This window comes from Fistularia commersonii, chromosome 32 (genome assembly GCF_037954325.1).
Source record: "Fistularia commersonii isolate RoL2024-O1a breed Wild chromosome 32, RoL_Fcom_v1.0, whole genome shotgun sequence".
Lineage (NCBI taxonomy): Eukaryota > Metazoa > Chordata > Actinopteri > Syngnathiformes > Fistulariidae > Fistularia > Fistularia commersonii.
In genome coordinates, this window is record NC_141315.1 from 9018232 (window position 1) to 9071419 (window position 53188).

General features: G+C 44.4%; 4 protein-coding genes and 1 non-coding gene across 7 annotated transcripts; 3 read left to right on the forward strand and 2 right to left on the reverse strand.

Moving 5' to 3' along the window:
• The first annotated feature begins 807 nt into the window (after positions 1-807).
• Positions 808-13856, forward strand: plekhm1 (pleckstrin homology and RUN domain containing M1). The gene is made up of 12 exons (XM_086139826.1): positions 808-1015; positions 1744-1833; positions 3318-3559; positions 4460-5122; positions 5673-6093; positions 7914-8061; positions 9119-10078; positions 10446-10591; positions 10709-10902; positions 10988-11051; positions 11145-11302; positions 11930-13856. The coding sequence occupies exons 2-12, from the start codon at positions 1780-1782 to the stop codon at positions 12036-12038; spliced, it is 3159 nt and encodes a 1052-aa protein (XP_085995952.1). The 5' UTR covers positions 808-1015; positions 1744-1779; the 3' UTR covers positions 12039-13856.
• Positions 13857-14983: 1127 nt separating this feature from the next.
• LOC147215396 (kelch domain-containing protein 1-like) lies at positions 14984-24437 on the forward strand. Of its 2 annotated transcripts, none has more exons than XM_086139743.1 (13): positions 14984-15319; positions 17279-17349; positions 17590-17707; positions 18381-18493; positions 18772-18862; positions 19970-20068; positions 20614-20688; positions 21070-21128; positions 21375-21490; positions 21808-21880; positions 22007-22091; positions 22956-23035; positions 24073-24437. In XM_086139743.1, exons 1-13 carry the CDS (start codon positions 15224-15226, stop codon positions 24203-24205), a joined length of 1209 nt encoding a protein of 402 aa, XP_085995869.1. In that variant the 5' UTR covers positions 14984-15223; the 3' UTR covers positions 24206-24437. The 2 variants fall into 2 exon arrangements, with proteins under 2 accessions (XP_085995869.1, XP_085995870.1); XM_086139744.1 differs by having other exon boundaries at positions 21378-21490.
• A 496-nt stretch (positions 24438-24933) lies between these two features.
• LOC147215397 (LIM and SH3 domain protein 1-like) lies at positions 24934-32631 on the reverse strand. Its single transcript, XM_086139745.1, has 7 exons — positions 32432-32631; positions 30535-30629; positions 28927-29011; positions 27076-27183; positions 25747-25816; positions 25581-25660; positions 24934-25210 (listed from the first exon to the last, which is right to left on the reverse strand). Exons 1-7 carry the CDS (start codon positions 32498-32500, stop codon positions 25037-25039), a joined length of 681 nt encoding a protein of 226 aa, XP_085995871.1. The 5' UTR covers positions 32501-32631; the 3' UTR covers positions 24934-25036.
• A 959-nt stretch (positions 32632-33590) lies between these two features.
• Positions 33591-33662, forward strand: trnac-gca (transfer RNA cysteine (anticodon GCA)). Its single transcript has one exon. It is a non-coding gene; the product is annotated as a tRNA-Cys (tRNA).
• A 461-nt stretch (positions 33663-34123) lies between these two features.
• LOC147215399 (plexin domain-containing protein 1-like) lies at positions 34124-49419 on the reverse strand. 2 transcript variants are annotated; one of them, XM_086140127.1, is made up of 13 exons: positions 48983-49415; positions 41872-42041; positions 39127-39261; positions 38975-39044; positions 38435-38557; positions 38244-38362; positions 38053-38152; positions 37415-37510; positions 37252-37333; positions 36865-36925; positions 36660-36774; positions 35517-35677; positions 34124-34666 (listed from the first exon to the last, which is right to left on the reverse strand). In XM_086140127.1, exons 1-13 carry the CDS (start codon positions 49047-49049, stop codon positions 34541-34543), a joined length of 1425 nt encoding a protein of 474 aa, XP_085996253.1. In that variant the 5' UTR covers positions 49050-49415; the 3' UTR covers positions 34124-34540. The 2 variants fall into 2 exon arrangements, with proteins under 2 accessions (XP_085996253.1, XP_085996252.1); XM_086140126.1 differs by having other exon boundaries at positions 38244-38557; positions 48983-49419.
• Between the last annotated feature and the right edge of the window lie 3769 nt (positions 49420-53188).

Sequence of the window (53188 nt, forward strand, 5' to 3'; positions counted from 1 at the left end):
TTGAGAAGTGATTTTGGAGCTCCTCAGTCAGGAAGGCTGACTGAGAACATTGAGTTCCCACATGTTTGAAACCAAATCAACAACCAAACATCCCACTGTTCTTGAACGCACCTCAGAAGCCGTGCTGCGTTTAAGTTCCCCGTAAATTCCCATTCTTCCAACAACCGTATCCCCTTGAAGTCCTTTGATTTTCATTAACGTAACAGGTTTTTTTTTTAAAATGCCCTTCTCACTCATTTCTGTTCAGTAAAAATAAAAAACAACAGATCTGATGAAATAATAATTTGTTGCTTTGTTACTCTTATGAAACGTCCTACGGTCCCTGAACGCACCTTAGAAGCCGCGCTTTGTTTACGTTCCCCGTAAACTTCCGTTATTGCAACAACTGTTCCCTTTTTCACTTATTTACCTAAAAAAAATTCCACACGCCCTTTAACTCATATCTTTTTAATAAAAACACAAAAATACAACGGATCTGATGAAATAATCATTTATTGCTTTGCCAAGTTAATGAAACGTCCCACTGTCCCTGAACGCATCTGAAAGCCGTGCTGCGTTTATGTTCCCCGTAAATTTTCTTCATACCAACAACCGTACCCCCTTGAAACCCTTTGTTTTTTATTCATGGATAAATTATTTTTTCAAATATTATTTCAACTCGTATTTTTTCATTAAAAACACAAAAAACAACGGATCCGATGAAGTAATCGTTTATTGTTTGTTAATTTTATACAACGTCCCGACTGTTCCTGAAGGGGTCTCTGGTGTTTGCCGCTCCCATGATGCACCTCACCCCGCTGGGTGGTAGTGAGCGTCTGCTCGTCACTCTCGGAGTAAACAAATCCTTGCCTAAATCATTTATTTTTTACTTTTAGACGGCGTGACACATGAGACGGGAGGCGAAATTATGGACTACTTTGTCCGAAACACACATTTGTAAAGTTCGCGGAAGTTAACAGCGGAACCGTGACTGCCTTTTTTTTTTGGACCTTTAATGGCAAGATAACAAGCTCTGGTAAGGAAGCTAACTAGCTAGGTTTGTCACTGTCACTGTTAACTATCCAGTTAACTAATGTCAACCACGCCCGGACGCTATACTCTTATGTTTAAGTCGTTTTAAACGTAAATATGCAGGGTTTTTGTTCCCCGTTTTCCTTATTTTTTGAAATAGCGAACATCGCGATCCCGTCGAGCTAATGTTACCAGTACAGCTACCGTCGCGCCGAATCCTAAAGTATGATTTATTTTACCACAATCCAATAAAAATCATCGTGATCTTGAATCAACAAACAAACCGATATTTGTTTAGTTGATAGTTGTTAAAAAATGTTTCAACTGTATTATCTTATCATGTCATCGACGCGGACGGAGTTTATTCGAGTCCCGATTTGTTCCGAGCGAAGAGATACACTCTTTTTGTGTGTGTGTGTGTGTGTTTTTTTTTTAAAATAAAATTATAATCGAGTCAACTTCCTTTCAGACACTGCAGGAATTCATCGCCTCACATGACTCTGTACAAAGTGTCTACTCACTGGAAAAAAAAAGAAGCCACAAACCGGTTCATTCCCCTGCTTTGGTGCACAAAGTTCCTGATTGGGAAAACTGTCATAGATCTGTAGCAAGAATGGAGAACACACCAGTAGTTTCCATGTCACATGTGTTTTTTTTGCTTGCACACAAATGTGTGTGTGCAAGTGTGTGTGTGCCAGCGATCACACACTAATGTGTGTTTTTCCCTTGCAGTGTGCCTTGCGGGAGTAGCCCTTCTCTGGAGGTGCCATGCTTGCCACACAAATACCAGACACCCCACAGGAGGCCAAAGATGTCCAACAGGTAAACCCACCCGATGTTGACATTTTGCATTTATTCTTTTAATTGCAAATTGAATTGTCAGCTTTTTACTGCGGTTGTTCAAGTCGCGGTTTGCCAGCATCGCGTGCCTTTATTTTTAGTGCCGCTGTGACAAGCTTAACAGATTATCTTATTCTTTGTTGAGGACTGACACGGAAATGAAAGCAAATCAATCGGAGTCATCACGCCGTTGATAAGTGAGGACAGAGCATGTTTGCTGGTTGTTTTTGCTTAACACTTTAGCTTTACATTTCCGTGTGTTGGCCAGGGGTTTATTGTTTTGATTGACTCAGAGGCCTTTCAGAAAAGGTGTTTTGCTTGTCATCTTGAGTGCAGATATGGCAAATCCGAAAGTCACTGTTTGCGATGTTGTAACTTAGGAGCCATTTATTTCATTGAAATAACCCGATGAGCCGACGGCTTTCACTTTGATACGTTTTTCACTGTTAAGTATTTGTTTGGGCGATTGCAATCCCTTGTAACTTCAACATGTTCGACTATACGGGTCACAACAAGATTGTTTTGGAGTCGTTGGAAGTGGTTTTTGATGCCAAAAATAAATATATTTTTTTGATGACCACATCATGGTTTTGAATCCGTAGACCAAGGTTGTCAAACCCAAGGCCCGTGGGCCGAATCAGGCCTGTGAATGGGTTTAATCCGGCCCGCAAAGCTAAAAGATGCTAGGTTTCAGGAGTGAAATAAACAATAGGTACATTAACAATAGTTAAAATGCCATGATTTTACCCAACTGGACCACTTGAGAATAGATTATCCTCCATGTAGGTCCTGAGCTAAAATAAATTTGAAACCCCCGCCGTAGACTATTTCTGACCATGCTCAGCTAACTAGCAAGTGTTCAGCTTCATGCTGCGTGTAGAGAGATGGTTGGTTATCCTGCAGTCATTGGGGATTATTGAAGACAGGTGATTCGCAAGGAGAAAACATGCTTACTTAAAGCGGTATGGGTGTGGGTCTATTATTCCTGCAACTGGCTGAACTGCCATTCTTTGTTGATGCTGGAAAAACAAATTTGTTCTGAAATATGTCACGGCATTTCAGGCACTGTGGCGAGGGAACTACTGCGGTCTGTATACAGAATCCAGATTTTATTTTATTCTGCATACTTCTGCAAAGTTCAGGCCTTTGCTTGTGAGCTTTCCTTCCATGTCAGACGACACTAGGGGTCATGTGACAATCGTAGCAGCGGTGTTTTGTAACAGCACAGGCAACGACCACAGCCTTATCTATTGGTCATTGCACAGTGACTTGGAATGTAAGAAAATGTGATTTTGTATTGAATTTTTTTCTTTTTTTTGCGCATGAAAGTGTCTCTTATTTGCAAAAGCACAAAAAGGTTTTGAGGTGTTTTACAAAGGTGGCACACTTTAGCTGACGCTTCTTTCAACAATGACGAAAGAACAAGGATGTTGTTAAAGTTGTAACGTTCTCCCGCTGTCTTGCAGATCAAGGAGAAGTTAGCGCAGTCTCTCAAAGCCCTCCAGAAACGTTACGTAACATCAGATGCGGTAGTGACCAGCGAGGACAGCGATGCTAACCTCCTCTGCTGCGCTCTGGAGGCCATCTTCATCCATGGTATCAAGAGCAAGTACATCCGGGCCGAGGCGGGGGGCCGGGGGAGGAAAGGAGACAGGGGACCTCTTCCTCAGCCCTTCTTCTGGAGCCTCCTGAAGACCGTCACCCACCGGTACGTCAAGTCCAGGCAGCGTTCGGGATGAAGCAGTCCAGAAGGGCTGAAAGAGGATCTTGATTTTTAGCCATGAGTGTAAGAATATCTAGATTATACCGTGGACCGCCTTTTTTTTTATTAGGTTTGCGCGATTTATTGTTTTTTAGTGGTTTTTTTTTGCAATATTTGCGCATATTTTCATGATGATATAGCTTTATTCCAGCCGAAGAAGAGAAAAACATTAAACAATAATAGTAACATTTTCTAAAATACAAGATCTCCTTTGCTAAACAAAGATTGCCAACGTCGCTCCTACCATTGTACCCACGCGAGATCTCATACAGAAGCGACAAGAAGAGGAAGAAGTCGAAGAGACTGGTCTCAGGAATGCCTTGCAGCTATGACAAACGCCACAAAAGCCCTGCAAAATATGTCGCAAGATTGGGATGACGATATAGTTCAGTCGGTCCGCTTTTGTAACTTGATGGACGGGATGTGGCAGTTTTTAAAACCATTTTCAATCAGGAAAAAAAAGCAGTGGCAGCAACTGCCTAAAACGATGTTTCTGAAGAAAAAAGCGCCAGTAAAGCATACGCCTGTGCCTTCAGCAGAAGACACTGTACTGTACTCTAATTCATCATCATTCAAGTTTTTTTTTTTTTATTTACTCATATACAGTCCATTTTGCACTGTATTTCAATGTTTATTGTACGTTACAATTATTCAAAAGTGTTTCGTGTACTGTGTGGGAAGCGTAATATGGTCCAGGTTGGTTGAGAGTTAATATATTTGTAAATACCATCAAAATGATCACGTCTACACTTTGCGGAAATTCCCTTTTCGCGAGGGGTCTAGGAACGAAACTGCATCAAGAGTTGTAAGACATGATCGTTCTTCCTTTCAATGGTGTTTCCCCAGGGATGTGATCACAGAGCTGGAGAAGATCAGCTTCGTGTGCACGGACGTGGGCCGCTGCCGAGCGTGGCTGCGGCTCGCCCTCAACCACGGCCTCCTGGAGTGCTACCTGGTGTCGCTCTTCCGCGAGAGCTCCAAGCTGCGGGCCCACTACCAGCCAAGTGCCTTGCTGCTCAACGCGGAGGAGCGGGACGTCCTGCTCAGCTACCTGCAGGGCCTGGCCTCGCTCACGTTCAGTCTGTCCTACAAGTCGGCCGTCCTCAACCAGTGGACCACCACGCCCCTGGCTCTGGCCGGACTCTGCCCCCTGGCCCAACTGGACACCTTTGACCTGTCGGTCAACGGCGCGGACCCCCCCGCCTCCAAGACTCTGGATAAGGACCCCTGGGACAGCGTATCTCAGTCGTCCGGCTCATCGGATGCCCTGGATTTGCAGACGGGATGCCCGGCGACGCTGTCGGGGAGGGGGTCAGAGGGTCTGCACGGTGGCAGGACCGCACTCAACTCGTCCAACTTAAGCCTCGACACCACGGGATCCTCCCAGCTCTCGTCCAGCTTGAGCTCCGACAGCCTCCTGCAAGGGCAGGACCCCCGCAGCCCCGCGGGGGAGCAGTGGTCTTCCTGCGACCTGGAGGTGAACGTCAGCGCCAGGGCGCCGCGGAAACAGTGAGTCTCGGCGGTTTTCGCATTTCACGCATCTGTTATTTCTGACGCTGATTCAAATCTGAAAAATGTACAAGACGGCAATAATGAATCAGTCCTGCTAACCAATTAGGGCGGTGCTTTCTCTCTCCTGGGTCATATTGTTCCAAATCATAAATGATAAGAACGCACTTTACTCATATTTCACGCCGCATATTTTTACTGGGTCACATGGGACTTGTTTTCCTCAGAAGGAGCCTCTTTAGTTTATTTCCAAGTAAACACTGCCCTTCTGCTTTAAATTCCAATAACATGCAATAACTGGCAGTGACTGCAGCTAACGCTGGGCAATATATTGCACTTCATTTGCACTTTTTTTTTTTTTTACACGCAGCTTTTTTCTGTGCAAGGATTCTGAGCCTGGAATCAACTTGATATCTTGTCTTATGTAGTGGTATTTCCAACAGAAATATCAATATAATAATACAGAGAGCTTCTATATTATTTTGGACGGTTGTTCAAGGAATCATAGTTTTAATATCCGGCGTGTCCCGGCTGGTCTTCATCCCTGCAGTTCACCCACTGAGTTCCGGGAGAGCGGCCACTGCAGCCAGGACTCCATGCGTGAAGACTCCTTCGTCTCCAGCTCGGTTCCGGATCAGTTGTCAGAGGCGGCCATTTCCAGCGGCTCCGACGGCGAGGCCCCCGGCGCCGCCACCCCTTCCCTGGAGCCGCCGGAGCAGGCCTCGGACTCGGACGCCGAGCCCCGGCCCGGTAGTGCCTCCCCCGTGTCAAACGTGGACTCGGACACACGCTCGGCGCCCGGTGACCCCGCCGAGGGCGCGCAGGTCGGAGGGGAAGTAAAGACAGACGGCGCCCGGGACGAGGAGACGGCGGAGCGCTCGGACAAAAACGTCTCCGAGGCGTCGGCCCACCACGGCTGTCCTCGCTCCAACAGCATCCTGAGCAGGAAATTGTCCTCGGAGTCCCTCACAGTAAGTGCTCTTACAGGGAAAGTAGCTTTTGGCGAAAATTGCTTTTATGCGGAAAACCAAAGGCATTCGCATGCCTGCGGTGGTCAAATCATATCACGGGATTGAATCTAGGTCCTCGTCCGGCACGGAGGAACACGCTTTGATACGATCTGCAGAATGGATTCCTTAGAAAATCATTTTTTGGGATGAGTTTTTCTCCTTTAGTTACACTGGAGTCAGCCAGGTTTGAGTCAGGACTATATTTGTGAATGAGCTTCCATTTGTACATAAATGGAGCGCACAGTCAGTTGCACGAGAGGAAATAACACGACTCAGAGTCGGCCGTTTTAGCAAAGAGCGCTTCTTGGCTGCTCGTCATGAAAGAGTCATGGATAATTCACATTGATGGATGTTCCTTCTAGCTGGGCTTTTCATTTTACTGGGAACCGGTGTCAGCCGCGGGACTTTGGGTTCATGTTTTGAATTGGATTAGATTATTAAATCTACATAATGAGGAGAGCGAGGAAGTTGCAATGTCACAAACGAGGGAGAGCAATGTGGACATGGCCAAAGAACACGACAGTAAAAGGTTTATGTGTTGAAAGATGCAGTCATGGGTTAGAAAACCTGGTAGACCACACAGATAAGCCATGCAACACAATATCGCCAGGTTTAAATGGTTATAAAAAGAATAATGATTATACATAACGATGAAAACACAGAAACCGTGCAACAGTCAGGAGCCTTGTTGCGTCTCCTCCAGCATGGAATGGCGTTAGTTACGATTCTTTGTGAAAAAATAACAAAGTGAGAGGTTTGAAAAATTAGAAATGCCACAGATTCTGACGTCACGCAGCTTTGTGATAATGCAACATTTATTACCGTCATGTTTCAGCACGTTATCTCGTACTAACGTCACATGGGGGAAAGCTCAGGTGCAGTGGAAATTCTGTGACACATTCGCTTTCCATGTACTGTTCACAAACGTCGCAAATACCACCCGTCACATCCATGTGGGGATTATTCTCTACAGGTCAGAGTTTTTTTTTTTTAATTTTATTTCTTTATTATTATCCATTTAGATGCAGACAAAGTTTCACTTTATACTAATTATTGATTTCCTGCTCTGTCCTATTACTATTGTTAGGATACATAACAGATATTGGCTATTGATGGTCAGTATCTGCTGTAAGCCAGGTCCAGAAATTAAAATGGGCTAAATTAAATGAAGAAAGAATAAATATAGTTAAATAGGGCGACTCCCTGAAAATCATTCAAATAATAATTTTAATTGTAAAAAAAATTTGAACAAATAGCTCACAACTCCTTATGACTTCCCCCTTTCAAATAATAATGATAATAATAATAATATTGATTTTTTTTTTTTCAAACCGCCTTACGCTCAAGGAAACCATACAGAAATATACATATACACGAAATACAGGTTTAAAAGAAACAAGTTAAAAGAACAATAGAAACAATAAATATAAAACAGTAAAAGTTACAAACTGGTTGGAAAAAAAAAAAAAAAAAAAAGAATAAAATTGACGGCGTTTTCTCTTAACATTTTTTTCCAGTTTTATCCCCTAAAATAGTGTTTGAGTTGTGTAATTGAGTTGTGTTATTGTGTAATTATTACTTCTTATTTATTTGTGAGTAGCTCTTGGCAGTGTGTGGTCAGTGGTATCCACACACAAGGTAAACAGATGGGATTATTTGCGTAATCTCACAAAGGGAGTAAAAACACAGCGTCTGTCCTCATCCTTCATCCCGCTATGAAGTCACGCCGCCATGGAATGTCGGGACGAGCACTAAAACTGTTCCGCCGCTTCACGTTGCAGCACTCCCGCTCGTGGATCTCCGAGGACGACATCTACAAGCCCCACCTGGAGGAGGTGCAGGACCGCGATGAGACGCCTCCTCCCGCCCCGCCGGCCGAGCCCATGGTCTCCCAGTCGCCTCCCAGCGTCGTGCATCGCAGACAAATAGGTATTTTCTCTCTCGTGACCATCAAACCGTCACAGCCTTTCTTATGTTTATTTATTTTAAAGGTGCCCCGGTTTTGACTTTGAGCAGTATTTTGGTTTATCTGTATGCATGCATGTAGTTTTTATATGTAACTGTAGCAATAATAATAGTGCTAATCCGTCTTGTGTGAGGAGGTGATGTCACCTCGGGGTTTTCCCGCCTCCTTGCCATCTGGAAAACGCATTTTCCCTCCTGAAGGCGTGTAGTAAGTCACGCTTTCGAGATGTCACATGACCGTGTCTGACGGCCTTATCGAGATTTGGTAATGGAATGTGACCCAATGAACGCAGGAGATACCGGAGGTGCCGTTATTACAAAGTCACCCTTGGATGAGGGGACGCCGTTTGCAAAGAGCAGAAGCGAGCGGCGTGAAATCCACCATTGTGAGATCTGAGGATTTTGAAATTTCCCAGTTCAACTGGCCGCAGTTAGAGTCGGTCGGATGCTTTCTGTCACGCTGTTTATTGTTATTATTTAGGATTGTTGAGCGTCAGTCATAAAGCGGCTAAATGATTAACATCACACGCCAGCGGTCGCCACAACGTCAAATTGCTGTCAAATGAATATCTTAATTCAAAGTGAAAAAAAAAGAATCTGTCATTCTTATAAGCCCCAAGATAAAAAGCAACTGCTGCATAATTCACACTTAATAAAGAAGCAGTGTGTTACACAATGTGTTCAAAGAATCCCATGACGTGGGGAAGTTTATTGTTTCACAGCGGCTGAACTAGAAAATGCATCAGTTTGAAAATAGGGAAAAATCAACATGTTTGATTGAAAAGAAGTTAGTTTACTGTTATATTTTAAAGCCGCCTTGTCAAATGAGAATATTTTTCCATTTCCTGGTCGATCCATTAAGATCCATTTAGATACCGGTTGGTTAAGAACACAACCACAAGTCGGCTTATCTTGTGCTGGTATGAACGCAATCTGATCCAAACACATAAAAATGATAAAACCAAACAGACAGGAGGGACAATCTATTCTGTCACTGAGTGTGAGTTTTGTTTTGGGTCAGGGCTGTCCAACCCGTTCCGCGGCCTGCTGAAGCTCGGCCACCTGGAGCGCCGAGGCGCCATGGGAATGTGGCGCGACAACTACTGCGAGCTTTCTCCCTTCGAGTTCCGCCTTTACCTGGACGCCGAGGAGCGGACGTGCTGCGACAACTGCTACCTGGTGCGATGCGAGGGGGCCCGCATCACCTCGGCGGACGGCCGCTTCGAGCTGCTCTTCCCCGGGAAGCGGCTGCATCTCCGGGCGGCCAACCGGGACGAGGCGGAGGACTGGGTGGACCGGATCGTGGAGGCCGTCAACAAATGCCGACCGATGTCCGGCGGCGACGAGCAGTGGGAGGTGCTGCAGCCGGCGGGCGAGAACGGCGTGGACGAGAGCGCGCGCCCCTCCTCGGACCCCGTCAGCCCCGAACGCGTTTCCTCCGACGGCAAGGAAGCGACTCCGCCCCCGCAGGAGTTCTGCTGGACTCGGACCGCAGATCTGGAAACGGACGCCATCAAGGAAGCGGTTCTGTATTCCGCCACGGAGCCCGACGGCCGGACGTGGGTCCCCCTGGTCTTCTCCCTCTCGCTGGAGGCCTTGAAAGGCTTCCGCGTCCAGGAGGGGCGGAAGGCGCTGCGGGTCACGCACCCCATCGTGGAGGTCCGAGACGTGGTCCCCGACGTTTCCCTCGGAGGGCCGGCCTTTTTTAAACTCCTGACCGTCAGGGAGACGCTGAGACTCCGCGCAGAGACCCCGGAGGAGGCCCGCTCCTGGAGGGATCTGATCCGAGGGGCTCTGGACTCCTACCTGGACAGCGGGGACGAGACGGGCCCCGAGGGGCCGTCGGCCGGAGGCGCGGGAGTGACGGGCAACCTGTACAGGCTGGTTCAGCACAGGCTGCGAGAGGACGGAGCGCTACTAGCCCATCTGTGCACCGTGCCCTCGGAGAAGGGGCTGGACGCGCAGAACTTCAAGTGTGCAGGTAATTGCATGAAACACTGTCAGGCTTGGCGAGAGAAAAGAAAGCGTTTGGTTGTTCATTTCCAGCAGATAATAGACGGGCACTAATTTAATCTTCTTGTTTGTCCTTCCCGTTGTCCCGCCGAGCCGTTTGTTTCCTTTTTTTTCCTGTGTTGTCATGACAGTAGACGACATAGGAGTGAAGCGCGAATGAGACCGTTGGCTGCCGCTGTGACCTTGCTGCGTTTATCGCCGTTTATCTGAGAGTGCCGTTTATGTGTCCACGTCTTAATCCCAGTGTGGTCTTAACCGGGTTAAGATTGGATTATCACCGTCCGCGTAAACATGTTTGAATCACAGGCTGAGACTCGTCTGTCCCCCCCGTGCAGGGTGTCCTCAGCAGATCGGCCCGTCCCGGGGCAGAGCCAGGCTGTGCGGGTTCTCGGGCCAGTACTACTGCGACTCCTGTCACCATGGCGACACGTCCATCATCCCCTCGCGCATGGTGCACAACTGGGACGTCAGACAGAGAGAGGTGGGACCTTTTGTCCGTCCGACCTTCAGCGGAGGCTTCATTCAAAATAATCCAAAGTCTGAGTATGCACAGAGTCAAAAGACACGTGCAGTGACGGAGGCGTATGTGTGTGTCCAGGTGTCCAAGAAGTCCCTGTGGCTGCTGGCGCAGGTGCAGCATGAGCCGCTGATCAATGTGGAGCTTCTGAACCCCGACCTGGTGAAACACGACGACCTCATGGCTCAAACCCACAGCCTGCGGCAGAGGCTCCGCCTTCTGGGCGACTACCTGCTCACCTGCCGCAGCGGCGCCGGCAAGAAGCTGCAATCCAGGTGCGTCGCTCGTCTCCGCCGCGACTCCGGACTCCGGCACGGCCTTAACGTTTTTAACCGAGTATCTCTACGCCTTCTCTGGCAGAATGGAGCCGAGAGCTTACCTTTTGGAGTCGGGTCAGCTGTACAGTGTCATGGATCTCCGACAGGTACGTCTGGAGTCCCAAAACAGCGGGATCGGTTATTATTAGACACAAGTGTGATGGCTGGAGATGAACTTGTTTTTTTTTTTTCTTCCCCAGATCGCCGAGGAGCAGTACGCCGGCTACCTGCTGGTGCTGCTCCAGCGCGCTTCTCAGCACGTGTTCAACTGCGACCTCTGCACCCAGCGCGGCTTCATCTGCCAGATCTGTCACGCCAGCGACATCATCTTCCCTTTCCAGTTCGACAGCACCACCCGGTGAGGCGCCGCTTTGGGTTTCCGTCCGGTCTGCAGAAGGACGTAACCGTTTAGCCTCTGACTCCAGCTCAAACACAGGAAACAACCTTTTTTTTACTTATAACTTCCTCTTACCTATTTATTGTCATTTCCCTTAAAGACGAGCAGTTGCAGTACAGAAATAACTCGGTTTTCGAGTTAAATTCGTTCCGTGACCGAAGTCAGTTTGCTCGTATATCAAATTAAATTTCCCCACTGAAATTAATCGAAATTTATAGTTTATAAACAACAAATCATGTATTAAAAACGTAATAGAAGAGATAAACTGGTTTTATTAAGTGTATTTATAATATAAATTATAATTTATTCTTGATTAATCCCACGTGGGGAAATTCATTCTCCGCAGTTTGCCGTGAAGATCGGATGAAGATGCCGGCGGCGAGATCTCGGAGATTTAATTCGCTCCTCTCTCACTTATCTTAACTTACTGGCTGTACTTAATACTTAATGCTCCAATGTGTTGCTAAATGTAGCTTGTGCACTTTGCTACACTTTATGTCTGAACTGCATTTAGCGACAAATTGCATGCCGCTCCAGCTGGCTTTGCACAACTCTTGTGACCTGGAACTTGATCCTCTGCTCCTGCAGGTGTAAAGACTGCAAATCTGTGTTCCACCTGCGCTGCAAGGCCCCCTCACGCTCCTGTCCGCGCTGCCTGCGCATGAAGAAATACCTGGAGCGGGACCAGCAGGACTGAGCCCGTCCGCCAGGGCGGAAACCGACGTTCTTATATAAAGTAGCCTCAAGTGCAATTACGAGTGCAGTGCTCCTGCAGACCGAAGAGGGCGTGAGAGGGACAAAAAGACAAATCAAACCCCCTTATTTATTGACGCTATGTTCTTCAACTGTTACTGGTTAAAACCTCTCTCAGACGGACCGGCCCACCGCGAAGGTCGCCGCCAGCGATGAGGATCCTTGTCTGATCATGTTTCACCTTTTTTCTTTTTTTTTTTTGTGTGTGCATGAGTTGTTAAATCGCCGGATGTTTTCGGTCGTCACGCTTAGCAGAAGGAAATGTTGAATAAAATAATAAGCAACACAGGGGTGAGAGATTCGTATCTGCAGAAAAATGGACATGAATAGCACTTGGAATGTGGACAGATTTTCATTTGTGCCTTACTCTAGTTTCCTCGGTGTGTCCTCAGGTGAGGACCAGACAGCATTATATGTCAAGGGCTGGGTGATTTATGTAATTGAAATAATAAAATAATAATAATAATAATAATAATAATAAACCTTAGAATCTTGGTTTTCAGTCAGTAAATATCTGGATGTCTGCTTCCTCGGATCCCTGTATAAAGAGGATTATTTTTAAATCCAGGATTAGTGATGCTGCATTAGATTTCTAATTTTAAGGTCATTTTCTTATGAATGTTTTTTTTTTTTTTTTAAGAATTTCATACTTTCACAGAAGTCTCTTCTCTTGTATTTCATTAGCTGGATTTTTTTATTTTATTTTCCACTTATTTGTGGGTGACTTTTTTTTGTTTTGTTTTTTCGAATTTCTTTGCATCTATGGTTGATGGTTTGCTCACTGTGAAACTAATCCACTTAAATAATTGAGGGGGGGAAGGAAGTGATGCTAAATGAAGGGGGAAGTTACTCAAGTAGCAAATTATGGTTGCAAAACAAGATGGTTTTTTTTCGGTCATTTTATGTTTTTGCAAGAAAATGTCAATTAATGAATTTTTGCAATTATAAAGAAAACAACTTATGTTAGAAGATATGGATGTATCGCCCAGCCCTAGCGTGGAATTGCTGTTTAGCCGAGATGAAAAGTTGCTGCATTAACTACATTATATTTAAAGAAACAAACCTACATATATATCCTGGGAGACCTGGTGGAATGTTTTCTTGAAGTAATGATTTCATTTTTTTAAAGCGTCTGCGTTTTTGCAGGGGCCCCAAGAGGAGTTTACGTTTTTCGTTGTGATGCTGCATCTGATTCATTCAGGCTCCGAAGTCAACACAAACAGAAACACTTCTTTTTCTCAAGATTTAGAGGATTGTTTTGTTGCCTCTGAGGGAAATGTGGAATTAAATTGTTTTCCATTTCTGCTTTAATTATCCGACCTCGAATGACATTAGCAGAAGGATCTCAGACGTTTGAAAGGTCTGCATATTAATCCCATTGACGGAAGAATGGGTTGAATTTTAAGCCAAAACAGGTCGTTGACCTTTTCTTTAAGTTGCATTGGTTTCGTCACAATGAACCAGCTTGCGCTCACAAATCTCTCCTGCGTGATTCATTTTCAGGCACGTTCGCACCAGTACCATAGGTCGTTCCCTTTCTCATCTGCTCGACTCTGTGACGCTCAGTTTTTTTTTTTACCAGAATGATCTCATAAGTTACGGAATCTGCAAAAACAAGAGTAGCAAGATTTTTTTTTGTATACATTGATGTCTGTCTGATATAAGGAACATATCACAGGCTGCCTGGTTTGTATTTTTTTTTTATTCTCATCTTGTGAATTCAGTCAGATGTAAAAGAGGAAATATAAGGAATAAAAGGTCATTGTGTTGTCGTTTGTTCTTTTTAAAAGAGAATAAATTCCTATTTGTTCATTAAAAAGGTTTCTGTTTGGACCTTTTATATACTTTTGTGTGATGGTCAGAGCTCCTAGCAGATTTGGTGTGTCTCCTCAGCTTCCTGTTCTTGGGTGTTCTGTCACCGTGGCTCATCAGCGTCTACTGGAAACCTGGGTTGTAAATAGCAGCAGTTGGAGTTCCTGTTGCATTTCTGTCACTAATCTGGCCTTTTCCTGACAACATCAACGAGGCTTTTCAGCCCAGAGAACTGACGTTCACTGGAGAGTCCCCTCTTTTTAGTTACTTTAATCATGAAGTTTTCACCATGTGATTGGCTGATTAATTATTTACATTAATGACCTGTTGAACAGGTGTATCTAACCAAATGGCCGATGACTGTGTATATCTGCAAATCTGATTGTATATTTTTGTAAAATATTGAACTGTCATTGTTTCATCCTGCACTGTTTTAGTGACGGTTGAGCAGCTTTGAGAGTCACCACAAATTGCATGATTTATATCTTAATATATTACTTGCCAGTTTGAACAAGAACTCTAACATAGACAAATAAGCAGGAAGTGATGCAATGCCTTGTTCTTCCAACGCCTTTGTGATGTCATACCTCTACATTCTCAACAAATCTTATGAATTTGGATAATATTATCCTAACCTTTTAACTCTCCTCTTGTTACCCAAGCTCCATGCTGAATTCTGTCGGAGCTCATAGAAATTTCATAAAATAATAACTCCTGTAATTCACAATAACTACCTCACGGCAATTTGCACACTACAAACATCGCAAATTACTTTGCAACACTTTTATTTTTGACATTACAACTGTTACGCCGCTATGACAAAATTATTTCTCCTATGGGAATCAATAAAGTTTATCTTATCTTATATTAATTGAACTGGGCATTTAGGGGTTAACTTTGAGTAAAAACAAAATAAATAAAAATAAACAACACCGAAAGCAGCTGCACGTGCAACTCATCAGCCAATCAGCTGACCCGTTACTAATTAAGCAGGCGGCCACCTGCGCTGCACTTCCGGGTTTCTTCCTCTTGTTTTGGTGGGCGGGGGACACTCACACCTGGGGAAGCGGAGGAGAGGACTAGAGGACTAGGAGGAGTTGCGTAACCAACAGGATCAGAATGATGGGAGGAGACAAGGGAGGCTAAAACCGCCGCGGCTCCGCCAGTCGGCTCCTCTCCGTCCCGGCAGGAGAGGAAGGAGCTTCGGGTGCCGCCAGCTGTCATCTCTCTCTCCCCCCCCGCCTTCTTCTTCCTCCTCGTCGTCACCGTTCATTTTTGAGTGTTAGCCGTTAGCTTGTTTTGGGTGCGGGTCGGGAGATGGAGGGGTACGAGCACAAGAAGAGCCGACTGGAAAGGAGCGGACACACGGCGTTCGTCGACGGAAACGCGCTGTATGTTTGGGGAGGATACCAGGTGAGAAGGAGGAGAAATGAGGAAGCGCGGTTTACCTGCCCAGGTGTACCCGCTGAGGAAGAGGGGGTCCGGGGGGTGATGGGGAAAGTCCGAACAGAAGCTAATACTTATTAGCATTTCTGCTATTCTGTTTGCATTTTTATTTGTAAACTTAGAGTGGTAGCTTAAATCGGACCAGAATAGGTGAGGGGTTGAGACACCTGCGGCAGTTCGATTTTACATCCGTGATCTGAGGTCTTGTGATTTATAGTGAGAGCAGGGAGCTCTAGAGAGGTGGAAGTATGCTCTGGAAAAAAGGAAAAAGAAGGTAAGTTGCAGCAAGATCGAGTATATGTGTGTGTGAAGGAGAGGAACCAGGTTGGAATGGTGAGGCTAAAGGGAGTGGAGATCAAGAAGTTCTAGGATTTCAAATACTTAGTACATCGGAGAGTGTGGAAAAGAGGTAAAGAAACCGGTCCAAGCAGGTTGGAATGGATGGAGAAAAGTGTCAGGGGAACTGTGAGATAGAAGACTATCAGTCAGAATATATAAGAAAGTGATGAGACCAGTGATGCTGCATGGCCTAGAAACAGTGACAAGGACAAAAAGACAGGATACAGAAGTGGGGTCCTCAGATGAAGATGCTGAGGTTCTCTTTAGGAGAGACCAGGATGGATAGGATCAGGAATGTGACCATCAGAGGGGGAGCATATGTTTTGAAGGAAGGTCAGAGAAGCCAAACTGAGATGGTTGGGTCATGTACAGAAGGATAGTGAATATGTTGGTAAATGGATGCAGGAACTGGAGCTGCCGGCCAGGAGGTCTGGAGGAAGACCAAAGAGAAGATCATGAATGTAGTGAGAGGATATGTAGGTAGTTTGTGTGAGAGAGGAGGATGCATAGACTAGGGTTGGATGGAGAACATAGATTTGCTGTAGTGACTTCTGAAGGGAAAAGCCCGAAGGAGAAGAAGATGATCTGAGGTCTTTGTTTGCCTTGGGAATACTAGTGGATAAAATTGTGAATCTTGACCCCACAATTGTTTTATGTTTTGGTTCAAATTTGTGTTTTGAGGGATTTGAGATGTATGATAGTCTTAGCCTAGCATTCCATTGCTGGAACTTGGATGCATGGAATGTTGCTTATTAAAGCAGATGCCTGAATCCTGCAAACTGACAGCAACACAGTGACTTGAGGCATTGATGGGTATTTGAAATACTTTGAATTCAGGTAGTTTTAGAAGTAAGTCCAGGCTGCAGAGGCTTGGAAAACGGTGATTATGCTGCCAAATCAAGCTATCAGAAAATTGGGGGGGGGACTCATGGGCTCAAATATTTACATTAATGCAGATCGTACAGTCTCTGCCTGCAATAGTCAAAGCCAGGGGTTTGTCAGTGGCATTAAAACAAACATTCCTCCTTAAAAAAATGAATAATCCACAAGTTATGCATAGGCAAGTATTTTCTATGTTGTGTTGATCTGTGACGCTCCCTGTGTGAGGACATCACCTGAAACCTACATGTAAAGATCTGATAGTGGCACAGCTCCTAAAAAAGGATGGCTTTGTTTACACTTTTGCCAGCATCGCACCTGTCCAGACGCTGTGACACCCTCAATCTGGAGGGGTTAAATTACTATAAACAAGCTGAATTGGGGTAACACAGGGAATTCTTAATCTGTGAGATGGGTTGTAACCTCTCAAAAACCATGATCCTCTTAAGTTTCTGTGATGTCAAATTGAAAATTGGTTCCTAGGCGGTCAGGTGGACAGGTTATCCCACCTCAGACATCCAACCTTGAAGAGAAACATTTTTTAACACGCCTGAGGATCTGCTTTGAGTGAACCAGTACCAGTTTCTTCATGTCTGACTGCAGACGCTGCTACAAGTAGGATTGTCTGCCGAAGCAGGACACCTGGAACCCTCTACATCTCATGAGTTCCTCACATAACTTCATGTCTTTCTGTTTGACCCCCGACAGGTGGTTGCTGACGATGACGTCCTCTTGCCCAGCGACGAGATGTGGCTCTGTGATTTAGACAGCGGGAGGTGGTGGGTGTTTTCTAACCACACTCAAGCACAAAATAAAGTCACTTTTTTTTTTTTATGGTCTGAGACGAACTGTGTCACCCTGACATGTTCGTCTGTAAACGCAAGCCCGATTAAAGTTACTTAATCGTGTTACAAACAAGATAAAACTGCTGCCAGAACTTGATAAAGACTGATATTAAATAGAGAATTCAAGTGTTGGTCAAAGGGAGCTTTTTTTTCCCCCTCTTCTCTATGCAATAGGGAGCGGAGGGAGATCGGCGGGGAGATCCCCCCAGACTTATCCAGCACCTGCGGCTCGTACGTGAACGGCACTTTCTACGTCTTCGCAGGATGTGACCTCCATGGTTACACCAACCAGGTGAGTTGCTGTGGAAATGCCAGTTCGAGCTCTGTTATAGAATCGGCTCACTAGGACAGAGCAAAGCGACTTCTGGTTCTTTCTTCCGGTTCTGGAAGCGCACCTCCTCCTTCGTTCTCCCCAAAGACTGAGAAAATCAATTCCCACCTTTCTTTTTTTCTTGCCGGGAACTAAGACGAAAAGTTTGCAAGTAGAGAGTTATTATGCAAGCTTCAGTTTCAAGTCTGGGAAAAAAAAAAAAATGGAAATGGGGAAGACCCACATGATTGAAGTACATCAGAGGATATGGTAAAAACTGAACTTACATAGTGCTGAATTGCAGAATTAATCCGAGTATACATTTGTGCTTGTTTTTCAGTTAAACACTGTTAAATGTTAAACAACTGATTTATTGTAAACTGTTTTATTCTTTTGAGTGGTGTCAATTCTTAGCTAGCAGCGCCAGTGTAACTTCATGGTGCAACAAAGCTTCTGACCTTCAATGTCACTGGTGCTTTCTGGAACTGTTGGAAGTTTTGATCAAACATTTTGAAAGCCCGCCTCTATAGAATCTAGTTCAAACTGAAATGACACTCCGCACCTTTTTAATACAACGCTGAGTTCTTTCAGCGTTTAAGATAGGCACAAGCAGTGCTAGCAGTTAGCTCACTCGTTCCCTTCGATCCCTGTCTAGATGTTCAGCCTGGACCTCACAGAGCACCAATGCTCGTGGAGGAAGGTGGTCGACGCCGGGGGCAAAACTCCGTCGCCGAGATGCAAACACTCCAGCTGGGTACACAGAAACAGGTCGGTCCCCGGGGAACGGCTGAGAGGTCGGATCTCTCGCTGCCTGGGAGGAAACGGTGGATCAGGGCATGCAAATGACTTAGAAAACAAACGGTCACGCTTATCTTCCTCTCATACATGTACAACAACACCCTGATTGTTTAACACCTCGCACTGTTTGGCGCCTTGTGTGTATCTCCCCCTCCATTATCTCTACATCGAGGTTTTCTGACCGTTCGGTTACAAACAAAATTTTGCAATTTATTTTGCATCGCTTCAGTTTTTTCTCCTTTTTGCAGTATAATCTACTTTGGTGGTTATGGGTGTAAAACCATCGAGGAGGTACGGAACACCTCGTCGTCGAGCTTCGTCGTGGAGGAGATGTCCTGGGTAAATTACTTCAATAATGCATGGCTTTTTTTTTTTTAAACATTTTTGTTGCATTTATACTTAATTCAAAACAGGACATGATTTTTTTTTTTTTTTTTTTTTTGCTATCAGCAATGTGAGTGTTCTGCAGCACACTTGCAAGAAGGAAAAGTGTAATTTGCCGTTTGTTTGTTTTCTTTTTTTTTTCCCTCCACTTGACAAGCAACTTGTCTTTTTTTTAGAGGTATTAAACCGAAGTGACTCGTGTCAGACATTTTTACATTGACCTTCTTTAACTGAGCCTTAAAGTCCTGGCAGATGTGCTCGAGTCAGGTGCTTCGTTTCTGATGTCCGGAGTCTCATCTTGCACGGCCGACATGAATTTTGAAAGCATTGTTCTTTTTCCACATTGCTGCTACATTTGTGGAACGTTACTTCTGCGAGTTGCACAGGATTTATTTACTGATTTTAATTTTCCACTTAGTCTCTCTAAAACAAGCAAAGACGTCGTTCTGCTCTCTACCAAAGATGTCCCCCACGTGAAAGCTGAATTTCCATTTAAATTTGCCGTCTATTTATATGCATTTATACTATAGTTGAGCAAAATCACTCCGTCTAGCGGCTAAGCTTAATATATTTAAGTGTAATGGACAATCATTGGGGGGGCATTTTCCTTTTCACTTTTAAATGGCTCCAAAGAAAATGTGTTATGAGTCTTTTAAAATTGTTTTCTGCACTGTTAAGGTGCAAAATTCAATTTTTTTCTTTCAATGCTGCAATTTTCCATTAAGCGCTTCCTAATTTTGATAACGCGCACACGGCCCTCGCAGGTGAAAAGCTAGTTTCTGAGCGCCCGCAGCTTCAACAAACAAAACCGCGTCCTAACCCAGTCGCTATTTGTCTCCACCCGGACTTGGAACAGCAGGTTTGACGAGTCAAATCGCAGCGAGAGAAGATAAGATTGCGTTCCAGATAATTACAACAGACCCCTGAGCGCTAGCAGATTTAAAAAGAAGTGTAAAAATGGACCTTGTTCAAAGCCTTGCGTCAGCGGATTATATTGCCTTTTTTTTTTTTTTTTTTTTTCCCCCCCCAAATATGTTCTTATTTTTCACTCTCTCTGTTCAGGCAACAATAGGAGACACGTTATTCCGGTGCTGGGGCTGGAACAATGAAGTCAACGTCTTCGACACGCAAACCACGACGTGGCGCTCACCCCAGACTCAGGTATGTTTTTTTTTTTTGGTTTCTGCCAACAAACTGTCACGCTGCCTGACGGGAAATGTCGGCAAGCTAATCGGCGAAACATGCGGACGTATTACCGGCGGTTGTTTGCCATGTTAATATTAACATTTGCTCATCTTTACACCTCACGGCGCACAGCAGGCGCTCAAGGGCGCGTCAAAATCCCCTTGAAAAGAAAAGTGTCTGAGGCTGGTGGGGACATCGAGGGTTTGACTTGACCCCCCTGCCGTGCCGTGTAACCTGACTCGGGCTTTCTGCTGCAGATCATCCCATCTCACATAAACCAGTTTGCAACTAGACAGACCTGTTAAGCCACCAGTTAAAAGCTCACGATTAATATTTTTGCCTTACTGCAATTTCATCAGAAAGGATCTTTAACCATGTGATTCTGTTTGGACTGAGAAGTGAGCGTAGCTGGATTTCGGAAGTCGTAAATCCATCGATCTCATCTGTTTGCGCCTTATGAGTGAAACTGGTGAATGCAAAGCCTGCAGGAAAACAAGTTAATGTGTGACTGTTGTGTTCAGGGTTCTGCTCCGGCTCCCCGAGGATGCCATGCCAGTGCCGTTCTGGGGAGCAAAGGTTACGTCTCCGGAGGAGCGGTGAGTTTACAGAGCTCCGAACGGCCGTCGTCTGATCGACTGTTTTGACCCGTTTTGTGTTCCGCGATGGGAAATCATGATGTTGCACGGAGTAACATTTTGGACAATAGTGTGTTTTTGCTTTTGCGGCAAAAGTTTAGGGACGGCCCTTTCCTGTTTTAACATCCTGTTCCTGTTGTGGTGTGACAATGTCCCCCGTGCACATCCAGATCTGGGAAACGTGTTTTGGTTTTTCAAAAAAAAAAAGGCAGAGCGGTGCGCGTGAGCTTGACCCTCCCGGAATTGAGCTGGCGGAAATGAATACAAATGAAAGATAAATCCAATAAAACGTTGCTGTATCAAACAAGGATTTAACAGATTTACCTTTTTTCACTGTTGCAGGAAACTGCAGAGTTGGACATGTTCTGCCTGGACCTGGAAACCTGGACCTGGACCCAATTGTAAATTGTTCCTCACTGCCTCACATTACAGATCACCGAAGGTTCCCTGGCTTCCTTTTTCAATGGTTGACAACATTTTTTTGTGAATCGGGAGAACACACGGCTACTGAAAACTTTAGTTTACTATTATCCCACTTGTTTCAAGACTAAACCGCGACACCGTTCTGGAAAATCATTTCTAGACCACGTTGACTTACTCTTTCTTGCTCCCAATGATTTGCTGACCATCATTGTTTGTGTTTCTAGCAGTGACGTCTCCTCATCCTGCAAGCCTATTGGCCGTTCCATGCACACCATGACGCCCACGTCAGATCACACGCTCTTCGTTTACGGAGGCCTGGGTTCTGACGGAAGCACCCGGAGTGAGTCCACGCCGCCGCCGTCAAACCCTCGCGGCACCGCTCGGCTCAGGCAACCCCATCACACGTTCTCCAGCGCCAAGTTGTTCGCTAGCTGCAAAACCTTGGCTTTTGTGAGGTTGACCCATCTCATAATTCATTCATCTCAGTCTGTTTAAAATATAAACACCCTTCACACGGAGGAACGGAGTGACGTATGGAATCACAACGGCTCCATCACTGAAAAGCCTGTCACTCATTTTAAAGTCATACTCCTATTTGCTTCCCACTCTTATCAATAATAATACATTTTCCGTAATTGTGATCTCTTTCTTTGCCAGATGACGCCTGGCAGTTTGACACGCTCAGGAAAGAGTGGACAAAGATCACACACCCACACAAGGACAAACCCAGGTGGGTTAGAAACGTTCGAGTGGATTGTCCTGCAGCGCAAACCCAAATTACGATCACGCGGATTTGTTTCTCTTGCTCTGCTCTTCTTGAGTTTTTGGCTCCTGACGCGTCCGTCTTTGCCCGCAGGGTCAGTCACACGGCTTGTCCGGGAAACGACGACGACGTTGTCGTCTTCGGCGGAAGCAGCAACTTTTGCATCCTGATGGACTCGGTGTGTGTGTGTGTGATCGAAACGTTGCTTCAGATTCATGACCGAAATGCAGGTTTATCAAGGATTTAGCTTACTTATTTTTTTTTGTCATGGTAACTATCCTTCAGTAATATTTTCTTCATACTGATTTAGCCCCTGAGATTTGTCTTTAGTTTGAAATGGTAACTACATCCCATATACAACTGCCATTTTCCATGCACTGACAAAAATACTGAAAGTACTTTTAAAACTACCTGCGAAGTACTGATATATCGCTCAGCCGTGGCTGGAAGTGTTTTTAGTGGTGCAACAAGGACGCGTTGAGTAAAATGTCCAGGATAATCCCTCCGTTTTTTTCCAGCCGTGAAAACGTTACACGCACCGAAGGCGAGAGGTTTAAATGCGTAAAGCTTCGATATCATGCTAACCGGTGCGGTTGGTCACGCTGACTAATTATAACTAACACTGTTGCATAAAGTGAGATTAAGTGGTTTAAGGACTGCGGTCGTTTCAATGGCTTGTCAACAAACACTACGTCATGGGCGGGGAACACAGAACGTTCTTTGAGCGACCGAACAGCCGCGCTAATCCAAATATTCCACCTTTTTTGTTTTGCGAAAAGCCGCCAGTTCATGTCGGAGGATTAATTGTAGTTTTTTTTTTTTTCCATTGAGTTCCGGAATCTATTTTCTCCAGGTGTTCCGTTTTTAACGGTTCGCCCGACTTCATATTTTAACCCTTTGCAAGTCGTCGTAGGCGAACATGCGATGCTGGGTCTCTTGACACCGATTTTACTCGTCCATATGTTTTTAGTTGTCGTAATGGCGAAGAGACTTCAGTTATCGCTCATCTCCTCACCGTGTGATCGGGGTTTCTTGTTCTCAGGTGGCCGTTCTCAGGGTTCCGTCGCAGAATCACTGCAGAGACGTGTTGATCTTCCAGATGCAGCCCTACTCTCTCTTCAGGTAGGACTATTTAAACATGCACCCGCTGAATGACCCCCACTAACATACAACATTTAAATAGAATAAAAAAAAAACGTCTTTTTAAAATCTTATTTTCACATAATCTTGCACGTTAAGTGGGTTTGGACAAAACAGTATTTTTTTTTTTTAATGGTGGAATACCCTCGTGCACTCTTTGACCCGCCCCAGCTCCGCATGCGAGTGCACGTTTACCCCGGCAAGCAACTGTAACAAAGTTCACGGCGAGCGGCTGAACCCTCGTGGGCCCTCCTGGGGTCGAGGAGCCGGCGTATCCATACGTGCATTAATGCGCTTTAGGCGAGTCGAGGCGATAAACACTGAGAGGTTTGTGACGTTTAGGAATTTAAATAATGTGGGAAGAGTTTTATTCAGTGTAAACAAACATTCTTTCGACTCAGGTTTGTGATCTATTTATTGGAAGGGCGTCTTCGAGCTTTTGCTTCCCACATCTGTATAGTTTTGAATTGAAACACCATTTATCGGTTCTAGCCCCCTAGTTTTGTTTTTGAATAATAAAACTGTACTTTTATAAATGACAAATGTATAAAATAACAGTGTAAAGAAATTGTTTTTCCCCATTTGGCGCGCTATCGCTTAAAGCTACAATGTGTTGCAAAATGTAACGTGCACACTTTGCTACACTTTATGGCTAAACTTCATTCATTTATTTGTTCTAACAATCAAACCGTCCCCGACCTGCTGCGCCAAATCCCCATAAACGTCTCCTGCCCTCTCACAGACGATGCTCTCGGTCACCGTATCTTAGCAACAACCACTTCTCCATCTCTTCACGCGCACCTCGCTCGTGTTTTTCCCTCGACTTTCTCCGGACGGCCTAGCAGCAGGCGGCACGTGCGACTTTTTAAACGCGGTACGCTCATCCCGTACGCTCCGTTTTTTAAAAATGTAAAAAAAAAAAAAAAAAAAGGCTCCCGCTGCCCAAAGGTGACGGAGGAGCGCACTGGGTAAAGATCTAACCAGGCCCGGTGGTTTTTTTTTTTTTTTATCCTTCCTAGACTGTGCGCAGATTTCATAGGGAGAAACGCTGAGCTGCTGGAGGCCCGGCTGGACTGGCTGCCGCCGAAGCTGCGGAACAAAATTGACAAGAGAGTTGACTTTTTCTCCACAGCGACGAATTTTGTTTTTTGATCAAAGAACTGACTTTTACGGCAACAAAACATTCAGACGAGGATTTTTTTTTTTTTTTTTTTTTTGTGCAATTTTTTTTTCATTTGTCAGAATGTTTAAAGATTTAACAAAAAAATATGGTGCTTAAGTTTTAGTATATGAATTTTGTAAATAAAGATTTTGTCTTATTTTAAAGCAGCTGCGCCAAGGTAGTTTTACTGTGATTTTTTTGAATAAAGGAATGTTATTAATATTCCATGTCCTTTTCATTTTGAGCGAGAACCGAGAACAACTTGAGCGGTTTAATGGATTCAAAATATTTTCTTTTCAAATGTTCTGTGAATGTCAAGCGCTAAAAGTTTGCTTCTTGTAGTCACACATTTTGGCCAGTAGGTGGAAGCATGTGGTCCAAACTGGCTGCTTGTCAGTTTTACAATTCTATGAATTCGCTTTCCAATGAGGAGAAAAGCTATTTTACACTGACGTTCAGATTTCTCTGTTCTTAAATGAAATATACTGATGAATTTTTAAGTCCTTCCAAACCTGACATCCCTGATGTATGGCAGGACTACGTCATGTATCTTATTCCCTGTCTGTTTGAAATTTTGTTTCCGGGATACCGTTTTGATTTGAAATTTAATTTTGTTTTTTGTTTTTTTTTTTTTAGTACTGACCGACGCGAGCGGCAGCTACGTGACTCAAACCATCTCCTCACGATCAGCATTCACTATGAAAACCGACATCGGGCGGACATACATTTGAATTTATTTGTAAAAAGGAAAAACAAGAAAACGGTGAGGCCTGATTGTCGGAGTTGGCAGTGGATCCGCGGGGCGGCCGAATGTCTTTGCCTCACACGGGTCGGACGTAGTTGGCGGGCAGCATTCCCCGCTGCCCCGTGCGCTGGTTGCAACCGAACATCCACCCCTCGTCGATGGGCTCCACGTCCAGGATGACGTCGCCTTCCTGGAGCGAGACTTCGTCGGGCTCCGCGGCCGCGTAGCTGTACAAAGCCTGGTAGCGCTTCTGTTAGCGTGGGAACACAAAGAACCCATTGGCATTTACCTAAGAGGTGTCGCATCTTAAGGAAAAATCGCTAAATCCGTTCCTGCAAGTTCTCGAGAATGCTGAGCTTTTAACCCTCGACTATAAGAAGCGTTTTAAGTCTTCGCCTCTAATTGCTTATTTCCATTTGGCGCCATCTTTCCACACTTCTTTCCTGAAGATTGCGTTCGTGACGACGCTCCCGATTGGCTACGGCTTCACCCGGGACAGACGGTTCATCCAATCGCCTGCCAGGTAAGATCCATCAACTACTATCTAGGAGCCGATATTATGAAATCGCTTAAGCGTCAACTTTTAGAGTTATTTTTTTCTTTGAATAGATGAATCTTACCACTCCGCTAGGCGGCGCCGCAACAGGGGGACGCGTTTGTCCGGATGGTTGATTGCCTCTTTCGGGTGTTGCTGGTTGTTCTTCACAGAGCCCAGACATAAGAAAATGATCTATATTAATAATATGACTTACTCAAAATATATTGGAAATTAGGAGTGTGACTCACCTTGCCTGTTTTCCGGAGGAGGCGCGTCACTTCGGACCTTGCTCTTCTCGAATTCTTCGTGGTATTTAATCTGCACAGATACATGGAGGCCACGTGAGGGCGCCACGCTCCAAGCGGACGCTCCGACCCCCGAGGATGGAGCTTTCTCACCATTTTAGGAGGTGGAGATCCAAAACCTGCCCACCCTCGGGCCTCGGGGAGGGTGGAAACACAACACTGACTCCCTGTTGTGCCCTTTTTGCGACTTTTTTTTTTTCTTCTAAATTTGTACATTTTCTACCTCGAGTCAATTCAATGTAAATGATCAACGTGGGATATTGATTTCACACAGTGAGGGATTTTCCAGCACTTTTTAAGAGGACGACGGTAAAATCATCTCCCTGTGGTCACCATGAGAAAAAAACAAAGACTTGGGAGAATCTTAAGAGTTAAAAAAAAAAAAAAAAAAAGACCAGATAAAACTCCAGGAAGCCAGAAAAGAGGCAGAGGCTGAGCTTCCAGTGGAAAAATAATCCCTTTCAATGCCCTTTTGACATAAAGCTTATCACCCGTCATTCCTCTCTGCAGCTATTGCTCTCTTGAGAGAAAAAGTGTGTGTGTGTGTGTGTGTGTTCAAGAAGCGGAGAGCAGACATTCGCTTTGTGTCCACAGCTGAGAGACTTTGACCATATAGGGCTCCTCGGTGGACAGGAAGAAATGTCTGAAATGTCTCTGCAGCCTCTGCAGACATCCCTCCGCTGAGCACTTTTCTTTCCTCTCCGGACTGCGACGCCTTCCTGCCTTTCCTCAGTAAAACGAGCCGGCTCATTTCGGCTGTTTTTAGCACCTTGTGAAAAAGAAAAAGGGAACTTAAACCCCGAATTATTTCCCCCCCCCCCCCCCCCCCCCCCTCACAGCTGCTGCAGGGAGGCGAAGCCATTCAGTCGAGTTTGTCAACAAGTCGCTTTCTGCAGGGGTGACGTGGAAGGACCACGGTCAAATTCTCGAAATGCCTCACAGCTTCCTGCCTTTGCAAGAAGAAAAAAAAAAAAAGTGAAATAGATAATACCTGCCTGCAAATTCCCCGGGACTATTTTTAAAACGGCAAAACTTTCATGCGGCTCGGCGGAGGCTGCGAGCTGCATTGAGCGTCCCTGCAAACTTGCTGGTCAAAGGTGCTTCGAATCTGATTTAAGAGCTCGTGTTGCTAAGATTAGCCACCCGACGCACAACTGAGGTCACCTTGATACAACAGCAAAACATTTCTATGCTATATGTGACCTCATTTTTGGAGAAGGAGAAGGAGAAGGGCCGCTTTGAAAGCCGAAAGCAATATTAGTGATTTCTTACGTTGCTGATCTGGTCTTGCGTTTTCTTCAGTCTCTGCATCTCTGGAGTGTCGGCCACGACGCTGAAGCCTTTCCCCTTACTCTTTTCAAACTCCTCCTTGTAGAGGGCCTGAGAGGCAGAATTTATTCAAGTCAATTATTTAAGAAAAGAGTTTAAAGTCCCGTTCTTGTCTGACAAAGTCACCACGGGCTAGTTAGCGTAGCGTAGCATAATAGAAAGAAATCAAGGCAAGAGAGGGAGCTCAAAGCTAGCTTGTCACTGCTAATATAGCTTCCTTTATAGTGCTACTACTTTTTCTGGCACACATTAACGATGCTCAACATTCATATGACATTTTAAATGACAGAAAAATGTAAAATAACAAAATATCCTGTGAGTTTCATTTGCTAAAATTTCATTCCGGCGTTCCTTCGCCAGCAGAGCTAGGTAACCAGTGTGCTAGCTAACCAGTATGCTTGCTAATCGACACGCAAGCTAATCAGTGTGCAAGCTAACCAGTAGGGTCTTCATAGCCTGATAATAATAATAATAATAATTAATTGCATAACTAATAATTAGCCTTTTAACAGACACAGGGAGATAAAAAACTAATCAATTTATTGTTGTGTTCCTAGGAATAGTAGGAACAATGTTAGTATGCTACTTTGAGATTTGCTTGGCGGCTAGTTTAAAAGGAGTATATTTTAATGACGGCGGCGTCAGGTTTACGCCTCCGTTTACATGCAGAAGCAGATGTTCACAAGGAAAACACAGACGGTAGAAGGACCAAATAAGATTTTATCCGAATCTATCGTTCCAGACGGAGCTGCGAAGAGATTTTGGTGGATGTGATCTCTGAGACACGCGTCTTCAATAAGAATAAGAATAAGAATAAGAACAACTTTATTAATCCAGAAGGAAATTGCTGTGCCAGAGTTACAGAAAAATATAACAGTAATAAATAATAAAAGAAAGGCAGAATTAGTCTTCAATCGAATCTAGAAAAACGCCTCTTTTTATGATGCCACGCATTTACCAGCCCAGAAAAAGGCCTCGTGTTTTATTTAAAAATAACCCTGGAGTTGTTTACCGAGTTACATGATCCGGAGGGTCGCCATACGTCTCACAAACGTACACAAACACATGCACGGCGTGCCGCGGATTCTAGTCCTTGTAAGTTTAGGGACACACAAACACACATTGGCATTAAATGAAACTAGTTTTGTCAGACAGTAAATCTGGGATGCCGTCACACACACACACACACACACACACACGAGGTTGAGTCATGTCCCTGCTATGAGGAATATTTGGTCTGTGTGAAGGAGCTCTGCTGCAGAGACTTTTATGGTTATAAACAATGAAGACGGTCGGCTGGATGAAAGCGAGAGGAGCGGGGAACGGTTTCGGGATTAAATTAGATTATGATGGTGCCGGGAGTTTGGGAATAATACATCTTTTCTGAACATGCGTTGCGGAGCCGCATCCTGACGCGCCCCGCCTCCTCGGGCTCGGCGTCGGAGGTGACGGCGGGGAAATGACAGACTTGAACTGGAGATAATCCCGACTCGCGGACGGGTGGATTAAATCCCTCCCTTCCCCTGCCGCCGCCCGCGGCCTTCCGAGTCCACCGCTTTGCTCAATGGGATCTCAAATCGACGCGCCGTTCCCGCCCAACTGTTGCAAGCAGCGGGAAACTAAACAAACCAAAAAAAAAAAAAAAAAAAAAGGGCTCGAGCGAAGAGTCTATTACTTTCGCGTGACGGTGAGGTTTTATCCGTTTGATCGCGTTAAAGGGCCGGACGCTTCCCGCCTGATTAGCCTAAGCAGCTTTGGGACGGCTGCTGACTCACGGGACGGCGAAGGCCTCACCTGGCTGTTGAGCATGCTCTGCTGCTTCAGACGCAAATTCTCCGGGGTGTCGGTCACGATGGTGAAGGAGGTCTTGGGGTAGTGCCTGGGATGGAGCATTACATTACATTACATTACATTACATTTGGCAGACGCTTTTATCCAAAGCGACTTACAATAGAGGACATAGGGACTGCAAATAACACTTGCAAATACAAGATGCACAGGAAATATACAGAATAGTAAGCTGGGGTTAGTTTTGTTTTGTTTAGGGAGCAGGGAGGGATTAAGACGGCGTGCACCCCTCACACACACACACACACTTATATCAGCTGTTGATTTGAGTGTTGACATTGGTATTTTCCCGTGTTTTTTAGAAAAATCCGTAACATCTGGCTTATTTTATGAACTATCCAGATCAGTTTCACTTGTTTTTGGAAGATATTTCTTTATCCACTTATTCTAATTTAAACATCATCTACTTCTGATCTATTATCAATGCCGATCACTTGTAGATAGTGATATGAAAAGTAACCCAGTGAGTTCTGATAAAGAACATGGTTATTTTCAGGAAAATGGACAGGAAAATACACAGGTTGAAAACAGCAAGCAGTAGGGGGGGGTTACATGATCATCGGCCTTTCCCCCTGTCGCTTTTAATCACACACTCGCCCGTCTGTGTGTGTGTGTGTGTGTGTGTGTGTGTGTGTGGACATAGAAATGCACCCCTTTGCTGCTTCCTGAGTGCAATGTCTTTAGAGGAGGTTTGGGGAAATAAAAAAGCTGCATTTGTCGCATTTTGCAAATAGAGTCCAATCACCTGGAGTCAAATTCACCCCATAAACAATTTGCAGACACAGATTAGAGATTTAAAAAGGTCAGAATGCATCACTGCAGTTTCCTCGCTTGTCAGTTCATCCCATTTTTCAGGTTGGTGCAAAGAAATGATCTCCATTAATTGTCAATAATACCCACACACCTACTGGTATGTCTTAAGTCCTTCTTTCTCTCTGTGCAAGAGACTCGCCTCTTGTTTGTTAGCTTAGCACAATGACTGGCAGCCTATGGTAACTGTTAGCATATCTGGAGTCAGATACACAATCTGGCCCACTTTAATAATCTTATGTGCAGTAAACCATGTAACTGGAACAATTAAAACACCGTGAGATCTTATAAAATCGCAGGACTTCTGACCAAAAAGCTGCCAAGCTAACAACAAAATAAAAACCCGCACTATGAATATGTTTTTTATTTTTTTTGTTTTGTTTTACTGCAGTCACTTTAAAACACCTCAAATCACTGCACCTAAACTTTTTTTTTGGACATTGTCAGTAACCTTGTTGTCTTTTTGATATTTTTTGTCTGTAATATTTATATTTATATTTATTTATAATTCAATCTTCTACGACATCGTGGGTCTGAAAGTAACGCAATTTCCTCCAATTTCAACTTTAAATATGACTTGTTGCCCTAAAACTGCATTTGATGCTTCAATGGAAGCGGGCTACACTCCTGCAGAGCGCCGCTCATTGTGCTAAGCTAACTAGCCAACGGGTCTTTAGCGCACCAATTCACCGGGAGGCCCATTTTCCCGTCCCTCCCTGCGATGTAAAAGTGTCGGACACTCACATGCTGCAGTAGGGTTTCTTCTCGAAGCCCTTGTAGTTGTTCATGCTCAGCGCCATCTTGCAGACCTCGCAGCTGAAGCAGCCCTTGTGCCAAAACTGCAGAGACAGAGCGCCACGTTTTGGAGAGGGAAATGTGGAATGGGAGGTCATGGTGTCATTATTATTATTATTATTATTACTATTAAAATTCAAATAAAAGTGGTTCCAGTGAAAACCTACTAAAGAAAGTATAAACACCACAGCTATAGCACTGATGCTAGCTACTTCCTGGCTGGAGAGGAAGTGCAAGTCGGCTCATTTGAATGTCGGTCAGAGGGACCGGTGGAGAATCGGAAGTGTTTTTGGTTATATTTTGTTATTAAATAAGAAAATGAGAGATACATTGGCATCATCGGTCGGATAGAAGAGGAGGTTATAAGCCTTCAAGTCGTCCTTCTTCAGCTTGAGGCTCAAATTGAATGGTGTTGGATTCTTTATCATCTTATATGTTTTTGTTTTTATCTTTAATTAAAGATAATATAGACTGTTGCATCACTGGTGTTGGGGTCGGGCCTCCGAAAGCAGGTCTGGTTTTTCTTTTTCTCATAAACGAATAAATTAGTTAATTAATTAATGCATAGGTAAAATGAATTAATTTATCCATGAGTACATTAAGTGATAAATTTAAAAAAAAAAAGGAAAGTGAAATGAAATAAAAAAACAAAAACAAAAAATTAAATGAATAATATGCTTTGTCCTGATGCTGACCATAACATATCCTTGAAATGCAACAAGTGCTTTACTGCTGTTTTAGGGAAAAATCTGTCTCAAAACTCAGCTTCCACTTTCCTGCTGATGTTTTTTAAGGCTCAGACAGACAGAATTCAATAAATTGATTATTTATTCCGGATCAATAGGGTAGTTGTTTATTTTTCGTCTTTCTCTCCTGCAAATCTGATTGAATTAACCCAAACTCCCGAAGAAATAATCTTTTTTCCAGGTCACATGACAAACTGATACAGAGGACACACACACACACACACACACACACGCACACACACAGTTTGACATTCAGAGATTTGTGTTCATCGACCGGATGTGGATTTTCTTCTCATCATTCCCAAACTTTTTGTGTGTGTATGCACTTTTGCAATTGTTGTTTGCGTGTGTTTGTGCGCGCGCGCGTGTGTGTGTATGTGTGTGTATGTGTGTGTGTGTGTGCATGCGCATGTGTATTTGCGTTTAAGTCTGTGCGTCCAAACAAATCAAGGCTAAGGCAACCACAATTGTGATAAACACCAAAACAACAGACTGTGTAAACGATTAAACACGCGCCATGAAAAATAAAATAAAAATAAAAAAATAAAAAATTGAAAATAAATAAACATAGAGATTGAGGAATTTTTAAGAAGACATCACTAAAAGAGATGCTGCTGGTAATTTAATTTTCATGATCCATGTTCCCTCCTGGTAGGGTTTTTATGGGTTAAATCAATCAATCAAATATAATGGGAAAAAAAATAATTGTGAATAATAATGATGGTCATACTATGGAAATATGAAAATATATATAATAATAAATAGATAAATAAATAATAAAATCAATATAATAAACAGTAATAAAAAATGAAAATGCAGCATGCAAAACAACAAGAACAAACAAAACCACGAAATGCATGGATATAAAAAATAAAATAAAATAAAATAAAATAAAGGAGTAAAATCTGAATTCAAATAATTTCAGGAAAACCTGCAAAGAGGAAACCAGCATTGGTGAATGTGTCAAATATAAGTAATAGGAATGTATCCTGTCATCGGCTGCTTTGAAGCGTGTGTGTGTGTGTGTGTGTGTGTGTGTGTGTGTGTGTGTGTGTGTGTGTGTGTGTGTGTGTGTGTTGCACAGGGTTTCGAACCCTCACCTTGTCGAGGCAGTTGATCTTCTCGGTGGGATAGACCGCTTTCCCGCACCTTCCGCACGGCGGGTTCATGGCTCCGCACGACAGGATCCTGGATGAGTTGGAGGAGGGAAGAAAAAAAAATGTCGTGAGGAAAATCTCCGAGCCGAAAGGACGTGGACCTTCTTCTTCTCCTCCTCCTCCTCCTCCTGCAGGAACATCTTTTAATACACAAACGCGACCTCGGAGCTGGGGAGGAGTCGGCGGTGCCTTCAGGGACAGTCGGGGAATTAGAATTTAATATGTAATTTTCCCTTTTTTTCCTGTTTCATTAAACTCCAAAGCGAATTACATTCTTGTAATTTGTAAAAAAAAAAAAATTAATAAAGGCAAATTAAAGGAAGTTCCATTTGTTAAATCTAACTGATGTTTTCACGGAAAAAATGTTACATTTCAAATTTTTAAATATCAAAATTCGTATAATTGTGCTGATCTTTTACACGTTTTTTTACAACTTACCACCATTTATTTATTTATTTTGATGTTTATAAGTACTTTTTGAAAGACGTATTTCCGTGTGTTTCGTCTTATCCCTTTATTTATCGAACCTCTAAACATATTTGAGTTTTTAGAAATCCGAGTCTTTGAGGAACATTTGAATGCAGCATAAATGTGCAACAGACAGAATTCTCAGGAGCGGTCGAATAAATGTGATTAGAAGTCACAAAAATCGTACATTTGCATCTCTTTCAACACTCACAATGCAAAACAGCAGCTTATTAGCCAATTTTAAAACCCCTATCGATTATTGATTGTCACCGATGAGTAATTGTGTTGAACATCAAAAGGTATTTTTTTTTTGTGAAAGGTTGTTTTCTTTAAACTGAATAAAAAAGCCGAACTAATTACTTTACAAATATCAAACATTCCGGATGTGAGAAAGAATTAAAAGCACTAATCGTATGACTAAAAAGAGATTAAATACGCAACCCTTAGCATCGGTGTTTAGCGCCATCTAGTGGTGACTCAGAGGAACTGCACACATAGTTGGTTTCGTTGCATTTCTGCGGAAAGATGCAGGTTTTGAAGAAAAGAAAATGTAATGTAATAACACCTCGGAAAGTTACCCTCTGCTCGTTCTGCATTTGTAAATAAATCAAAGTAAAGATGATAATTTTGCATCGGGGGTATAGCTCAGTGGTAGAGCATTTGACTGCAGATCAAGAGGTCCCCGGTTCAAATCCGGGTGCCCCCTCACGGACGTAAATTTTTCTCTTTTGCATTAAAATACTGAGTATATTTGGTCAGATTTTTAAAGACCAAACAATTTAAACACAAAATACTACACCAACCCGTTATCGATTTAAATTAGATTCTATTCTCAATAAATATTTTCCTTAATTGTATTTATTGTTGGAACTATTGGTCCTGCCTTTTTATATGAAGACTTATTTAAATTATTATGATTATTATTGCCAATTATTGTCACAATTGCTAGTTTTCACGAAGCCCTCTATAGGTAACATCTAGTATATCTTATTTTCTCAAATTTCTTTTTTACAAAAGAGAAATATCTTTGATCATTAGTTGAATAACAAACGATCAATGAACTTTCTAATTTTCAGTTTTTTTTTTCATTGTATGTAAGCAGTAAAAAAGGATTACAGTGACTTTGTTCAATTCCAAACAAAAGCAATCAAAGATGAAAACCCACGATTCATCACCCTCTTTTTTTTATTAGAAGACATTTATACAGGAAGGTTCACCCATGCAGAGAGAAAGTCACCACCATCGTCAGAATCACTATCAGTTACATGTTCAGGTATTCGCTGTCGTGGGCGAGTCATTTCTCACGGATGAAAAACAAAAACAAAACATATATATATATCTCCCAACACAATATTGAAAAGAAAAAGAAAAAAAAAATATGAGCTGTACACTGGATTGCAGTATAAGGACTATATCCATTCACTCCCTGTCAGTGTCGGGGTTTGCGGGGCGGTTTTGCGGGGCGATGGCGACGCGGCTGCCGGGCTTCCTGTCGGAGAAAGGCGACGTGGCGGCAGAGATTGCGGAGAAAGCGGCCGGAAGGGAACGCCGCCCCACTGTCCCGAAAGTCGTCCCCCGGCGGCCTCAGCAGCACTGCTCGGCCTCGATGAAACCCTCCTTCTCGTGGCCTCCGAGCTCCACCTCGGCGTAGCTGGAGTGGCAGCCCTGGTTACGGAACTTCATGGACGGCCAGTAGTTGTTGGTTCGTCGCTGCGGGCGAACACGGGAAACGAGGCGTTTTAAATAAATCTCGGGTGCTTTGAATTTCGTAACCTCGCGTCTTCTCCCGAGGCCTCGGGTTCCCTCGTGTCGCGGGTCTTATTCTACCGCAGCATCTTGCCAGCCGTCCACCATTATGGATTTTTAATGTATATTAAATTTACAATTGTATCATTTTCGACTATTAGCATGTGATTCAACGCTCAAGATGTCAATCGTCGATTTCTTGACTTGCGACTGATGAACTTTCAACTTGCACGTCTGCATTGTTTAACTCTGGCTGCAGCCGTATCGTAGTAGCAGTATTATACTTATAATGATCAGAATTATTTTTATTATAATATATATATTTTTATAACTATTATTATTGTTTCTGTAATATTTCTTATGATTATTACGTCTATCATTTTTATATTGTTTATTATTATAATTTTTAGTTTGAATTTCTATCCTAATTTTTTTTTTAAATTTCAGATAACATCTTGTATTTTTCAGCAAATTGCTCGATTTTTTTTAGACTTTATTGACTTATTTATCCATGTGTTCTTTTACATCTCTTTCTTGCCTATTTTCAGGGAATCCGTTTGAGGATTCGATATTTATTTATATTTTTATAAATCATTTATATTTTATATATTTAAACATAAGAAAATAAAATAAAAAAATGAATACATAAAATTAAAAAAATAAAAATAAATAAATATATATATATATATATATATATATATGTATAAAATACATACATACATATATATATATATATAAAATACATACATAGATACATGTATTTTTTTTTTTTTTATATTTATCTCATATTAGGGAGTTTCAGCAGAATTCTTACCTGCATGAGGTAGAAAGGTGGTGCAACAGTCGGATGGGTGTTGATGTAGTAAACGGCCAACAGCGTCAGAACCACCAGGACCACGAGTGCGGCCACGACGCCTGCGATGATGGCCGCGTTCTCCGTGATGCCGACATGGGTCGGAGGAACCTTATAGGCATCTTGAAAGGAAGGAAATATCATTGTTTTCTTTTTTTCCGGATTTTATCGAATAAATAAATAATTCATTATTTCTAATGACTTTTTTTTTTTTTTTTTCAAAAAAGTTGACTTAAAAAAATGTATTTTTATTTTTATCTTTTCCTCAATTTCAATTTTCAGCTATGATATAATATAATATAATATAATATAATATAATTTTGAGTTTGTCTAATTTTCAGGTAACTGCAGTTATTTCTAGATATTATATATACGGACAATGTATGTATATAAATACATATAAATAAATTTATATATTTAAAATACAGGTTAATTTTCTTGCTAGTTTCTAAAATAACTTTTACCAATTTTCAATTAGGTTTTCATAAATCAGTTAATGTCCTTGATAGTGTTTTGGTTCATATCTGCTCATGTTATTTCATAACCTTTTTTCAGATCATTATATTACTAATTGGAAGTATTTGTGAATTTTCAATAATAATAATAATAATAATTTTGATTTTATATAATTATATACACACACACAAAGTATAAAATATACTGCTCAAAAAAACAAAGGGAACATTTAAACAATATATCAAAAATATATATCAAACTGTCCACTTAGGAAGCAACACAGCACAGACTTTTCCATCACCGAGTAGCTATCTAAATGGTCTGTTAGTCACTGTAAAACATTAATAAAAAATGCATAAATCTGTGTGGCGTAATATTAACCTGAAATTCATTTATACACACTTTTATAATTTTTTGAAAATATACTATCAATACATTTTATCAGCTGTTTCCTTGTTCAATTTGCAAAAAGGTTAATTATATGAGTCACACAAGTGCATATAGATTTGTTGGTTTTGCCGACATAAAATATGACGTAATTTACTGCGTAAATTAGATTTGGATGTGCTATTTAAGTGTTTTAGAGCAGTTTATAAACGCCTGTGTGTGACGTGCTGCCCACTAGTGTTTGTTTGTGGGAAAACTCGCCAGTGGTGATGGGCTGGCTGCGCTCAGCTGATGCAGAAGTTGGAGGTGGAGAGGAGAAGTTTTCAGGGGTCTCTGAGTCCTCGGGCGGGTTGAAGTCCTCGCAGGAACTTTTAGCCTGAAACACACACACACACACACACACACACTGAGGAAAGTGTGGCCCAGCGGCTCGTGCTTCCTGTGCAGAGAGGAAAGCTTGTCTGACCTCCTCAGGACAGTTGTAATCCAGCCACTCCTGTCGGTGTCGGTCGATGCCGTCGGAGCAGCTGCCAATCAGAGAGTTCATCGGGACGATGGTTTAGTCACTCCTTTTTATTTAGTCATTAAATTGATTGTCAAAAAGATTGAACGGCGTTGTGAATATAATATTTCCCATCACATTTAGCTGGTTTCAGATTTTAAGCTAATGATTATTTTCATGTTATCAGGTTATAATCAGACTTTTAATTTCATGTCTCGGTTGATTTCTGGACGTAAACAGCGGACCTTCTCCCTTTCAGTGTTTGCAGTCCTTGCGTCAAATTATTTACAAACTACGGGCGCGTGAGAAAGATTTCCCGAGCGCGAGGAAAACCCGGCCGCTGGTTTTTACCGCTGCAGCGTGTTGCACCAGCCGCATCCGCTCGTCAGGTTGGACGAATAGCAGAGCTCGCAGGTGGTGTGTTGAAGGCAGGCTGGGGGGGAAACGGAAACAGAGTTGCGGAGGAGAAGGAGGGAGGAAGGTGAAACCTCGCGGTCTGAGGCCCAAGACTTACTGGGCAGAGGCGTGAAGAGGAAGGCGGACCCGCTGACCACCTTGGTGGTGTTGATCTCCACGCGGTGGTACTCGTAGATGGTCCACGACTTGGGATCTTCAGGACAGACGAGCAGAGCGCGTCGGCGGCCGGGTTCACGGTCGGATAATAAACGCTATTTAAAATCACAAACTGGGATATTTTTCTCAAACGATCCACCTGCGTTCCTGAACGCAGATGGACCTTTTGCTCGCTCTAAGCGATCTCAGGCAAAACTGGTCTCAGTTCTACTACCTCAGTGGTGGAACAAACTTCCAGAAGCAACAAGACTAGCATCATCTCTCTCAACATTCAAGAAACAGGTAAAAACTTTTCTCTTTCAGGACTTTTTACTGCGCTGATGCCCCAGATCAGGTTAGACAGCAAGTTAGGCTATGCAGTGTGTGTGTACATTTGTGTATGTCTTTGTCAAAAAACAAAAAACAAAAAAAAAAACTCACTAACCCAAGCTTACTGTTCTGTATATTTCCTGTGCATTGTGTATTTGCGAGTGTTATTTGCAGTCCCTATGTCCTCTATTGTAAGTCGCTTTGGATAAAAGCGTCTGCCAAATGCAATGTAATGTAATGTAATGTAACGAAAGTGCGGTCGGGACTGACCTGAAGCCTGCTCGGAGGGGAGGTTCGCCATGAAGGCGTCGGACAGGCCCACTTTCACCGGGTGCTCGCTGGAGTTCATGCTCTCCACCGTTAAAGGTACCTGAGGAGGGTGCGGAGGCAGCAGATGGGGTGGAGATGAACGGAGGGGGAACGGCGGACGTTGCTGCTGGACGGCCGAGGGTGCGACTCACGTCTCTGTAGTTGAAAAGGATGGTGCCGTTTTTGTGCAGCACCGCCTGGAAGGTGAACGGGCCTTCGGCCTCCCAGTCCTTCAGCCGCACCTGGTCCCACTGCACCACGAAGACTTTGCCTGGGCGGTGCGTGGAGGGGAGGGTGAGATCGAAGCCCGGGGTCGGAGGCTCGGCGTCCGGGGCCAACTCACCGTTATCGGAGTATCGGACGGTGGAGTTTTTGGAGAAGCTGGGGTCGAAGTTGGCCATGAGCGGGGCCACGTAATGCGTGGCCGTCAGCATTCGGTGGATGATCTCGCCCATGAAGATGAAGCCTGCGGACGCGAGCGGAAGCAAACAGACGCAGATTTCAAATGTGCAAATTTTTTGATTCATGTTTTACCACAAGTAACAATGGAGGGATGCACATGTGCTCCAAACAATGCGTCCAGTAATTTAAATTACAGGTTATTTCCTTTTTAGCCATTTCAGATAATTCTCCTGTCAAGTATTACGTATATTTTTTGTTGTCGTTTTTAATTCTTATTCCAAAAATGGGATTCAATAATTTTCCAGGAGAATTGACAGATGTTATATTACGACAGATTTAAAAATAGATATAAATAAATCACATTTCTTCCCATTATGGTCAGCAATGTAGATGTAAGATGATATTATGTAAATGTCTAATTTTAAAAATCTAAATTAACGCTGCAAATGAACACCCCAAAAATAGGATATCAAACACTCACCGCCCGTCGCCACAATGATATTTCTCAGGTAGTGTCCATAAAAGGGAAAATCGAAAGAGAGAGCCACCCTCTGAGGGAGAGAACAAATATTCAAGATGTGTTACATCTTGTTGCTATTTGTGTGTGTGTGTGTGTGTGTGTTTCTGTCTTACAGCTGCTTTCTGGTGTGTGTTGGACAGGAAGCCGTGGATTCGGACTTGGCTCGTGTTCACGTCGACCCACAGCTCCCGAGTCCGTTTGTCCGATGGACCGAAACTCTGCCACGTGTAGTACTTCTGGGAATCCTCCTGACGGGAAGCATAAAACACAAACACCCGTCACTTGCTGGAGCCTCGTGTGTTTTGTTGCATGGGATTAAAATATTCACATGGATAAAATGCAGATTGTGTCAAATGACTGAAACTAGACAAAAATCTTTTTTTTTAATTATTATTTTAAAAAATCATTTTCACTTGTAGACAATTTCTTTGGCGATGAATTCCTAATTTTGTTGGATTTTTTAAAATCTTTATTTTAAACTGCATCAGATAATTCCAAGTAATTATTACGAATATTCTCGTGGAGAAGAAAAATACAACCAGGATTCCCTTTTTATCCCCAAATTATTCACTACTACTTGCCTTTTTTCCAAATGTTTTTTTTTTTTTTTTTTGTAATATTCAAAATAAATTTCAAGTTGCAAGTTCTCTGGCATTTTTCTTCATTTGAACATGAGTGAATTACAAACACACAGGCTCTTTTCCATTCTAATTATAGACAGATTAAAAAAAAAAAACGGTAGTTTTAAAAGTAGTTTCCTTCCACCTTATTGACAGCCCTAACCTATTTTGCCGAATGTAATTTTACATTTTTAAATTTTATTTTTCTTTACTTTCATGACAAATGACCGTGATTCGTCTGCGCAGCGCCAGCGTCGATGCCTGATATGTCCACTAGGGGGCGCTGTTTCACAGGGCCGCTCTGAGGCGTTCAACGGGCTCAAGGTGACGGAGAGCGGTGGATCCGGGGTTGAGTTTGGGCTCAGAAAGTAGAGCAGTTCCTCCACCGTCTCTGCCGCTGCTCCACATACAGCCGATGACCCATTTCCTCCCCGTTTCTCATCCGGTTCCCCCTCCCGCACCTCCGTTTGCTATCTGGAGGGGGGGATTCTAGGTGAGGAGATTGGAGAGACTCGCACCTCCAGCAGCTGACTGACATACCGGAGTGGCTCTCGGAGGACGCGGAGGTGGAAATTAAAAAAGAAAAAAAAATCCTACTGGCAGGACGATGAGCTGATCTGTTTGCAGTGTAACAACATGCGAATAAAGTAGAGGAAAAGGCTATTTTATGACCGGGTTTGAATTGCACCGGGGCGGAAATGAGTGAGCGCGCTACCAGGAAGTCCGCCGGAAGTGGTTCCCGAAGGACGCGACCACCTGCCTCCGGCTCGTCCTCCATCCAAAATGGTAGAACAAGGAGATAATTCCAGCCGAGGTTCTGATTATGCTACTCGGATTCTGGGTGCTTTTTCTTCTTTAAATATTTAAATGACCGGGGTCCAACCTTTTTCTAGTCGAAATCTATTTCGACCCCCCCCCCCCATTCATTTTGCATGGTCGTTACCCTCCGTTGCCATGGCTACTTGAAACTTGACAACTACTCACTCCTCTGCCTCCTAACGTGAGATGATAAAAGTAATCCAAGGATGTGCAAAAAGCCGCCCAAATCCATCACTTACTCATTCCCGTGGGATTATAATGAATAGTTTTGAGGTAACTTTTGTTGCCGTGGTTACCGGAAACCTTACCGACAGATGTACCACGCTTGTCCATATCGAAAGACGCCTCCTCGATATTAGACATCGGGGTGATTCATACAACGCTAAAGGGGCGTTAAGCCAAAATGAATAACAAGAGAATAATATGAGCGAAATAAATCCTTTTTTCCCGAAACCAAGAGGAAAAAAACAGACGGAGCTGTTAAAGGGACATTAAACCCGAACAAAGTAGTACATCCGGGTCAGCATGTTAGCAAGAAGCGGTGGATGCTATATATATGCTAACAAGCCGGAGCAGCCGCAACGTCGCGGTGACGAATACTTGAAATTAAATTATTTGGATCTTTGAATGGTGTGTTTGATCTTGTTTTGGCCCAGTTACCTCTTTTATGATTTCCAATAATAAAGAAGAGAGACTCATTTCTTTATGTCTTTTCCTTCCTTCAGTGAAACGATCTGTAAATGTTTACACTTGCTAACAGTAGACTTAAACCACGCTAGCAAAGCAGCAACTAGCTAACTATACGGTTTCAAGGCTGGCCGATGTGAAAAATCTACATGTTAAAACGTATTCGTTTCAAATAAATAAAGTCAACGGAAATTTCCCTGAAACTGTAAATAAATTAATAGTATCTAACCTTTATTAATAGGTTTTTGGAACAGCAAGACATGACAGAATCACTGAAGGAGCTGTGGGGAAGGGATTATTTGGATAACCAATGAACTACCAGAGAATTGAAAGAAATTTCCTTAAACTTCTCAGAAATAAACTTAACTATCCACATGTTATTATTTTAATAATTTGTAGTTTGGTTCATGGGTCAGATTTAATGAAAAGTATCCGGTTTATATTTCTGCCACTTGAAATAAGTTTAGCTTGAGTTAAAGTGCCATTAATCAGCTTCTTAGAATAGAGAAATTAATTTTAGACACATATTTAAAAAATGAAACAAACTGAGCATTTAAGACCTTAAAACACTTGATCGCCTTAACTTTGACACTTTATATTTTATTGTATTTCTTATTCTCCCTCCTTCCAACTATCATCTATATCTCCTCCCGACAATGAAATAGGAGTACTTCTGAAACTGCAATGACTGGAGTGATTGTTGCAAAGGGAAGCAGAGGGTTTGCATCTCACCACGATGTGGGTGATGTTGTCAGGCAGGTGGCTGATGTCCAGTCCGCGTCCGCCCTCCCCTGGGGTGTCACGGGCTTCTCTGTATTTCTGAACAACCTGCCGGTTCCCCAAAGTCCCCTGCAAATGGGACGGCGCCCCGTTGGCCCAGTGGGGGGTCACAGTTCCCGCATCTGCAAGGAGACACGCGTCATGTCGAGCAGGTTTTAGGTGTACTGAACATCCACGGCATTGAGAAATTCTGCTTTTCTTTTTTTTAATGATCCCTAGTTTGAATGCAAAATCATCCTCAAGCAAATAAAACCCCTTTGTCGTAATTCCCAATGTGTGCCGACGTGAGCTGGTTTTTGTGAAAAGATAATTCGGTTCTGACCTCGGGGTTTATGGTGTGTGAAAGGGGTTGTAAAACGATACGGTGAAGTTTGCTTTTTTTTTTTTTACAAGGGAAATCCTTGTGTTTACACGTGCATTTTATCGCCAGCGCGGAGGTATGTTTGCAGAGAGACCACGCCTTCACAAATCGACGTTGCTTTGCTTTCACACTTGCAGAAAAAAGGGGCCTTCACTTTTCATCTCAAGTCAATTTGTTGAGCTATTAGTTTTCACCCAAAGGAGTGAAATGTTTCGGAAAACAAGCCAATCCGATTAAAACTTCCAGTAAAACGTAAACACGTTCAGGACCTTTTGACCTTTTTTACCCCAAAACGTCTCCACGTTTTTTTTTTGTTTTTTTTTGGGAGGACGTGCGAACTGAGAGCGTCTCGCAGCTTTGAAAAACAAAAACAAACAAAGCCGACATGCGGGGAAATCCTAATTTCAGCCAAACCGACGTATTTTCTGAATAACATAAAAACCCATTCAGGTTCAGCTGTTTTCCGATTCATTGGGTAAATATGAAATTATAGACAAGCGCGGCTTTAAATAAACCTGGAAGCCTCCACGAGGACGCGGTAAAAGCTGCGGTGAGCGTGTCACCGAATCAGTTGGATTTCTATTGGCAACGGAGGAGTTAGCTATAATGAGAGACAATGAAAAAAAAAAAAAAGAGATACTCGGACTAAATGGGACAACGGAGAGAAACGCGTCAGGTTACCACGTACACAGGGGAGGAAGCTCTAATGAGGAATCAGCGAGGAGGAAGACGCCGCTAATAGGGTCAGATTGGCAGCATCGTTGGCGTCAAACAGCCGGGGAGGCGACAAATACAGCGGCGGGGGGAGGAGAAGGCCCTCCGGGGAGGACCAGCTCTGAAACGCCGGTTCCGGGACCGCGATTTCAGCGCAAAATACTCAATTTCTGCCTCCTCCTCTGCTTTTCTAGCGTTCAAGGAAGGTGCAGCTCCACAGCTGATGCGATCGGGGTTTGGTCCTCCGGGATCGGGACCGCCGAAGATCGGGGTTTGAAAATCGGGGTTTGCCGCGGCCCTTGGACAAGTTGGCAAGATCGGGTTAAAATTATGAACCGATTTAGCAAAAAATCGTCATCGGGGAAACGTAGAGAGAAATCCAACCGTTCACCATCTCACTCAAACCGACTGTAAAAATATATTGATCCACGTGTTTCAACCCAGCGTTCTTATTTATTTTACTGCTCAAACGACATTTTTTAGCGCCCACTCTTTCAGTGTTATTTCCTTTTCTGGACCTTTTTCACAAAAACGCCGGGCCGCCTGTCTGCACGTGCGCGTGGGTGAATGTCCCGTGACGGAGGGGCCGCGGCGAGTTCGGCGGTCCAGGTCTGGCAGGCACATGTCCGTCTGGAGCCTGAGCACGAAAAAAACAGCCCCGATAGTCAACAACCACCGGCTGAGTTTACAGATGTGACAAGTCCGGCTGTGAATATACCAACGTTTATTAGCAGATGTTATAATTTTTCCTGTGAGGCAGCGTCTGAAGCGCTCGAAACGAGAGACGCTTTCGTCCGGAAAAGGTCTAAGACGTGCGTACCTCGAATTCGGTTCCAGGAAGAGGAGCCTTTTAGCTTTGCATTCTCAACGGACCACGATTTGGACCCCTGAGACGTGCACCTTTAGCGTCACGCTCAAAAAACAAACCTCCGGGAGGAAGGCGAAAACGAAACGGACGACATGGAGAGCGAAGCTGCCACAGCGTTCGCGTTCTGCGAGGCGGGAATAAGAACCATGGACCATCGGATGTTTCAGAAGAACACCTCTTTTAGCTAACGGCGTACTTATTTTGGACCAAAATATCGACGTTCCCCTGCTAGCTCTGGAAACCTCCTCTGCGACGTTTTTTAAAATCTGCAAAGCGTATGACTTCTACGCACCTATGTCACATGACGTTCAATGACTAAAAGGGTTCTAGGACCCGAAAGTCCCTGGTTTCTCTGCGGTCCGAATGCACCGAGACACGGCCTAGTTCCTGGAAAGGTTCTCGGAGCTGCGAAAAGTCCCCCCAGTGTGAAAGTGTCTATGAATCACCTTTCCACCTTTTTCATTCAAAGCGCTTCCGTGACACTTCAGAATGAGAATTTCACCGCGTTTATCACCGATTTAGCATCCGAATCCTTTCGCCCCTGCTGCGAAAATCCCGGATGCCTGGTGATTTTTCTACCGCCGCCTCCGCTGGGTTTCATCCTCCCACGTTGTCAAATCAGCCAGAAACGTGGACCTGGAGGAGATCAGACCCCTGCAACCTTTTTGTGGAGGGGATTGAGAACGCACGCCGGTGATTTTTCTTCGACGAGGGCGCCCACGCAGCAACGCCGTCCACCGCCTCCTCTGCGGGCGACTGCATTGCAGCAGTCCGCGGACCCGGTGGGCGTCAGCGCTGACACGGAACTAGGCCACCGCCTTTTACGCCACTGTGAGCATACAAGTTTGGGTCGTATTCCCACTTCCTGTCCCTAAAATCGCACTCATTTCCTGTTTCCGCCGGGGTGGGAGGTGCGGAGCGGCGATTGAAGAGGCACGTATCGGCTCGGGGGAGGGTGGAAAAAAATCCGAACCCTTTTGCCACAAGCTTTGGGTGAAAGCTAAAAATAAGAAAAATCAAAACAGGAAGAGAGATCGTGACCAGCGGCCGTGGAAACGCGTGACGAAGTGTGTAATCGCAATTTAGCGCGGCGGCTTTTGCCTTTAGTGGATTTGAGAAAAGGAGCATCCCGTATTGAAAGCAGCCCCACGCTTTTAGCGACGGAAGCCATGTGGCGACACACACACACACACACATAACCAAAATACAAAATTGGAAACACTGGCGGCTGGATTGATAAGACGTGGAAAATAAAAGACAAATGTGGCGCGGGATAAATACGGTCAGCTATGCGCGGCCTGGAGTTTGAGAGGCGTTTGATGTGCGCGGCGCACACACTCCCCGTCTGCCGACATTTGGAAACCGTTTTTCGAGTTTCGGTTTGAGAATCGGGGAGAAAAAGGCCGGGATTCAAACCGGACACCTTTCCGGCATCAGAATGCACATATATCTCCATCGCGGCTCCGGCGAGGTTCAGGTCACGTGACGCGGCGACGGCAGCTCAACGCCAACCGACTTTGCCTCCCCTCCAATGCTAATAACCCGCATGTGGAAAGTCTACAGTCACGTTCCCTCGTACTAAAAATAAAATGATAATAAAAATAAAACGATAACCTATTTTGCTGCCAGGGCGTTTGTTGCTCCGCCGGCGTGGCTCCATCTGGAGCGTTCGCTCGTGTTCGCTTTCCGCTGGACTGTTTTGCGAGAATAATAAAATCTTGTTTTTTTTTTTTTTTTATTCTCCAGGGCTCGAACCGGGTTTGAAACCTGTTTTAAGAAAACACGAGTAAATTTTGTCCATTTACAGCCTTCGCTGCAGCCCTCCGTGTGTGTGTGTAAGACTTGTTTTTTTTTTGTTTCGCTTGGATATTTTGACGAATGAACGACTTTTGAGCCTCTGATTGGCGTTCCGATCTTTTCTCCGGTGTCTCCGGATCCATTAAAAAGCCATTTCCGCGGATAATGTTCTGGCCACATCTCGACATCGGACGTCAGGCGAAGACTGGACCCCCTCCCCCCAAAACCCCAATAAATATAAATCGTGATCCTCAGCTTCGGGTTAAACGTCTCAGGTGCTTCGGAATCTGCGGTATTTGGATGTCATCGGCGTAAGAAAATCCATCGGTAACTCATCCCTCCTTCGGGGTTGCGTTCGTCTCACCTTAAGATTTGTGAGCCAAGAGCAACCCTGGCACGGCTACCCCTGCACCCCAACCCGCGGCCAACGGGCTAATAAAAACGGATTTACGTCTACCTCGGTGCAGAAACACGCACCAAACGCCTCCAGGAGTTTGATTTCCATTTGACTTTTTGTTCCCAGGTGATGAGCAGAAGGAGGAGGAGGAGGAAGAGGAGAGCGAATTTAAGCGAATTTGAAGAAATCGGCGTCCTGCAGTTCACGGCGTCTGCCAGCAGAGGCCGCTGTCGCGCAGTTAAATTACATAATCGCTCTTTAACCACCTGTTGATGCGCCTTTCCCCGCAAAAGTTGGGTAGAACTTCCCTGAACGTGGGAGGTGATGATGTCGCCTCGATTCCCAAAGTTCAGAAACATTCAAGGGATTTATTGGAAAACCCTTAACTGAACGGTTTTACGTCGCTACATGAGGCTCTTTGACCGACCGATGGTAGCCAAGGTGAGGCTTGGCGGCCAGGATACTGCAAGATTAGCTGGCGTTTAAGCAAACAAACGACATCTCCTGCTAGCTTTTTGGGCGGAAACGAAGCAGTCGCCGCTTTTCTGGACGTCCAAAACCGAACATCTCCACGTCCACTGCTCAAATCCGCCCCCGGCCGGCTCCTCTCCTCTAAGGACAAGGAACGCTAACCTCATTTTTCTTCACAAAACAAAGCAAGCATCTGCTCCGCGGCGAGTCCAGGAACCACCTCCACACACAATAATCCGCCGATCCGATCAGTTTGACATCTGATTCGCTGGCAACCGCCGGAGCGATGCAATGAAGGCGCCGCTCGCGGTCGCAGGGAAACAAACGGGCGCTTGAAAAGTGGGAAATATTTGGAGCTAATATCGGCGGCACCTCAATCCGCGCGCCGCAGACGGCGTTGACAGCGTTGACCTCCGAGGGACCGGTCCAATTACGCGGGACGCCACGTAGCCGCGATGAAGGCTTTTCGTCGCGTTCACGTGCACATACGTGGATTCGGGGGGGCGTCCCTGTGCCGAGGGCCCGATCACAAGAGGGCCCGCAGGAGAGGCCGGAGAAACTGGAGCATCGCTGATTGCGGGAGGAGGAGCAGCAGCAGCACCGACAGCAGAACGGGGTCTGGCTAAAAATAATGCGTCTCCAAGGAGATCAAAAATACATACATGCGCACACACACAGTCTCACACACACACACTCAAAGGGATGCACACAACATACATGACACAATGTCGGAGGGGACGCAAGTGGAGAGGTGAAAAGAGAGGAGTCTTGTTCCTCTCGAGATGTTGGGAGATCTTGCCATCTTTTGTACTCGGCCGCGCCCGTGAAGCCCCGCCCCCGACCCGAAACGGACGGCAACGGCTGCGGCTCAGTGAAGCCAAAAAAGAAAAAAAAAAAAAGAAAAAAAACGCTTGAAATCATTCGAGTTTTCCCACGCCATGCCGTCGGTCCCTGAAGGCGCCGCGCACCTGTCCAGCCTGACTCACGCCTCGCCTCGACGGGGATAAAATGTTCCAGTCCTGCAAAAACGGCGTCTTATTTTTCTCATTTTGTTCTATTTCGATTTTCACTGACCGCCGCATCGCCAGACGCTCCCGTCATCGATCTTTAATCTCTTTTTTTTTTTTTTAAGGTAACCTTACGACCCAAAACACAAATGGGATCCTCCTCCTCGGCTCTAGATTAAGAAATCCGGCGTGCTAATCCAGGCTTTTCCTGATCTCGGCACAAAGATGGTCTTTATTTCGCCGTGGGCGGGAAGCACGTGTTTTTTCCTCGCATCCAAAATAAACACGACCGGCGGCCGTTTGCTTTCGGAGCGTTACATCTGTTAGCGCAGCTGCTAACGTTTGTTTACCCCGCCGCCCTTGCCGGACCGGGTGACCTCTGACCCCGTCCGTTCCCGTCGGCTATCACCTCCCCCGACGACATGGCCCACGTGCCGGCAAATAAACATTTGCCAAAGCACTCGGAGTCACATCTGGGGTCATTCCCGCCATAGCTGGTTTCATTTTGCTTTAAATAAACACACACACACACACAAACACACACACATACTCAGATCACTTTGGCAGTATTTACATAGACTTACAGTCATTTTACAATCCTTAGCGGTGACAGTAAACAGTCCACGCCTGAGTCTTACCTGATCTTAACCCCACCCTCAGAGTTCACCAGGCCCCAGATTGGGGACACGGCTGATGGTGTGTGTTTTTGTGTGTGTGTGTGTGTGTGAGAGCGTGTATGTGTGTGAGCGTGTGTGCAGGTTTGACAGGTCAAATCTCGTTTTATGACCACATGATATGCAGCGTTCAAGGAAAGACCACCCTGGAGGATTTTGGGGCTACTGACGATGCACGCACACACACACACACACACACACACACACACACACAGACACACACATACACACACACACACACACACACACACACACATGCAAACACACACACACACCTCGATTGCACAGTGTTCTCTGATGTGCCGATGTAACTGACAGGGGCGAAGTGTCGAGGGAGCCGTTAGAGATGCACACAGGCGCGCGCACACACACACACAACACACACACACACACACACACACACACACACGCACACACACACGCACACACACACACCTCGATTTCCACAGGGTTCTCTGATGTGCCGATGTAACTGACAGGGGCGAAGTGTCAAGGGAGCCGTTAGCAACGCACGCACACACACACACACACACACACACACACACACACACACACACGTACACACTCACATAACCATCGAAGGACTGCCAGAAGATCCGGGTCAGGTGATAATTCTTGTCGTCCTTCCTGGAAAGATCTGGACACATTCTGGAGGATCTGTCAGAGCGCCGCTACTGGAACAACAGATGTGTGTACCTGTGCGTGCATGTGTGTGTTCATGTGTGTGTGTGTGTGTGTGTGTGTGTGTGTTGCCATGACTGAGAGGGGGCTTACCTCGAGTCCAGACCCTCCCCAGCTCCGCCTGGGAGAGACAGATGAGGAGAACGGCATAAAGCCCCATGTCCGTCTGACTCCTCTCCCTCCGTCCTCGTCTCTTTTTCACTCCTTCCTTCTTCTTCTTCTTCTTGTTCTTCTACTTCTTCTTCTCCTGCACCTCCTCCTCCTCCTCCTCCCCTCCTCCAGCACCACCGCCGCTCGCCCTCTCGCCTCGCTCCTCCGATCCTCCGGCTCGCCGCCTCTCCTGGCTCGTCCCCCCGCCTCGGAGTAACTTCTGGAGGAGCTGAGGCGAGGAGGACTTGTGTCTTCTCCTCCACACTCGTCCTCCTCCCCCTCTGCCCTGGTCTGCTCGCCGTTTTTTGTTTTTTTTCGCCTTTGTCTCCTAGAACAGAGCGATGGGGTTTTGAAAGCAGAACTCAAAAAGGGAAATATTTATGTATTCCAGCATGTTTTTCTTCCCCCTCGGACGGCGCGGGGGGGGGGCGGAGCTTGCAGGTGGGCGGAGCCTGTCTCCCCCATGTGGACGCACACGGAACCAAAACAAAGGGAGTGATTTATTGGCGGACGTGTGAAGAGAATTCCTCCCGAATGATTATTTATATGATCTTTTTTCCCCTCTCTTTTTATTCAAGTGCTGCAAATCTTTGGGAAAATGAAATGTGTGTGTGGAGGGAGGTTGACATGAAAACACAACACTGGCGAAGTAACTGTGGAGGAGCTGCAACTAGCTTAGTGTAGCTTTAAGAAGAGCAAGGCAAGTATCTCCAAACACCGGATGTAGTATTTATTTGGTGCTCAGAAGCTCCAAATACACGGCTAACGGCTGATAAATGTGCAGAAATCAATGTACTTATTCATTCATGCACTCATTTTCCTCAACTCTGAGTCACATGGTCGCTCACAGGGCAACTATCACACACTCATTCACACGTCATAAGAAGACGTACCGTCATTTTCGGACGATTGAACGCACCTGAGTATAAGCCGCACCGGCTAAGAATAGCTAAATAAATATACAGCATGTGTACATATATAGGCTGCAGATATTTACACAGAAAAGATGTTACACGGAAATATATTTTTTTCTGGACATGCTTTTTTTTCCGTTTTTTTCCCATCCATTCATCTATTTTCTTGTCGCTACCTTGGCCTTCCTCCTGCGCGCTAAAACCGTTTTCAGAATTTCACGTTCGTTTCATTGTTCCGAGGCGAAATGTTTCGGTGGCGTGAAGCTTCTTTGCCCAACAAAAAAAAAATCCATAAATTAGCCTCATGAGCCGCGGTTTTCAATCCGTGTGTAAAAGTAGAGGCTTATAGTCCAGAAATTACGGTATGTCCATTCGCATGTCATGTAGAGCAGAGTTTCCTAACTTTTTTTGAGCCACTGCACGTATTTTAAATTAGAAAAAAATCACATGGCAATTTGTCAAAAATGTTTTTGAATGAAAAGTGTTGCAATAAACATCTGGATGCTGCGTTTTCACCCTGTTTACAAATTTTGCAGCCGAACATAGCAGCTGCTCCATCCACACAAACAGTTACGCTGTTTTGCCACTTAAGTTCTCTTTGGTCAAAGTTCTCTGATGCAACTCGAAATATTCCCCCTGCTGTTGTTCTTTCTGGGAATTTTTTATAAAACAGAAAATGATGCTGTCTTTGTGTCCAAAGCACTCATTTGGCAGAAGTTGTGCTTGTCCGCCAATATCCGTAAATTCGTTAAATTTCCCACTGATGTACAACTTTTCCAGGAGTCTTTTTAGTGTCTGCAGACATGTCATTAATACGTTTGGAAATGGTATTATTTTTTATTTCTTTAAAAGCTCCGGGGCCGAGCATTTCTTCTACCATTTGATGTTTTTGCAGGCAGTTAGTATTAATGTCCTTGATGAGTTCAGCAACTTTTAGCTAGCTAGCTAGCACTTTGTTAACTTTCATTGTGTTGTCTTGAGCTCACCTTTTTTACTTTCTTCTCACCACTTCTTATACTTGGATCAGAATTTTTTCCTTTAAATCTTTTAAAATATTTATCCATCGGGTATCACTTTTCCCTCGCTCGATGCATCACTTAATTCCTCTGCTGTTTGATCAGCAGCAAGTAGACACACAGGTTCATCCGCTACCTGTTGCCATCTAGTGGAAGAATATTAAATAGTTCTGTCTTAAACACATTATTCGTGTTAAATAACTCATTTTTGGACCAATCGGGCGAAAGTAGGCATTTCACGACACACCTTATTATCTCTCATGGCATAAAAAGACACATGTAATGTTACATACATGGATGCTGTGCTGAAATATTGGTAGTTTTGAAAAAAAATCAGCACACCAAAAGTGCTCCGAAAAGAAAAGATGATTTATTTGACATATAATACACACAAAAAAAAAATTGCGTTATATTTTAAAGAGAATGTTCACGTGATTGATTCCCTCTTTTTTTTTTTTTTTTGCAAGCGCCCCTCTTGTTGGATATATGATGTAATTTGATCATTTTGACATACTACTTATCTTAACTTTATAATGTTAAAGGGACATCATATATCCAACAAGAGGCGCGCAAAAAATAAAAAGAAAAAAAAGTAGGGAATCAATCTCTTTAAAAATGGCGCAACAATAACGTGTTTGCTAGGTAAGCATCTATGTTTTGCTTAAAATGTGATGCATGCCATAAAAAGTTTTTTGTATTCTACATAAAATAAATCATCTTTTCTTTTTGGAGCTTTTTTAAGCATATTTTTTTTTCAAAATTCTACTTCGTCGCCTTTTTTTTGATCCAGCTCCCATCCCTAATTTGGTAGCGGATGTGTGTGTGTTTGTCTTTTCTATTTTCCTAGCGTAGAAATGTCAGACCATCGATTAAATGCGGTTAAAACCGCCAATTCCTCTGAAGTTTGTTTTGTGCCGCTGCGACTCGCCGCCTCCTCCTGGAGGAGGAACGAAGTATAACAAGTCACGTCCGACCGCCTGCCGGGAACAAACGTATCTGTTTACAATTGAGAGCGTCGAACGATCTGTTTCCTAGTTATGAGGTACCATTGATGTCTGGATGACCTTCGGCGTTGCGTTTACGGCGCAGATGCGCCAGTCGAGCGCCGCGGGTTCTCCCGCAGAACCGACATGAAAGCTTCAACGGTGCGATCACGCGGTGAACCCCGGTGCGAAATGTGAATTTTTTTTGCAGCTCTGTGAAATGTCCAACGAAGCATTTTATGGGCCGTTTTGACAGAGATTCGTTTTCCTGGCTCTCTGAGGTGAAATGTTCTCGCTATTTTCCGGCACGAGGTCTCCGCGGGGGTCAGAGGACCTCAGCTGGGTGATTAAACGGCCAATTCATGAAAAACGTTTCGGCGCAAAATCTGGTATACAGATGAAGGAGCTACCTGCAGCTGCAATGAAAACAGCACCTGGCTAACACTGCTAGCTTAGCGGCTCGTTTGTTTGCTCGCTCTTGCCTCGATTGCGATTGATTTTGTCAAGATGTCAAAAGTTCAATTTATCCGGGAGTATAAATATTTGACTGTCTTGTGACAGAAGATATACTTTGGCTTTCACTTCCAGCGCCGTGCATCCGCTATTGCAACATTTCTTTCAACCACAAGGGTGACGGAGACGTCACCTCAGACTCGGGGAGGCCATTTAGACTTAGATTTAGAGCTAAAACTGTAACACAAAAACAACCGTCTGCGATGGTACGTTCCGACAATCCTGAATCCCGTCTGTAATTGCGATGTTTTCGGTCCGTCGGGGTGCCGAGATGCCAGGGCGGAAAACCTCCCGCCCCCGATCGACGGGTATTCGGGGCTTTTCGGTGTTGCGTCGTCACCAGGACGACAGCCAAACCCGGCTAAACAAAGCTTCACCTTTCACTTATTTCTGAAAAGACGTTGACCAGTGTTAAGTAAACTGTTTGCCTCTGGATCCTGGGAAAAGTCGAGCTAATGCGACCCAACGTCGGTCTGACCACATGACCTACGGGGTTGAACGCAACGGCTGCACGTCAAATGATCTTTGCGCAAAAAGAAGCAGGCGCGAGAATGCGATGATTCGGCTCCGGGCTGGATTTCGATTACAGAAGGGCCAGGGAGACACCGGTAGGTAACATCTCTGGTAAGCATCAGCGGGTCCGGGTGGGAAAAACGACCCACATACGAGCTCCAGACGAGATTATAAGCCCTGACCGGGCCAAAGCTAAGCAGAGCTCGCCTC

Coding starts and splice junctions, on each gene's coding strand:
- plekhm1 (XM_086139826.1), top strand. CDS start 1,780: ATGCTTGCCACACAAATACCAGACACCCCACAGGAGGCCAAAGATGTC. Junction 10,079..10,445: donor GCAGAACTTCAAGTGTGCAG/GTAATTGCATGA, acceptor CCCCCCGTGCAG/GGTGTCCTCAGCAGATCGGC. Junction 10,592..10,708: donor GGGACGTCAGACAGAGAGAG/GTGGGACCTTTT, acceptor GTGTGTGTCCAG/GTGTCCAAGAAGTCCCTGTG.
- LOC147215396 (XM_086139743.1), top strand. CDS start 15,224: ATGGAGGGGTACGAGCACAAGAAGAGCCGACTGGAAAGGAGCGGACAC. Junction 18,863..19,969: donor TCGTGGAGGAGATGTCCTGG/GTAAATTACTTC, acceptor CTCTCTGTTCAG/GCAACAATAGGAGACACGTT. Junction 23,036..24,072: donor CAGCCCTACTCTCTCTTCAG/GTAGGACTATTT, acceptor TATCCTTCCTAG/ACTGTGCGCAGATTTCATAG.
- LOC147215397 (XM_086139745.1), bottom strand. CDS start 32,500: ATGAACCCGCCGTGCGGAAGGTGCGGGAAAGCGGTCTATCCCACCGAG. Junction 30,630..32,431: donor AGATCAACTGCCTCGACAAG/GTGAGGGTTCGA, acceptor CTGTCTCTGCAG/TTTTGGCACAAGGGCTGCTT. Junction 29,012..30,534: donor AAGAAACCCTACTGCAGCAT/GTGAGTGTCCGA, acceptor GCTCCATCCCAG/GCACTACCCCAAGACCTCCT.
- LOC147215399 (XM_086140126.1), bottom strand. CDS start 49,049: ATGGGGCTTTATGCCGTTCTCCTCATCTGTCTCTCCCAGGCGGAGCTG. Junction 39,045..39,126: donor ACACACACCAGAAAGCAGCT/GTAAGACAGAAA, acceptor TCTCTCCCTCAG/AGGGTGGCTCTCTCTTTCGA. Junction 37,511..38,052: donor CCCCTCCGAGCAGGCTTCAG/GTCAGTCCCGAC, acceptor TCTGTCCTGAAG/ATCCCAAGTCGTGGACCATC.